The sequence below is a fragment of the Dama dama genome, chromosome 19 (genome assembly GCF_033118175.1).
Source record: "Dama dama isolate Ldn47 chromosome 19, ASM3311817v1, whole genome shotgun sequence".
Taxonomy (NCBI): Eukaryota; Metazoa; Chordata; class Mammalia; order Artiodactyla; family Cervidae; genus Dama; species Dama dama.
The window spans coordinates 78,618,212-78,690,300 of NC_083699.1; positions in this window are offsets into that span (position 1 = coordinate 78,618,212).

A 72,089-nucleotide genomic window follows, 5' to 3' on the forward strand; every position below is an offset into this window, starting at 1 on the left:
ACACTTAAACATTTACATCGTGCTCTGCAATTTAATAAGTTCATGCCCCTCGTCTCCCTGTGGAGTCAGCCTACTGACCCACAAGTTAAGGTGCTGGATGAAGCAGCTTCCCAGACTAAGCAACCCATAGAGACAAGAGACTTGGGTGCTACCTGCTCTCTCTCATGACTAGCTCTGAGATCTTAAGTCATAACTGCTTGGAACATCCTTTCAAAGTCTGTGAAGTTAAGTGAGGGGGCCAAAACTCTAAGTCTTTTTAGATCTGACATTTCATGGTGCCATTAATCTTCCATCATAAAATTATGAAGTTGCCAAACTGAAATGGCTATAGGGATCAGGCCAAATAAATGAAGTGCCGATAAAATGGTAAAGAGAAGGGTGAGTCTTGGGAAGAGAGTACTTTAATCCCAACTCCCATGATCTTCTTTACATGAACAGCTGATTTTTTTTCATCTTGTAATGTAATATAGTATAACTTGTATTGTCATGCTAAGCAAGCAGAGCCTTAAGCTGGGGGTCCTGACCCGAGCACCCCACCTCCAAACACAGTCCCATACCCAACCTCTCTTTTATAGAAACCTTGGTACCTCAGCTAGCCAAGGACAAGTATTGGACTTTGGCGAACTGGAGAGCAGGTATCCTATTTGTAATGGACTCTTGCTGATGCTGTAACAGGAACCCCCAGGTCACTTTTACCAGCTCTGTATGCCCATCTCCCAGCTCCTATGATTTGCTACTAGAGTTTCACCTCTGTGACCTTGAGAGATTTGTTCTTGGGCCTTAGGGTTAATCCCTGATAAGGATAGAAGGGCCTAGAGGTGATGGTCTCCCCTCTTTCTGGTCATCCATAGCCAATGGGGTGAGTGTATAAAAGCCCGCCTCCTTTACCTCTAGGAGGTGTAAACCCTAGATGAGAAAAACATCAGTTCTGCTCTACTGTGCCCTGTGGGGTCAGGCTGAACTTGGGGTGCCACCTGAAATCACACCTAACTTGGCTTCTTCTACTGCTTTCTTCTGCTTCCTGACCCCATTGGTTTCTGTTGGAAGCACATTCTTAATAGTTCACCTGTACCCAAACCCTTGGGACTTCCCAGGTTGCTCAGTGGTAAAGAATCTACCTGCCAATGTAGGAGACGTAGGTTGGATCCCTGGGTCAGGAAGATCCCCTGGAAAAGGAAATGGCAACCCTCTCCAGTATTCCTGCCTGGGAGATCCCATGGAAAGAGGAGCCTGGTGGGCTACATCCCATGGGGTCACAAAAGAGTCGGACATGATACCAACTAAACAATGACAACAACCCAAATCCTTGGCTAAGATACTGCTTCTGGAAAAATCCAACCTACAATATGATCTAAATGAATTCACATGCAATTTTTTAAAATGTCATTTTTCTGTCAAACAAAATATATTAGAGTACCAAAGCTAGCCAGTAAACAACCAGTTTGCAATCTACGGTTTAATCTTTTATTTCCAGTCTGGTGAAAAAAGCAGGGACTTGAAGAGAGTGCAAAAGATTTTGACAAAAATGCTGAAAAAGTGCAGAGACCTATGTGTATGATGCCTGCAGCTATTATATGCTCTGTTTTCCTAATGTACTTGCTTCTTTCTGCTCTATATATCAACACTGGCTATAAAGATTAAAGAACAGGAACAAAGTGGCTAATTCTTGGGCTGGTTTATGATGCACAGTGGAACTCACTTATTCTTTCCATATTTTAAAGACACCCTAGTGTTCTCTGTGTTAATAATGCCTAACATTTGTTTATGTCATATAGTCTTCAAAGTGCTTACCAATGCATCATCTTATATGACTCCTATTGTCCTTATTTCACAGATGAGGAAACTGAAGTTCTGAAAGTTCCAAATCAGACAAATATAACTCTAAAATGTGGATGTAGCATTTAGAATTGGTGAGAGATCTTTTATCTTAGAAAATTGGTGATTCCAAACCAGATAGTAACAGGAGAAAAGCATGTAAAAATTGAGATAAACAGAGAAACTTAGAAGAGCATATGCAAAGAGAAAATAGGATTTTTATAGGGGAAACCAAACTAGTGGAAGTCATGAAGAGTTGGGAAAATAAGCAAAATGAAGACAGAAAATTTCATGGAGAGAGATAAAGAGAGCAAGGAGAAGGGTCAGAAGTAAGGCTGGTGGGTCTTTTTTTTTTCTTTAAAATTTATTTATTTATTCATTTGGCTGTGCTAGGTCTGAGTTGCAGCACTTGGGATCTTCAATCTTCACTGTGGTGTGTGTGATCTTTAGTTGTGGCGTGCAAACTCTTAGTTGCAGCATGTGGGAATCTAGTTCCCTGACCAGGGATGGAACCTGCGCCCCCTGCATTGAGCACAGAATCTGAGCCACTGGACCACCAGGGAAGTACCTGTTGGGTCAGTTTTGAGAATGACATCTTCTTCTTCACTATCCCCAGAGTTTGCTCAAATTCATGACCACTGAGTTAGTGATGCTATCTAACCATCTCATCCTTTGTGCCCCCCCCCTTCTCTTTTTGCCTTCAATCTTTCCCAGAATCAAGGTCTTTCCCAATAATCCAGCTCTTTGCATCAGGTGGCCAAAGTATTGGAGCTTCAGCTTCAGCATCAGTCCTCCCAAAGAATATTCAGGGTTGATTTCATTTTGGATTGATTGGTTTGAAATCCTTGCAGTCTGAGGGACTCTCAGGAGTCTTCTCCAGTACCACAATTGAAAAGCATTGATTCTTCAGCACTGTTTATGGTCCAACTCTCACATCCTTATATGACTACTGGAAAAACTATAGTTTTGACTATACGGACATTTGCTGGGAAAGTGATGTCTCTGCTTTTTAATACACTGTCTAGTTTTGTCATAGCTTTCCTTCCAAGGTGCTAGCATCTTTAAATTTCATGGCTGAAGTCACCATTCATAGTGATTTTGGAGGCCAAGAAAAGAAAATCTGTCACTGCTTCTACTTTTCCCCCTTCTATTTGCCATGATGTGATGGGACTGGATGCCATGATCTTAATTTTTTGAATGTTAAGTTTTAAGCCATCTATTTTACCCTCCTCTTTCACCTTTTCAAGAAGCTCTTCAGATCCTCTTCACTTTCTGCCATTTGAGTGGTATCATCTGCATATATGAGGTTGTTGGTATTTCTCCCCACAATCTTGATTCCAGCTTATGATTCATCCAGCTGGCATTTTGCATGACATACTCTGCACAGAGTTAAATAAACAGGGGACAATACACAGGCTTGTTGTACTCCTTTCCCAATTTTGAACCAGTCCATCTTTCCATGTCTGGTTCTAACTTGTTTCTTGACCCACATACAGGTTTCTCAGGAGACAGGTAAGGTGGTCTGGTATCCCCATCTCTTAAAGAATTTTTCACAGTTTGTTGTGATCCACACAGTCAAGGCTGTAGCATAGTCAGTGAAACAGAAGTAGATGTTCCTTTGGAATTCTCTTGCTTTCTTTATTGATCCAGTGGACGTTGGCAATTTGATCTCTGGTTCCTCTGCCTTTTCTAAACTCAGCTTGCTCATCTGGAAGTTCTCAGTTCACATACTGCTGAAGTCTAGCTTGAAGAATTTTGAACATAAATTTACTAACATGTGCTCATGAAATGAGCACAATTGTACAACAGTTTGAACATTCCCTGGCATTGCCCTTCTCTGGGATTGGAATAAAAACTGACCTTTTCCAGTCTTATGACCACTGATGAGTTTTCCAAATTTGCTGACATCTTGAATTCAGCACTTTAGGAGCATCATCTTTTAGGATTTGAAATAACTCAGCTGGAATTCCAGCACCTCCACCAGTTATGTTTATAGTAATGCTCACTAAGTCCCACTTGATTTCACATTCCAGGATATCTGGTTCTAGGTGAGTAGTGACTTCATCATTGAGGTTATCTGAATCATTAAGATCTTTTTTCTTCCACTGTATAATCGTAAGGAATTTGATCTAGGTCATACCTGAATGGTCTAGTGGCTTTCCCTACTTTCTTCAATTGAAGCTTAAGGCGTTTAAGCTTAAGAGTTTAAGGCAATAAGGAGTTCAGGATTTGAGCCATAGTCGGTTCCCAGTCTTGTTTTTGCTGACTGTATAGAGCTTCTCCATCTTCAGCTGCAAAGAATATAATCAATCGGATTTTTGGTATTGACCATCTAGTAATGTCCATATGTAGAGTCATCTCTTGTGTTGCTGGAAGAGTGTGTTTGCTATGACCAGTGCATTCTCTTGGCAAAGCTCTGTTAGCCTTTGCCCTGCTTCATTTTGTACTCCAAGACCAAATTTGCCTGTTACAGGTATCTCTTGATTTCCTACTTTTGCATTGCAGTGCCGTATGATGAAATGGACATCTTTTTTGGGTGTTAGCTCTAGAAGGTCTTGTAAGTCTTCATAGAACTGTTCAACTTCAGCTTCATCAGCATTACTGGTTGGGGCATAGACTTGGATTACTGTGATATTGAATGGTTTGCCTTGGAAACGAACAGAGATAATTTTGTCATTTTTGAGATTGCATCCCAGTATTGCATTTCAGACTCTTTTATTGACTATGAGGGCTACTCCATTTCTTCTAAGGGATTCTTGCCCACAGTTGTAGATATAATGGTCATGTGAATTAAATTGGCCCATTCCAATCCATTTTAGTTCACTGATTCCTAAAATGTTGATGTTCACTCTTGCTATCTCCGGTTTGACCACTTCCAATTTACCTTGATTCATGGACCTAACTTTCCAGGTTCCTATGCAATATTATTCTTTACAGCATCGGAGTTTACTTCCATTGCCAGTCACATCCACAACTGGGTGTTGTTTTTACTTTGGCTCCATCTCTTCATTCTTTCTGGAGTTATTTCTCCACTGCTCTCCAGTAGCATATTGGGCACCTACCTACCTGGGGAGTTCATCTTTCAGTGTCCTATCTTTTTGCCTTTTCATACTGTTCATGAGGTTCTCAAGGCAAGAATACTGAAATGGTTTGCCAGTCCCTTCTCCAGTGGACCACGTTTTGTCAGAACCCATCTGTCTTGGGTGGCCCTACATGGTATGCTCATAGTTTCATTGAGTTAGACAAGGCTGTGATCCATGTGATCTTTTTGATTAGTTTTCTGTGATTGTGGTTTTCCTTCTGTCTGAGCTCTGATAGAGAAGGATCAGAGGCTTATGGAAGCTTCCTGATGGGAGAGACTGACTGAGGGGAAAACTGGGTCTTATTCTGATGGGCAGGGCCATGATCAGTAAATCTTTAATCCAATTTTTTGTTGATGGGCGGGGCTGTGTTCCCTCCCTGTTGTTTGACCTGAGACTAAACTATGGTGGTGGTAATGAAGATAATGGCGATTTCCTTCAGAATGTCTTGTGCCTGCACTGTTGTATTCAATGCCTCTGACCCTGCCACTGTCGACCCACACCTCCACCAGAGACCCCTGGACACTCACAGGCAAGTCTGAGTCAGTCCTTTGTGGGGTCACTGCTCCTTTCCCCTGGGTCCTGGTGCTCACAAGGTTTTGTTTGTTCCCCCCCAAGAGTTTCCCCCATCCCGTGTAAGTTCTGTAATTAAATCCCACTGGCCTCCAAAGTAAAATTCCCTGGAGGTTCTCAGTCCCTTTGCCAGATCCCTAGGTTGGGAAATCTGTTGTGGGTTCTAAAACTTTCTTAACAGAGAGAGAATTTAATTGGTATAATTGTTCTGCAGTTTATGGGCCGCCTGCTCAGTGGCTCTTTGGTGGGGTTAATGGCGACCTCCTCCAAGAGGACTTATGCCACAGGCTGTGTGACCCAGGTCTGCTGCATCAAGAGCCCCTGCCCCTGCAACAGGCCACTGCTGACCCATGCCTCCACAGGAGAGACTCGAACACTCAAAGGCAGGTCTGGCTCAGTCTCTGTGGGGTGTCTAGGTCCTGGTGCACACAAGGTTTTGCTTGAGCCCTCTGAGCATCTCTGGCAGTTATGGGGTTTGATTCTAAACATGATTTTCTCCTTCCTACCATCTTGCTGGGGCTTCTCCTTTGCTCTTGGATGTGGGGTATCTTTTTTTTGGTGGGATCCAACATTCTCTTGTCAATGGTTGTTCAGCAGTGAGTTGCAATTTTGGCGTTCTAACAGGAGATGAGCACATAAGATATGATAGACAGAGTGCCTGAAGAACTATGGACAGAGGTTCATGACATTGTACAGGAGGCAGTGATCAAGACCATTCCAAAGAAAAAGAAATGCAAAAAGGCAAAATGGTTGTCTGATGAGCCCTTACAGAAAGCTGAGAAAAAAGAGAAGCAAAAGGCAAAGGAGAAAAGGAAAGATACACCCATCTGAAAGCAGAGTTCCAAAGAATAGCAAGGAGACATAAGAAAGTCTTCCGAGGTGATCAGTGTAAACAAACAGAGGAAAACAATAGAATGGGAAAGACTAGAGATCTCTTCAAGAAAATTAGAGATACCAAGGGAACATTTCATGCAAAGATGGGCTCAATAAAGGACAGAAATGGTATGGACCTAACAGAAGTGGAAGATATTAAGAGGTGGCAAGAATACACAGAAGAACCATACAGAAAAGATCTTCATGATGCAGATAATCACGATGGTGTGATCACTCATCTAAAACCAGACATCCTGGAGTATGAAGTCAAGCGGGCCTTAGGAAGCATCACTACAAACAAAGCTAGTGGGGGTGAAGGAATTCCAGTTGAGCCATTTCAAATCCTAAAAGATGATGCTGTTAAAGTGCTGCACTCAATATGCCAGTAAATTTGGAAAACTCAGCAGTGGCCACAGCACTGGAAAAGGTCAGTTTTCATTCCAATCCCAAGGAAAGGCAATGCCAAAGAATGTTCAAACTACTGCACAATTGCACTCATTTCACACGCTAGCAAAGAAATCCTTAAGATTCTCCAAGTGAGGCTTCAACAGTACATGAACTGTGAACTTCCAGATGTTCAAGCTGGATTTAGGAAAGGCAGAGGAACCAGAGATCAAAATGCCAACATTTGCTGGATCATCAAAAAGCAAGAGAGTTCCAGAAAAACATCTACTTCTGCTTTATTGACTATGTCAAAGCCTTTGACTGTGTGGATCACAATAAGCTGTGAAAAATTCATAAAGAGATGGGAATACCAGATAACCTTACCTGCTTCCTGAGAAATCTGTATGCAGGTCAGGAAGCAACAGTTAAAACTAGACGTGGAACAACAGACTGGTTCCAAATTGGAAAAGGAGTATGTCAAGGCTGCATATTGTCACCGTGTTTATTTAACTTATATGCAGAGTACTTTATGTGAAATGCTGGGCTGGATGAAGCACGAGCTGGAATCATGATTGCTAGAAGAAACAAGAATAACCTCAGATACACAGATGAAACCACCCTTATGGCAGAAAGCAAAGGGGAACTAAAGAGCCTCTTGATGAACGTGAAAGAGGAGAGTGAAAAAGTTGGCTTAAAACTCATCTTTCAAAAGACGAAGATCATGGCATCTGGTCCCATCACTTCATGGCAAATAGATGGCAAAACGATGGAAACCATGACATACTTTATGTTTTGGGGCTCCAAAATAACTGCAGATGGTGACTGCAGCCATGAAATTAAAAGACGCTTCCTTTTTTGAAGAAAAGCTATGACCAACCTAGACAGCATATTAAAAAACAGAGACATTACTTTGCTGACAAAGGTCCATATAGTCAAGGCTATGGTTTTTACAGTAGTCATGTATGGTTGTGAGTGTTGGACCATAAAGAAAGCTGAGTGCTAAAGAATTGATGCTTTTGAACTGTGGTGTTGGAGAAGACTCTTGAGAGTCTCAAGGAGATCCAACCAGTTCATCCTAAAGGAAATCAGTCCTGAATATTCATTGGAAGGACTGATGCTGAAGCTGAAACTCCAATACTTTGGCCACCTGATGCAAAGAACTGACTCCTTGGAAAAGACTCTGATGCTGGGAAAGATTGAAGGCAGGAGGAGAAGGGGAGGACAGAGGATGAGATGGTTGGATGGCATCACGGATGCGATGGACATGAGTTTGAGTCAGCTCCGGGAGTTAGTGATGGTCAGGGAAACCTGGCATGCTGCAGTCCAAGGGGTCACAAAGAGTTGGACATGACTGAGAGACCGAACTGAACTGAAGACCTCTTTTGTACTGTTCTTCTGTGCATTCTTGCCACCTCTTATTAATCTCTTCTGCTTCTGTTAGGTCCTTATCATTTCTGTCCTTTATCATGTCCAATCTTGTATGCAATGTTGCCTTGATATCTCTAATTTTCTTGATAGCTCTCTATTCTCTCTCATTCTACTGTTTTCCTCTATGTCTTTGCACTGTTCGTGTAAGAAGGCCTCCTCATCTTTCCTTGCTGTTCTCTGGAAATCTGCATTCAGTTGGATATTTCTTTCCCTTCCTCCTTTACTTTTTGCTTCTCTTATTCCTCAGCTATTTGTAAACGCTGTTCAGACAACCACTTTGCTTTATTGCATTTCTTTTTCTTTGGGATGGTTTTGGTCACCACCTCCTATACAATGTTATAGACCTCCATGCATAGTTCTTCAGGTACTCTATCTACCAGACCTAATCCCTTGAATTTACTCATCACCTCCACTATATAATCACAAAGTATTTGATTTAGGTCTTGCCTGAATGGCCTAGTGGTTTTCCCTACATTTTTCAATTTAAGCCTGAATTTTGCAGTAAGAAGTTCATGATCTGAGCTACAGTCAGCTCACAATCTTGTTTTTGCTGACTTTGTAGAGTTTCTACATCTTTGGCTGCAAAGAATATAATCAATCTGATTTATGTATTGACCATCTGATGATGTCCATGTGTAGAGTCATCTCTTGTGTTACTGGGAGAGAGTGTTTGCTATGACCAGTATGATCTCTTGGCAAAACCCTGTTAGCCTTTGTCCTGCTTCATTTTGTACCCCAGGGCCAAATTTGGTGTCTCTTGACTTCCTACTTTTGTATTCCAGTACCCTACGATGAAAAGAACATCTTTTTTTTAGTGTTAGTTCTAGAAGGACTTGTAGGTCTTCACAGAACTGGTCAACTTCATCTTCTTTGGCATCAGTGGTTGGGGCATAGACTTGGATTGCTGTGATGTTGAATGGTTTGCCTTGGAAACAATCCAAGATCATTCTGACAATTTTGAGATTTACACCCAGGTACTGTGTTTCAGACTCTTTTGTTGACTGTCAGGGTTACTCCATTTCTTCTAAAAGGTTCTTGCCCACTGTAATAGACATAGTGGTCATCTGAATTAAGTTCACCTATTCCAGTCCATTATAGTTCACTGAATCCTAAGATGTCATTGTTTACTCTTGCCATCTCCTGCCTGACCACATCCAATTTACCTTAATTCATGGATTTGACTTTCCAACTTCCTATGCAATATCATTCTTTACAGCATCAGTCTTTATTTTCACCACCAGTCACATCCACAGCTGAGTGTCATTTCTGCTTTGGCCCAGTCTCTTCTTTCTTCCTGGGAGCTATTCTTATTATGCTCTTTTCTATTAGCATATTGGATACCTTCTGACCTGGGCGGTGCTCATCTTTCAGTGTCATATCTTTTAGCCTTTTCATAGTGTTCATGGGGTTCTTGTGGCAAGAATCCTGGAATGTTTTGCCATTTCCTTCTGCAGAGGACCACGTTTTGTCAGAACTCTCCACTATGACCTGTTCATCTTGGGTGTCCCCGCACAGCATGGCTCATTGCTTCTTAGAGGTATGCAAGTCCCTTCACCATGACATGGCTGTGATCCATGAAGAAGAGGGTTTGGGTGGTATATGCATATTCAGGAGGGGGCTTGAGCAGAGCAGAATTCAGTTTAGAATTAGGGCAAATATCAACAGAGTCCAAGCTGTGGTTGACCGAAGTCACAAGGCTAAGAAAATGTTATCATTACCCTCTCTTAGGTTTCAGTGGATCTGGATGGTTGAGTTCAGACAAATCTTTGCTTTTGAACCAGAACTGGAAGCCTTTATAATTGATCAGTTATCTTTGCTATTATTACTTCTCTTGCCTGATTTTGTCCTTTGTTTATACATTCCTTTGTTCCCTAAGTGCATTACTTACTGAGACCTGTTCAAGGGCAAGTACTGTGGCCAGGCTTAGATCCCAACATGGCTTAGGCCCCAACATGGCTTAGGCCAAAAATGGCTTTTCTATTGTCAAGAAAACCATTCGTGGTTCTCTTTCTCTGGAGACTCTCTACTCTTTCTGCTTACAATTAGGCAGACAGCCATCAAGAATTTCCCAGCATAAACTTGAAAGAATCCCAGAGAGCTGTCTTCCATCCCTGAGGATGATAGTTGCTAACAAATTGGGCAAATCAGGCACAGAGAGGCCTGGTGATGGGCCACAGGCAGAAGTAAGCAGCAGAGTCTGCATCTTATAAAAGGCACAACGTGAGTCACGTTGTATCTGGGGCAAAGTGAATCCTGCAACATGGGAGACAGCACCTCAGATAGCTCTGAGAAACTGCTCCCAAGAGGCAGGGAGGAAAGTCAGAATATATGTGATTTGGGGGAAGGGGGAGTACACGCAATCAAGCACATATTGTTTTGCAGAAGGTTTCTGCTAGTCACGAGGAACAGATGTCACCATGAAGGATTTTAGTGCTTTTCTAGATATGAGGAGATATAAGAATTGGGCTCATAAAATCAGCTCCTGAAAATATCTAACTAACTGAAGAGCTGTTTTGCCAGTTTTTCTTGAGCAGAGTCCCTCATATCTGCTCTTCACCCTGAACTCCTTTCTGGGGATGTTGAAGGTCAACAGCTGCAGCAGCACACGATTTCATTCTTGCAGAGGCGGACGGCAAGTGCCAATCTGTAGTTGACAGTGGTAAGGAGGTAAAAAGTGCTCAGCAGGCTAGGGTCAGGCAGCTCCCATGTCAAGTCTTCGGGATTTTATCCCAAACATTATTTCTAAAGGATTGGAAATATTGGGCAAAGATCACGGCTTGGGAAAGAAAGCAGTGATATTGAAATACAGACCTGATAATGGAAACTGAGCTCCAAGGCAAAACTGCAGCCTTGACAGATTGCTGATCTGGCCTTAGAATTGTTCCTATTTGCTGGTCAGTTTGAGTCTCAACCCTGAGGTCAGTTGTGAGACAGTGATTTAAGAACATGGTGATTTAAGTATAAACTCCTAGAGCTAGTCTTCCTGGGCTCAAACCCTGATCTTACCACTTGCTAGCTATATGATCTCAGACAAACCCAACAGTTTCCCTATCTGTGAACTGAGGCTAATAAAGTAGTATTTACTTCTCAGGGTTATTAGGAGAACTGAATTAATATATGCAAAGTATCTAGAGTGGTTCATATATAATAGAATTTGCTTAGTCCAACTGTTTACAACCCCATGGACTATAGCCAGCCAGGCTCCTCTGTCCATGGGATTTTCCAGGCAAGAATACTGGAGTGGCTTGCCATTCCCTCATCTAGGGGATCTTTCTGGCCCAGGGATCTAACCTGAGTCTTCTGCATCTCCTGCATTGCAGGCAGGGTCTTTACTACTGAGCCACTGGGGAAGCACACGGTAAGGATTATGTAAGTGTTATTTAGAGTGGAGGATGAAGCTATTGGGTTGGCCAAAAAGTTCATTCGGATTTTTCTGTAGCATCTTACGAACAAGCTTTTTGGCCAACATAATAGCATGGGAGAGGGGCAACATGGCCAGGAAATCAAGTGAGTTATTTCAAGTGAGGGGTTAGGAAAAATGCTTAAGAGCAGAATTAATATGGTATCTTACCAAAGTTTGTTAGATGGCTTCAGAAAAGTATTGTGGACACTGTGATGAAAAATCAGTCAGATTTGATAGTTTCATTTTTCTTTGTGACCTTGATTCTACTATTTGAGAACACAGTCTCATCTTTGCAAGTCTTAAAAAAATCAGAAACTTGGCCATGAGCCTGAACTCTGTCAGCCCTGGCTCTTTATTCTATGTAAACGCAAAGAACTTTAATTCTATTAATATCGTGAGTCCTGCAAACCAGGGCATTTTCTATAACCTGTCCTGAGTCCTATAATCTCCCACCTGGAACTAGAGAAGCCTCTCATTTGGGAAGGAATAGAAATGTGCTTTATGTGTCAGTGGTGTTTGTTGGTTTTGTGGGGCAATGATGGAGACAGTTTTTGTTATGTCAGGGTAACTTTAGATAAATGAAAAGAGTTAGCTAAATTATTATTACATATGTGCATAAATTAATTACAAAAGCTTTTGGTCATGAACTTTTGTGGAAGGAGAGAAAGAAAGCCTTCTACATGAATGGAACATACAGCAATAGCAGGACATTTTAGGAACCACATGGGGCTTCCCAGGTGGCACTAGAGGTAAAGAACCCGCCTTCCAATGCAGGAAACATAAGAGAAGAGGGTTTGATCCCTGGGTTGGGAAGATCCCCTGGAAGTAGGCATGGCAGTCCACTCCAGTATTCTTGCCTGGAGAATACCAAGGACAGAGGAGCCTGGAAAGCTACAGTCCATGGGTTCACAAAGAGTTGGACATGACTGAAGCATCTTAGCATGCACGCACACACATAGGAACCAGATTGGATTAGTATCTGACATTTACCCAATGCTGATTTTTGGAGCCCACGGCATGTGATAAACTATGCTAATCACACATATGCCACACATAATTTCTCCTACCATAGACATTTTAAACGCTCATGTCACAAGCCATTTGAAGGAGAATTAATGGTTCAGTTTTTCTATTTATATATAATATGGCAATGGCAAGCCATGCATAAAGTGGAATTAAAATACTAATTTTCTAAGAGTTCTGGGAATTGTAAATTTCATTTCTATAGATATTTAGCACATTCTGAAAATGAGCTGTGACTATGGTGATGGCTCTGGTAGAATTCTCCTAAAAAAATTTTGTTTTTTCCAGACAGTCCAAGTTCTGGCTAACACTGGAGGAGCAGAGAGCTCAACGAGAGGCCGAAACTCATTTGCTGAAACCATTTTCCCATCTGAAAGATAATGACAGTGAGAGCCCAAGGTGGGAAGAGGGTTTGAAGATAAGCTAAAAACTAATCTGCGCTCCTGCTGAGATTTGTAGGACACAATATGATTTGAAGATAGGCCAGTCAGCCACAATCCTCAGTAAACAAATATTTCCAGAGGGTCTACTACACAAAGGGCAGGATATTAGATGTGATAGGAAGTCCAAAATAACTCATAACTGCTACTCTGGAGGATGCCTGTAGCCCATTTGGAGGTGAAGAAACACTCTTGAGAATGAGATAAACCTTCAGAAAGGATGCCACTATGCCACTTTTAGGACATCCTCTGCTGCAGTAAGACAAAAACCACTAGAGTAGTCAAGGGAATTTGGGGTCATGTACCTGCCAAGTCTGAAGGTCATTGGGGCTACTATTGATTTGGCTGGTCAGCGCTGCAATGTCATCAGGGTCCTAATTTCTTCTGACCTCTCCCCATTCTTCCTCTCTTAGACTGTCCTCTCTCATAATCCTGAGATGGTTGCCACAGTTCTAGGCTTCCCATCTGAATGTCAAAATGACTGTTAAATTTAAAAAAATTTTTAAATATGAAAGTATAATAACACATTTACAGGAAACTTGGAAAATACAGAAAAAAGTTACATACAGTTCCACTATATATTGCAATTATTAAAAAATTTTTTATTGAAGTATTGTTGATATAAAATGCCATATTAATTTGGGGAGTACAGCATAGTGATTCAGTGATAATATAGTGATTCAGTGATAATATAGTGATTCAGTTATATATATATATATATATATATGTTTTACATATTGTATATATATCTATTATATCGTACGGTATGCAATGACTATTCTTGAAGAAGGAATTTATTTCCCAGCAGTTTAAGTAGAGTTCTAAACTTCACTTTTAGGCATCTTAACTCCCATGACTGCCTGGGTGATAGATATGTCCATTATCATAAGGCAATTGTAAATCTACCCTTAGAAATAGGGGAAGAGGGAGCTTCTCTTCCCAAAACTTTAAGGTTGCATGAAGGAGAGTTAGAAAAGCAGAAGTGAACCTGGACACTGTTAAGAAGTGGGGAGGGGAAATGGACATCATGTAAGCAACTGATTATATCCACCCAGGAAGTTCTGAAACCTCTCTTAAAACTGTTTCTAACACAAGGATCTACTGTATAGCACAGGCAACTACATTCAATATTTCACGATAACTTATAATGGAAGGACTTCCTTGGTGGCCCAGTGTGAAGAATCCGCCTGCCAATGCAGGGGAAATGGGTTCAGTCCCTGGTCCAGGAAGACCCCATTTGCTGCAGGGCACCTGGGCCCACGTTCCAGGAACAAGAGAAGTCACCACAGTGAGAAGCCTGCACAATGCAACAAAGAGTAGCCCCTGCTTGCTGCAACTAGAGAGAAACTGTGCGTAGCAAGAAAGATCCAGTGCAGCCAAAAATTAATTAATTAAAAAAAACTTATAATGGAAAAGAATTCTAAAAGTTACATATATACATATATATATGTATATATATATATGACTGAATCACTTTGCTGTATGCCTGAAACTAGCACAACATTGTAAATTAACTATACTTCTATTTTTAAAAAAATTGGTTCTAACACTTCACAGTTAAGATGGTAGTCTGACCGTTTTATTGATGCCAAATCACTTGTTGAAATTAAAACTAATTTATTTTTCTGAGAAATCTATCTGTAAAGACATGAACTTCTTTTTTGCCTTCTTTGACACCCTTCATGTATCCGAACAGGGCTATGACATAATGCATGCAATTGTCACACACCCTTTTCAAATAATTTGAGTTCCTCTTATTTCTTAAAACCTGTTTGAGAATTACCTATTTTTCTACTTCAGGATTTTTATTTCTCTTCTCTGGATGCTCTTCAGTGTTTCAGAATATCTTGTTAAAGCAGAAGAACAATCTCATTGGGCGAGTGGAGCCCAATGCTTGCTATGACTGCCATTAATCAGGAACCTATTATGTACCAGTAGGGTATATGTGTTTTCCATTCTTTAGCTAATTAGCTAATTCTTTAGCTAAGTTTTCATTCTTTTTATTCTTTAGCTAATTGGTACAACAATGCAATGAGATATGTGATGTTACTTTTATTTTAAAGTTTAGGAAACTGGAGTTCAAAGAGGTTAAGTAACTTACCATAAAGCATGGCATAGCAGGGACTGGATTAGAACCCAATATTCTATGATTGCAAGGCCTGCTTTCTTTCTGTGAAGTCAAACAGTCTCTAAAACACTGATAGTCTATCTTGAGCAATGCTGAGTATAATTGGTGAATAAAAGTTATTCTACACATTATGTAACTATAAAGTCAGTATAAATGTCAGCACCAGCACTAGTAAGTCTATCACTTGAAAATTATTCCAGAGTTAATATATTAAGACAAACAAACTATCCTTCTTCAGTATTCAGTTTTTGTTCCACCCAAATCACTTAATTTTCTTCTATAGCCAAGTTTATGAACTGACACAGGTCAAATGTATTACAATATAGAAATTGTTAATGATTTGCATATACTAATAGCATGTTTATAACTCCACTTCAAACCTTGCTTATTAACTAAGTTTAGATAAGGTTGTGTAGATTTCAAAATATAGAAAAATGAATACCTTTTGCTTTCAAAATGAGTAGAAATTCACTAACTAAAGCAATCTTGGAAGGAGTTAAAAGGGAAAAAATGCAAGCAATTATGTAAGGTTGAGTTTAAGGGACAAAGGGCTTCAAATTAAAGCCATGCTCAAAAAAGTAATTAGGCTGCACATCATTATCAGAATGAACTGTAACAAGGAAAATGAAAAATCTAGTTGGGGAAAAAAGAGGTAAGTGCCACGGTGCTGTCACCTGACATTAGCACAAAATTATTCTCTTGGTGACACTTTTTTCTTTTCTCTTTGGGTGCAAAGCATTCACACATTTGCAAATGTTTCTGACAGTCTTAACCCGGTCTTTTTTCCAACAGCCAGAGCACTCATTTCATTTCCGAATGCCCTTCTGATCTCTTTTTTCCTAAAAACACCAGCAGAATGTAGAGTAAGTGGGATATGGACCCTAAGAAAAACACTTGGCCTTGGTACAATTTTAGAAGGAAAAGAAGTTTTATCCTATATTACATGGATACCCAGTTAATTCAATCCAAGTATTGTAATTTACTGAAATCATTTTCATTCACTAAAAGAAAGTTTAACATGTTTCGACTCGCCCTAACATGCTTTTCCAGTTCACTGTATATTTATTTATCATACAAACATAATAAATCATAATACTCATAATATAATAACTGTTCATTATAGAATAATTATACAAAATAATGTCCCCCTTTTGTTAAGTAAACACACTTAAAAATAAACACACTAACAAATAAATTATTTTTCTTTTTTTATGTTTATTCCCAGTTCATGTCTATATGTATATATAATTTAAAATTTATTCTAATTGTATATGAACATCATTTTGTATACTGCTTTATTCATTTAATATTGGGTGGCAAACAGTTTACATATTGTTATGTGAGCATTATTAGTATTTTTAATAATATTAAATTAATATTAAATTAAGACTATCCTTTGACTTTTTCAAGCATTTTCTGCTATTCTATATACAAATTATTTTAAATGTTTTCCTAATTATAAATTAAATTGCCATGAGTTTCATCTAGCATAAAACTTTCTCTGTATTTTGAGATTTTCTTATAACAAATTCCCAAATATTCCACTATAATTTATTTTAAATGTGCCTGATTTAGTTAGTCACTACCAAAATGTCTTCAAAATTAGCACAATGACTTTAAATTTCACTATCTTGACATAAAATAATAGCTGCCTTCCTTTTTTATCTCTTTACATAGCAGTTTTGATAGATTTCAATGAATCTTGGAATGTAAATATAAAAACGTAATGCAAACTACAAGTGTAATTAAAATATTTCCAGTAGCCACCTTAAAAAAGCCAAAAAGAAATAGGCAAAATTAATTTTAATAATATATATTACTTAACCCCATATATTCAAATGATTATCATTTTGACATGTAATAAGTATGAAATACTATTAATGAGATATTATACATTCTTTTTTTCATAACAAGTATTCAAAATCCATTGTTTATCTTATACTTACAGCACCTCTAATTCAGATGCTAATTTTCATAAAAAATTCTTGATCTGTATTTATATTACATAAAACTTACAGTTAAAAAAAGTAAATTTACCTACTTTAGTTGTTCAAAACTTACTTGAGTTTTCCAATAACATAATTGAGTATTAGTCTTTAAATTTAAATTAATGAATATTAAATACAATTAAAAATTCAGTTCTTTTGTTGCACTAGCCATATTTCATTGTGACTAAAGTATTGGACAGCACAGTGTAGGTAGAGGTCTTATAACTCATGGTTTTCTGAATAAGGTGTATAGTATACTGAGCCGGTAATATTTATTTCTTCTTAGAAAAAAAAATTTGTATTGACTTTCTCAAAAGCATTTCCCCTCTCTCTCAACAAGAAAAATCACTCAATCATTTGCATTCATTCCAGTCAAAATGGCTCCCATAAGTGGAATACCAAACTCTGCTTAACAAATTGACTGCATGGATAGTCACTAAAATAAGATTTTTGTGAATAAAATGTTCCCATTTGAGAAGAAAATGGGCTCTTTTAGAAGCTTTTTCTGAGGGAGGTAGAAAAATTCAATTAACTGTTTTCGTAGCACCAGCTGGCTTTTTGGAGCAGAAAGAAATAACACCTCCCAGGAGTGAACATTTATTTCACTTTTAGTCAGAAACTCAGTCACCCTGATTCCCTAGGAAATCAGACTACCTGTTAGACAATATTGATGGTAATTAGGATGACAAATAACAACACTTAATAGACATGAATTCTCACCCCTGTTACTCTCCTCTAATCTTTGTCTATGTCTTTGTTGTTGTTGTTGTTGTTGTTGTTGTTGTTACCTAATGAGATTTTTTAAAAAATCTATTTCAAGTCCAGGGTCACTTCCTGTCTTGTAAGAGTGCGGCATTTGAGATAGTTGCATAATGCTGAGAGTAATAATGAAAGCTTCTATTTAATTTCAACAACTTTCACTTTTAAATGCTTACTATGCCCTAGATACTGTTACAAGTATTTCATACTATATTAGAGTATTGATATTCACATCTACTAGATGAAGTAGAGGTTAGGTGACTGTTATGCTCTTAATTGACATTTTAGATGGGAAAGTTGTCATTGAACACTCTATATTTCTTTATTATTTATTTGGCTGCACCAGGTCTTAGTAGCAGCTTGCAAATCTTTAGTTGTGGCACGCGAACTCTTAGTTGCAGTACGTAGAATCTATTTCCCTGACCAGGGCTCACACCCAGGCCACCTGCATTGGGAGTGTGGAGTCTTAGCCGCTGGACTACCAGGGACACGCATGCTCAGTCACTGAGTCATGTTCGACCCTTTGTAACCGCATGGACTATAGCCTGCCAGGCTCCTCTGTCCATGGGACTTCCAAGGCAAGAATGCTGGAGTGGGTTGCCATTCCCTCTTTCAGGGGACCTTCCCGATCCAGAGATCGAACCCACATCTCCTACATCGGCAGGCAGATTCTCTACCACTGAGCCGCCTGAGAATCCCAGACCACCAGGGAAGTCCCTATGTATTTCTTTCTAAATGACTTCTTTCCACACACACCATACCATCTTCCCTTCCTCCCTCACTAACTTTCATCTCCCCTCCTTCCCTCCCTTCCTTCCTCCCTCTCTCTTCTTTTCTTCTCTCTCCACTTTCACTTTTCAGGCCACCACAGTCTGGTCTCTACTACCCTTTGCTGCTCTTGTTAAGGTCAGGAATGACCCAGGGCCCAGCTTCTAGTTCTCTGAAGCAGTTGGTCTGGATTTCTAGAGCACTCTTTTTCCCTCATTGTCTCCACACTCCTATTCAATCACTTTTCCTGTGCTCTTCTCCATCTTCCCATTAAAGGTAAATGTCTCACTTTTACCTTAAAAGTTCAAGTTTCATTTATTCATAGATATTTATTAATACATATATAAATAAATGCTAAAGAATGCTCAAACTACCACACAATTGCACTCATCTCACACGATAGCAAAGTAACGCTCAAAATTCTCCAAGCTAGGCTTCAACAGTACATGAACCATGAACTTCCAGATGTTCAAGCTAGATTTAGAAAAGGCAGAGGAACCAGAGATCAAATTGCCAACATCCTGCCTCCTGAGAAAACTGTATGCAAGTCAGGAAGCTTAGAACTGGACATGGAAAAACAGACTGGTTCCAAATTGGGAAAGGAGTACGTCAAGGCCGTATATTGTCACCCTGCTTATTTAACTTAAATGCAGAGTACATCATGGAAATGCTGGACTGCATGAAGCACAAGCTGGAATCAAGATTGCTGGGAGAAATATCAATAACCTCAGATATGCAGATGACACCACCCTTATGGCAGAAAGCGAAGAAGAACTAAAGAGCCTCTTGATGAAAGTGGAGAAAGAGGAGAGTGAAAAAGTTGGCTTAAAACTCAACATTCAGAAAACTAAGATCATGGCATCTGGTCTCATCACTTCATGGCGAGTTGATGGGGAAACAGTGCAAACAGTGTCAGACTATTTTTTTAAGCTCCAAAATCACTGCAGATGGTGACTGCAGCCATGAAATTAAAAGACACTTGCTCCTTGGAAGAAAAGTTATGACCAACCTAGACAGCATATTAAAAAGCAGAGACATTACTTTGCCAACAAAGGTCTGTTTAGTCAAAGCTATGGTTTTTCCAGTAGTCATGTATGGATGTGAGAGTTGGACCATAAAGAAAGCTGAGCACCGAAGAACTGATGCTTTTGAACTGAGGTGTTAGACAAAACTCTTGAGAGTCCCTTGGATAGCAAGGAGATCCAACCAGTCCATCCTAAAGGAAACCAGTGCTGAATATTCATTGGAAGGACTGATGCTAAAGCTGAACCTCCAATACTTTGGCCACCTGATTTGAAGAACTGACTTGATGGAAAAGACCCCGATGCTGGGAAAAATTGAAGGCGGAAACAGAAGGGGATGACAGAGGATGAGATGGTTGGATGGCATCACTGACACAATGGACATGAGTTTGAGTAAACTCTGGGAGTTGGTGATGGACAGGGAGGCCTGGAGTGCTGCAGTCCATGGGGTCGCAAAGAGTCGGACACGACTGAGCGACTGAACTCAACTCAACTCATATAAATAAAATGACTGGTCTGTCAGTCCTCAGGGTAATCATAAGGGAAAACTTCACCATCAACATTAATTTCCTAAAATCATCTAATCTCTGTCTTTAAATAACACAGACACAATGTCAACTCAATGCTCAGTTCAGACTGAATCCAAAACTTACATATCCAACTGCTTATTTGACAGCTTCACTTGGATTTTGACTAGGAATTTCCCCAACTTAATATATTCAAACCCAATTCTTGAAAGCGTGCCCACTACTTACATACAAACAAACCCAAATCTGCTTCTCCTCCCACGTCTGATTCAAATTACTTCATTGAGTTGACTTCATCTCATAAATCTGTTCCCCATGTCTGTTATAACTGTCTTACCCCAAGACACTGTTGCCTCTTGCTGGGACCAGAATAACTGCCTCCTGTAACAGCCATGGTCCCAGGGTTCAGTCATGCTACATCCTCCTCCCAGTTCCACCTTAATTGTCTTGCCTCATCTCTGTTTTTTTTCCCACTCACACGATGCACTTCTATTATCCTGTATATTGTGTGTGTAATGTGAATTTTAAAAATACTCCAAATCCTCTCTTGCCCCTGGAACTTCAAATGCAGTTTTCTTTACCTGGGAGATTCTTTCTTGAGTTTCCTTTCTACTCTTCTTGGGCTGGGCATTGGAAAAGCACCTACACATAAAGACCTTAGAACAATGCTTCGTACATAGTAAATGCTATATACTTATAACCTTTTATCACTACTGTTATTATTTTCAGAGCTCTTTCCATGTCAGGTGTAATTCTCTTCAGAAGCCTCATGGTTTATTTCACCAGTCCTCTACTGTGGGCATTTAAGTTCTTAATCTTCTGCTATTATAAATCTTTGTGTGTGTTATTTCAAACATGCCTTAGATTCATTCCCAGGAAACTAACTGTCAGATGGAGAGTTGTGTGTGAAAGGCACGTTAAGGTAATCTCAAGAGCTACACCTATAAGGGGATAAGGAAAGTACAGGCAGAACTCATTTTATTGTATTTTGCAGATATTGTGCTTTTCACAAATTGAAGGTCTATAATAACCTTGCATCAAGCAAGTCTATGAGTACCATTTTTCCATCAGCATTTACTCACTTCATGTCTCTGTGTCACATTTTGATTATTCTCATGATATTTCAAGCTTTTTCATTATTATTATATTTGCTATGATGCTCTGTGATCAGTGATCTTTGATGTTACTACTATGACTTGTGAAAGGCTCAGAAAATGGTTGGCATTTTTTAGCAATAAAGTATTTTTAGTTAATGTATGTATGTTTTTAAAGACATAACTCTATTTCACATTTAATAGGCTACATATAGGGACTTCCCTAGTGGTTCAGTGGTTAAGAATCCACCTTCCAACGCAGGGGACGCTGGTTTGATACCTGGTTGGGGAACTAAGAACCCACATGCCTCAGGGCAATTAAGCCCTCACACCGCAAGAAAGACTCAGCACAGCCAAATAAAATGATGAAAAATTACTTTAAGAAATAGACCACAGTATAATATAAACATAATTTTTATATGCACTGGGAAACCAAAAAAATTCATGTGACTGATTTATTGCAATGCATACTTTATTGCAAGTGGTCTGGAACCACACCTGCAATATCTCCATGGTACACCTATAAAATTGGGCAGACAAAGAAGCTAACTTGCAATGTGGTGACCACTGAGGCTTTAGCTGATCCATGGAGAACCCTGGAGTTGAGAAAGCTCTTTGGAGTTGTCCCAATTTGAGACAAGGGTTTGGATATTTGTATCCCTATGTCAGCCAGTTATTGGTCATGGACCGCATGCTGATAGGGAGTCTAACCTTGGGCAAGGTGGGTCCCTGATGTTGAGGGAATTCCCAGTGAGGAACATAGCTATGTCAGCAGCCAAGATTCCCTGCAGCTTGAGGATGGGTGCCTTGGCCCTTAAGATTTGTGCCCAGTAGTGCCATATTTAACAGAGCATGGTTCTCAAACTCTGGGTTGAATCAGAATCACCAGTGCAGCTTGTTAAAATACACATTGCAGGGCCCCACTCCAGGGCCCTGATCCATTAGATCTGGAGTGAACTGAAATGCAAATATAATACTCACGAGATGGCTTCAGCTGTACAGAGGAGGAAGATTGCAATAGCCACAAATGTATCCCATCTGTATATGGATGCCCTTTTGTAACATGATTTTGCTGCTGCTCCTGTCAAAAGGTGAAGTCTCTTTCTCCTTTTTAATCTTCTTTGGAAAATACAACGGTGTGCAAGTGACAATATCAGCTTCCTAAGCCTAGGTCTTAAGGTGCTATTTAATTTTTAGTTTTTTTTTTCTTTTCTTAGAATGCTGTGACCACTGTTTAAACATACTGGGTTGGCCTTCTTGACAATAAAGAGACCATGTGGACAGAGATGCCCAGTTGACAAGTGAGTTGGCAATCTTGGACTACATAGTCCCAGTCAGGCCACCAGGTGACTATTTCTGCATGTGTGATCCCAGCTGTGACCAGTAGAAGAACCATCCATCTGAGCAGAAACCAATTTGCCAATTCTAAGAACCATAAAAAAAAATTAATTATTTTAAGCCATAAAGTTCTGGGGTAGTTTTTTATGCATCAGTAGTTAACTGATATAAGGAACAATACTCTAAGAGGTGGAAGAATAACAAGATGAAAGAAATGTAATGCCTAGTTCTCATGGAGCAGAAAGACCTGAATGTCGAAACTATTATGTGAGAAATAAACTTCTATCTAGTTTGAATCACATGTTACATACATTATTTCATTGCATGTTCATATCATCTATGGAGAAAATATTAAGATATTATTTTCTTTACTTTATAAATGATGAAAAAAATAACTCCTAAAGATGAAGGGTAAAACACTTAGGCAGCTCAGAAGCCTGTTTCGCAACTGTCTTTGGATTGGACTGATAGGACGATTTTAGCACCATATTTTGAATTGCATCTTCCATGCAGGAAAAACAACAAAAACAACTTATTTAGCAGTTACTATTTAAGAAAGAGATTAACATATTCATCCAACAAATATTTATTGAACAGTGGCTATCTGTGCCTAGGCACTTGGGATACATCATCAGACAAGATAGAAAAAGATGTCTGGTCTTGTAGAGTTCATATTTTAGCAAAGGGACACTATAAACAATAAATTTAATGTATGGATAAGAATAAAATATTTGCAAATTGTATATACCTGAAAAGAGACTTGTATCCAGGATATGTAAAGAATTTTACAATTCAATAACAAAAAGACAAACCACACAATTAAAAATGGGTGAACAATTTGAATAGACATTTCTCCCTAGAAGGAACACAAATGGCCAACAAGCACGTAGGTGTAAAAGATGTCCAACATCATGGGTCATTATAGACAGCCTATTCAAAACCACAATAAGAGACTACTTCACACTCACTAGTATGACTAGAATCAAAAAGTCAGACAATAATAAACGTTGGAGATGATGTAGAGAAATTGGAACCATCATACTTAATTGCTGGGAATGTAAAATGGTGCCTCCAGTCTGGGTAATATTAGGTTGGTGCAAAATTAATCACAGTTTTGCACTGTTGAATTTCGTTGTTTGATATTGGAAATGGCAACGTACTCCAGTATCCTTGCCTGGAAAATCTCATGGACAGAGGAGCCCGGTGGGCTGCAGTCCATGGGGTTGCAAAGAGTCGGCACAACTGAGCGACTAACACAACATATTGGAACATATTCTTAAATAAATGTGGTAATGTGATGCATCATTTTAATGTGCACTTCTTGCTTTATTTTTTACTAATGACTCATTACTTCCTGTGTATTTTATATTTATTTTAGACTAGGGAAATGATGTTAGACAAAAGCAAATTTGAGCAGTTTTCTTGAGTTCAAAATGGGACGTAGAGCAGCAGAGACAACTTGCAACATCAACAATGCATTTGGCCCAGGAACTGCTAATGAATGTACAGTGCAGCGGTGGTTTAAGAAGTTTTGCAAAGGAGACAAGAACCTTGAAGATGAGGAGTGGAGTGGCCAGCCATCGGAAGTTGACAATGACAAATTGAGAGGATCATCGGAGCTGATCCTCTTACAACTACACGAGAAGTTGGTGAAGGACTCAACATCGACCATCCTATGGCTGTTTGGTATTTGAAGCAAATTGGAAATGTGAAAAATCTCTATAAGTGGGTGCCTCATAAGCCGAACAAACCATTTTTTGATTGGATTGTGACATGCAATGAAAAGTGGATTTTATATGATAACTAGTGATGACCAGCTCAGTAGGTGGACCGAGGAGAAACTCCAAAGCACTTCCCAAAGCCAAACTTGCACCAAGAAAAGGTCATGGTCACTGTTTGGTGGTCTGCTGCCCCGATCCACTACAACTTTCTGAATCCCAGATAAACCATTACATCTGAGAAGTATGCTCAGCAAATCTATGAGATGCACTGAAAATTGCAATACCTACAGCTGGAATTAGTCAATAGAGAGTGTCCAGTTCTTCTGCATGACAATACCTGGCTCAAAGTGGCACAACCAATGCTTCAAAAGCTGAAGGAATTGGGCTACAAAGTTTTGCCTCATCTGCCATATTCACCTGACCTCTCACCAACTGACTACCACTTCTTCAGGCATCTCAACAACTTTTTGCAGGGAAAATGCTTCCATAACCAGCCGGAGACAGATAATTCTTTCCAAGAGTTCATCGAATCCTGAAGCATGGATTTTTATGCTACAGAATTGAACAAACATTATTTCTCATTGGCAAAATTTGTTGATTATAATGGTTCTTATTTTGTCTAATAAAGATGTATTTGAGTGTAGCTATAATGAGTTAAAATTCACAATCTGAAACTGCAAATACTTTTTCACCAACCTAATAATGGGGCAATTCCTCAAAAGTTTAAATATAGAACTACCATGTGACCCAACAGTTCCTTCCCTAGTTATAGTCCCTCAGACAACTGAAAACATCTGTGCATACATAAACCTATACACAAAGTTGATAATAGCATTAGCCATAACAGTCAAATGAACTGATTAATGAATAAATTGTGGTATATCCATATAATGAAATATTGTTTAGCAATGGAAAGGAATGAAGTACTGATACATACTACAACATAAATGAACCTTGAAAACATGCTAAGTCATATTTTTGTATGACTCTATTTACATAAAATGTCCAGAATAGGCATATATATCTATATATACAAAAACACAGACACACACACATATTATATACATGTATATATATATATATGCAGAAAGTGGATTAAACATTGTATGGGGCTGGGATGGATGAGGAAATGGAAGAATGATATCTAAAGTATACAGTGTTCCTTTTGAGTTGATGAATATATTTTAAAATGGATCAAAGTTGATCAAAGGGAATGGATCAAAGGGAAGGGAAATCACCCCTCTCCTCGTGAGTTCTAACAATAAAATTTATACAAGACAGACTAATAGGAGAAAAAGAAACAAATTTTACTCCGTGCATGGAGGTCTCATAGAAAAGGGAGCTCAGAAGTGGCCAAAGAATGCAGCTTTTATACTTTTTAGATGAAGAAACAATACATTTGTGAAGAATTGACTGGACAATGGCACAGATTTTGGACGTGCATCCAGTGATTCAGAATCTGCCCTGAAATGCAGGGGACACTGGTTCAATCCCTGGTCAATCCCTACTCAGGGAACTAAGATTCCACATGCTGTGGAGCAAGCCCAAGGGCCACGATTACAGAATCTATTTGCTGGGCCACAGCAAAGGATTCCACATGATGCAATGGCGCTCTCGAGTGCTGCAACTAAGACCCGAAGCAGTCAAATAAATACTTTTTTTTTTTTTTTAAAAAAACCCTCTGCTTGTAAACTGCCTTATTGATGAAAACTTGCTGTAGTTATTTTTCCTTTCTTCCCTTTTCCCCTCTCTTTAATTGGGTATCTTCCCAGCTTCACCTTGCCCAGGTGTTTTATAGGAACTTGGATTCAGCTCTTGTCCAGTGCAAGCCAGGTAAGACTGGCTGGGACTACCAACCCCAAAACTGGACCTGCATAGATGTCTGATCAATAGCCTTTTGAAGTCAGAGGGCCAGGAAACTTCCCCCTCAGGTCATGCTAAGTGCCTTCACATTGGAATGTGCAGAAGCATGTAATGCAGCTGTAGCAACACAAAACACTGATTACCTCACCCTTCCCCCATGTTTGTACTTTAACGATCCCAGCCCCCTTGTCTTCAGGGAGGCAGGCTTGTTCTCCTGTCTCATCTCTCGCCTGCCTCAGGAACAAACACTTTGTCGACTGCAGCCTCGGTGTCTCAGTGTTTGGCTTGTGGTGCATTGGGTAAATGGACCTGGTTCAATAACAGGAGGGCACTTTTCACATGAGAGATTTATTTCCTGCTTTCACAGAGACAGAAAGAAGGGTTAGAGTGTCCCTCTTGGCCATTTCTTAAGTACTTTACTTAAAATAATCTACATGCCATTAAGGCACATTTTGGGGCCCTGGGTCCCAACAGAGTGATGGCTGCACAACTCTGTAAATAAAGGGGTCCCCCAGCCTCCAGGATCTAATGTCTGATGATCTGAAGTGGAGTTGATAAAATAATAATAGAAATAAAGTGCTGAATAAATGTAATGGATTTGAATCATCCTGAAAACACTTCCCCCTTACCCCTGCTCATGGAAAAATTGTCATTCATGAAGCCAGTCCCTGGTGCCTAAAAGGTTGGGGACCACTGCTATAAGCCACTGAAGTGTGTAAAACAGGTAAATTTTATGGCAGGTGTCAACTGAAAAAGTGCACACGTTAAAGCTGAGAATTCTGTTTTATTTGGCAGACACTGAGGATTTAGGTCCAGAACACAACCTCTCAGATAGCTCTCAAGGATTGTTGTGAAGAGATAAGGGAGGATCCAGGATATATAGGAGTTTTTGCAAAAGAAAACAAACAAATAGAAAAAAGTTAGTTGGAACATTTGAAGGTTACTGTTAATTTAAAAAAAAAAAAATCAGCTATCTCAAGTTAATGAATTTAGCACTTTCCAGGGCCAGTAACCCACTTTTCCAAATCCTGAATTCCTTCAAAGTAGATCACGAGATACAGTTATGGTGGCTGATAACTTGAAGGCCACAACACCTATTGTTACTGATATGGCAGGTGACACTCATAGTTCACAGTGCCTCCTCTTGGTCATACATTTGACCAACATTTGGGAGGCAATTTATGGGCATTTGGGCATTTTGTCCCATTCTGCTAGGAAGGTTCATTCCTAGATCAGGTGAAGATTCTGTTAATAGGCTGCTCAAAGTGCTAATTCTTCAAATCAGGCCTTTTTGAAATCTAAAGTTCTCTGGGTCACCTGTCTTACTATTTTATTATGATCTAGGAAATGTTCTCTCTTGTTGCTTTTTCCCATTTTTAGGGTTGCACTATTACAATTAGGGGGCTTCCCAGGTGGCACTAGTAGTAAAGAACCCACCTGCCAATGCAGAAGATGTTAAGAATTACATGTTAAGAGTTATATGATCAACTGCCTCAAGACTTTCAGCCATCATTAATTTTGCTAAAGACCTGGCCCCAGTGGGTAATGAAAGAGATAGCCTTGTTTGGGTGAGGGAGCCCTTCCAGTGGTTTGAGTTAAAAAAACATCTGCCCTCCCCTCCCTCTTCTACCCTCCCCCACTTTTTTCTCCCTGAATTTCAGGTTTTATTTGATCCACCTAATTAGGCTCTGACAGATTAAAGTGGACTATATTTGCATTTCTAATTTGTTGAGATTTGCAAGACAAAGATAGTTGCCTTTAATTCCCCAAAGGATTGGTCTGCTACCTAACTGATATTAAAAGATTGATTGGCCCAATTCTACTTTCTTTAATTTGTTTTTTATATTGGTGAGAATATTTCCAACCAAATAGAAAATTAAAAGTTCCATGTTCTAGAATTTTAGGGTTTAATTTATCATGCCTTCAAAGGCTTGTATAAGACATTCAACAAAGGCCCTCTTTCTGAGTGCACAGGTTAGACACGGAGTAAAATCTCTATTAATTTTTGTATTAGCCTTTGAACGTTAGCTCTCAGTTTTACTTCCCAGGTTCGGGTAACTCTACTGGCTTTCTTTAGCATGTTTAGTTAATATTCTGTAAGGGGTAGATTCAAATGATCTGTTTTATAACATCAAGCAAATGAAGCATTCCCCAGTGAAATGTGTCTATCCTATAATATAACTAAGCAAAAGAGTTGCAACCATCTTGTATAAAGCTTGTTTAAATAAACCAATTTTTATAAACTCTCATCTCAATCCCATCAACATTTTTAACTTTACCTCTAGTTTCCCTTAAGAACCAGTCAACAAGTCTTGGTCTTATAAGGAGTCCTGGAAGCTTTCCTTACTTTTTATCACCCAATCACTGAATCTATGTTGTATCAAAGGCTCTTGGGGCCCCATTGAGGGGCCCTTTTGTCAATCTTTTAACTTGAATAATTGGCCTGTTGCTTCAGATAATTGTTGTTCAGGTATTTCTTTCAGCCTTTCAAATATAATTTGATTGCTTCATTTTTTAACTCTTTATTTTGTATTGGGGTATAGCTGACTAACGAACAATGTTGTGACAGTTTCAAGTGATCAGCGAAGGGACGCAGCCATACATAGACATGTAACTTTTCCCCCCAAACTCCTCTCTCATGCAGGCTGCCACGTAACATTGAGGAGAGTTCCACGAGCTATACAGTAGGTCCTTGCTGGTTATCCATTTTAAATATAGCTGTGTGTATATGTCCATCCCAAACTCCCTAACTACCCCTTCCCCCAGCAACCATAAGTTCGTTCTCTAAGTCTGTGCTTCTCTTCCTGCTTTGTAAGTTCATTTGTATCACTTCTTTTTAGATTCCACGTATAAGGAATGTCGTATGATATTTCTCTTTTTCTGTGTGACTTAACTTCATTCAGTAGACAATCTCTAGGTCCATCCACTTTACTGCAAATAGTATTATTTCATTTCTTTTTTCATGGCTGAGGAGTATTCCACTGTGTCTACGTACTACATCTTTATCCATTCCTCTGTCAACGGATATGTAGGTTGTTTCCATGTCTTGGCTATTGTAAACAATGCTGCAGTGAACACTGGGGTACATTCATCATGTTTTTCTTAAGATATATGTGCAGGAGTGGGATTGCTGGATCATATGGTATCTCTAATTTTAGTTTTTTAAGTAACCTCCATACTGTTCTCTATAGTAGCTGGTGTTAAACTAAAGGAGTTCTTAGGTTAACAATTATATACATATAATGGTTCTCCAATTTAAAGGATCCATCATCTATCCTTGAGAGTTGGCAAGTAAGACAAAAGCCTGCTCAGAATCAATTGACTGCCAAATGTACACTATATATGCATCTTCCAGATGGCAGAGATCAAGTTGTCAACACACACACACACACACACACACACACACACACACACAACACCTATGAAAATCAGGTAGAACATTTATATCTCAAAGGCACAGGGAGAGAAATGAGAATTCCCACCTAGAAGGGCTTTTGTTTCTTTAAGGTCAGTATTTTGAAAAGATCTTTTAATCAAGCTAGGTTTCTCTAACTTTACTGCATATGTGATAAAAGAACTTCATCTTAGTCATTTTCAGGGCAAGATTTCCTTTAATTCCCAGTTAACTGAGGATAACCTACTCAGTGTCAAAAGAGAGCAAAATCTCCCTAGTGCCTTTCAACTGAGGCTCAGGTACCTCTTCTTGAAACTAAATTTCAGTGATAACCTATTCCTCCAGAAAGAAGTTAAACATCACCATATAAAACTCTGGATCAGCAGCCAGTAATGGGAGATCCAAGAACCAGGAAAGACTCACTGAAATTTGTCTGGACTCTCAGAAGAGACAGAAGGACACAAGAGGTCTCTTTTGGTACCACACTCTGGATCCTCATATGCAAAGGAGAGAAGACTGCTCTACGTCCCTTCACAGTCTCCAAAACTGTCAACTGAAGAAAATAATGCACAACCTAAAGGTTGAGAATTATGTTTTGTTTGGCAGACATACTGAGGACTTAAGCCCAAAAGACAGATTCTCAGAGAGCTCTGAGGGACTGCTCTGCAGAGGTAAAGGGGGAGCCAGGATATATAGGAGTTATTACAAATAAATAAATAAAACATCAACAGCAGAGATAAGAGATTATTGTTATTAAAGAAAACCAGACAGCTCAAGTTAATTGATTTAGCATTTTTCTATGTGTGGGAAGATGCAAGAGTCTGGGTCCATTGAAATCATTCCTTTGATATGCACCTGAACAGTATCCTATTCTTTGACATCCTGAATCTCCTTAGGGTGCACAATCGGGTTTGGGTGCAGTGGATGATGGCATGATAGCTGTAACATCCTTTGTTTACTGACATGGCAGGTGACATTTTCCAAATATGTATGTAAATTGTATCTCAATAAAGCTGTTTTTAAAATAGAGAAGGGGTGATGAGTTGAGCAGTGCAGGTATCTGAAGGAAGAACATTTGTTACTCTCAAACTGAGTTTGCCTGCGTGTGTGACAAGTCAAAAGACACAACCAAGCCAAAGAGCAGGAAGAGGAAGGATTTATTGTTTGCAGCAAGTTAGGAGAACACCAGGGATCTTTCTTGAAGCAGCAAAATTGGGGAAGTTTTAAGCTAAAGTATATGCATATTCATGAAAAGGCTTGGGTGGTATATACATATTCATGAAGGGGCTTGAGCTGAAGAGAATTCGGCATAGAATTAGGACAAAAGTCAAAAGAGTCCAAACTTTAGTTGATTGAAGTCACAAGGCTCAGAAAATGTCAGCATCATCATCCCTTAGGTTCTAGTATATCTGGTGGTGGAGCTGCTGGAGGAGGGTTTAAATTCTGCAAAATGGCTCAGGAAAGTGCTTCGGACTAGTCTTTACCATTTAAACAGAACTGAGAGTCTTTACAGCTGATTCGTATCTTTGCTATTGTTACTTGTCTTTCCTGATAACAGTCGTTTCTTTGTTCTTTTGTTCCCTTAGGACGGTTAGTTACTGAGACTTGTTCAAGGGCTAGCACTGTGGCCAGGCTTAGATTCCAAAATGGTTTAGGCCAAAAATGGCTTCTCTTATGTCAAGAAAGCTGTGCCTGATTCCCTTTCTCTTTTTTCTGACCCTGACTTCAGTGAACTAACACTTGGTTTCTGTCCACCTTTGTCCAAATTCTATGCTGAATTCTTCTCTGCTCAGGCCCCTTCATGAATATGCATATAGTCCTAACCTAAAACTTCCCCAAGTTTGCTGTTCAGGGAGATACTGCTTTGGGAAAAATCCCAGGTGTTCTCCTTACTTGCTGCAAGAAATAAACCATTTCTTCTCCCCCTCTTTGGCTTGGGTATTTCTTTTGACTCAACACCCATCAGGAGGGAAACCCAGTTTCAGGACACATGCTGTACTGGGAAATAAACCATGGCCTGGCAGGGCAAAAGCTGAGAGAGAGAGTCTGATTGGGAGACTGTAATCCATAAACAGATTGTAGGGGAGCAGAATTTGCCAACCCCAAAATATGTCTGTTTGGAATGACATATTTTAAGCTGGTTATCATTATTATTTTAAGCTGGTTATTGTCTAAGAAGAAACAGACATGGGGGAAACTCTGGAAACCAAACAGGAGTTACTCTTTTGTGAGCAACATTCACATTTGTAAGGGAAACCTCCATTTGTAAGAATCTCTCTTGCTGTGTATCAGGAAGAGGAGGATGATCAAATCTCTAGAAACTCTTAATAGAGAAGGCATTGACTTAAATCTGAATAACAATTTTACTCTTGTTTACTGTGCTTTTCCTCGTCACCTCTCCTAAATGACTATGCCCACTCTCAACATCCTCTTCTGTCTTTAGCTGAGGATGGTATTTAAGGTGAGGGCTTTGGCCGTTTTGGCAAACTACAAAGGTTTTCTGGGTCTCTCCCTTGTATACATATTATTCAACTTTTATTTAATTTTTTCCTGTTAATATGAACATGTATTATAATATATGTACCAGTTTAATCCATAGAGCAGCGAGAAGAACCTAGAAAGGTAAAGGAAAATTTCTTCTTCCCTGATAAGATGATGGTGAACTCAGGCATTATTGATAGACAGTAATGGAGATGGTAATTAGCTGGATTCTGGAAACATTAATTCATTTAATCCTCACAATAACCCTAGGAGATAGCTAATAACATCATGCCTACTTTTCTGATGAGGAAACTGAGGTACTGTAATTTCATAGCTTCCAATGGCAAGTAAGGAATAATTAGTAAAACTGGGAGCTAAACCCAGGCAGTCTGGGTCTGAAGTCTGTGCTTTTTCATCACCCTGGTCTTTCCCTCTGAAAGTTCATCCATTGTCACCTGTGCTTCTCAGTTCCTGTATGTGAAAATATGGAAAATTTTAAAGGCATGAAGGCCACAGCTGCATGCTAGACTTCTCTTTCCTATAATGATCAATGTTCCTGGGGCTTGGTCTAACAACTTAGGGCCTGTATGCTAAATCAAGTCACTCTAGTTGTGTCCAACTCTGTGTGACCGTATGGACTGTAGCCTGCCAGGCTTCTTTGTCCATGGGATTCTCCAGACAAGAATTTGTTCAGTTGCTCAGTTGTGTCTGACTCTTTGTGATTCCATGGACTGCAGCATGCAAGGCTTCCCTGGCCTTCACCATCTCCCAGAGTTTGCTCAAACTCATGTCCATTGAGTAAGTGATACCATCCAACCATCTCATCCTCTGCTGCCCCCTTCTCCTCCTTCCTTCCATCTTTCCCAGAATCAGGGTCTTTTCCAATGAGTTGGCTCTTCATATCAGGTGGCCAAAGTACTGGAGCTTCAGCTTCAGCATCAGTCCTTTCAATGAATATTCAGGGTTGATTTCTTCATGATTGACTCGTTTGATCTCCTTGCAGTCTAAGGGACTCTCAAGAGTCTTCTCCAACACCACAGTTTGAAAGCAACAATTCTTCAGGGCTAGAATACTGGAGTGGATTGGCATGCCCTCCTCCAGGGGATCTACGCAACCCAGGGATAGAACTGGCATCTCTTATGTCTCCTGCACTGGCAGGGAGGTTCTTTACCACTAGCACCACCTATATGGAAACAATTTTTTTCCATGAAAAATGAGCCAGCATCATTACTAAACTAGATAGGAAAAAAGCTGTGGTCTAAAATTAGAATTTAAAAAAATGTTGAAAAATAGGCAGTACTCTAACAAGGAATAAGAAAATAAATGTCATGGAAAGAGAAACTAACAAGTAACACAATTTAGAATTAAACTGTAAGCCTTTGTGTATCAGAAGTTTTGTTTCTACTAAAAGCCTAGATAATGGGAGTGAAATCCTTTTCACTTTTTTTTTTTTTTTGTAGTATTTATTTATTTGGCTGCCCTGGGTCTTAGTTTTGACATTCGAACTCTTAGTTGCGGCATGTGGGATCTAGTTCCTTGACCAGGGATTGAACCCAGGCCCCCTGTGTTGGGAGCATGGAGTCTTTAGCCACTGGACTACCAGGAAAGTCCCTCCTTTTCACTTTTTAAAGCTGTTTGAGTTGAACCATTGTGTAGCTCTTACTACTTGCTCTGATGATGTACCTTAACTGCAATCCTGTCAGCTCATTCTGGCTCCAGGCTGGCCCATGTCCAAGTTTTCTATAAGTCCAAATTTTTGAATTGGAAGAAAATTGCATGTGATTGTTTTCTCTTTTGCTTCCTATAAACAATGGTCTACCAAAGAGAAATCAGAGCATTTCACCAGAATCTGTACATTGCACCCCCTTCCTCTCCTCCTTTTTCCCTCATCCTCTTTGAATCTCATCCATACTCCCTCCATTTGAAAAAGAATACTCCATTTCCAATTCTACTTTGTGTTTCAGCTCCTTTTGGTCACGTGAGACTCATCTCCGTTACCATTTCTGTGAATCCCTTCCCCCATGCCCAGGGTAGCAGGTGCCATCTTGCAGCTGGAGGGGAAAGACAAGAAGAAACCTGACCTCCTTTCTCTACTCTTATATGAGATGTTTATCATTTATTATTATTTTTAAATATTTAAAAAATATGTATTTGTATTTATTTACTTTGCTGTGCCAGCTCTTAGTTGCGGCATGTGGAATCTTCTAACTGCAGTATGTGAACTCTTAGTTGCATGCAGGATCTAGTTTCCTGATGAGGGATTGAACCTGGACCCCCTGCGTTGGAAGTGCAGAGTCTTAGCCACTGAACCACCAGGAAAGTTCCCAGATGTTTCAATTATTTCACAGCTTCAATTTAGCTTTCTACTAGATAAGAAGGTATCCTCAGGGATTAAGTAATTAGCAACTTCACCTCCTTTCTTTCTTTTCCCTGGTGTTGGGCTAGGGAAGGGGTGGGGTGAGAATAGATGATGGTTTTACCTCCAGTTGACCTGGTACCTAGCTGCAGTGGGCCTGAAACCAAGTTCCCATATTGAGTTTATGATTAATCTCTCTATCCAAAACTTTATTCCTTTTCTTGACCTCTCTAATCTCAATCCTGTGCTGACTGAACACTAATTAGAGTCAGATGAGTGAAAGTGCTGTTGTAATTATCATCATTTAATTCAAACTCAAAGCTTGTTCCTCCAAGGCAAGACAAGCTAACAGACCGTAGAGCCATGGACCACCTGGCCAGAGAATCCTGAACCGAGACATCCTCATTATCAAAACCAAGACTAAGAAATGTCACAAGATGATGGTCAACCTCAGGTACTTTGTTCTTCCCCTTTAAAAACCTGCAAACTCAAAGACTAAGTCTGAGTGGATCTGGGGCTTGTCTCCATTCTCTCGCTTAACCTCCTGCAGCAAAACCTCACTTTGCTGCAAACACCTGCTATCAAGAATTGGACTTTCTATGCTGTGGACATGAAACTGCACACATCAGATTGAGACTCAAACCCAGTTACACTTTAGATGGAACTTGAACCCCAATCTCTAGCTTAGAAGGGGACTCAAACCCACAATCTCCCAGCTGAAATTGCATGGACACCTGGTCTCAGGACTTAATGAAACTCAGTTCCCATATGTCTCAGTACGGAAGGAATTCAGCAAGAGGCAAAGTGATAAGCAAGAAGTAAATTTATTAATATAGGACACCTGTGAGGGATACAAGCAGGCGGGCAAGGGAGTTCTGTCCCAAGAACTAAGTGGGAAAGCAAGTTTACTGAAAAAGATACACACACCATAGACAGAATGCAGTCTGTCTCAGTGGGTGAGAGGGCTTGGGAGAAACACACTGTACAGAATGTGGGCCATCTCAAAATATGAGGTGATTGGTTTTTATGGTCAAGGTTATCTTACAGGCTAATGTGTTTGGGAGGATAATTCCAACTATTTTGGAGAGGGGAGGTGATTTCCAGGAATTGGGCCATAGCCCAACTAACTGCTCTTTTATGATCAGCCTTGGAACTATCATGGTGCCTATGGACATGTCATTTAGCAAATGTATAACAGAGAATGTATAATGAGGCTCAAGTTCTCCTGGAAGTTGATTCTTCTGCCATCTTGGACCTAATCAGTTCTAACCAGTTTATGTCATATCCTCAATGGCTATGTCATTCTTTTAAAGGTTGCGTCCTGCCTCTTTCCTTCTTGTCTCAGGCACAAGAGCCTATTGCTCAATTGCAAGGTTCTCTACATCTGAATTCCCTTGATCTCACTGTCCTCAAGCAATCAAGCCCTGCCCTCCAGAGCTCAGAAAACAAAGAACCCTGTAGGAATCAGGAACCACTTTCCAAAATAACAGTTACATTTTCCCATTGCGACCTGAGGTCATGGTAATGGTAACCACCACCACCATCAGTCACTAATCTTTCTTCTTTATGGAATTGAAACCAGTTTCTAGTTTTATAAAATACTGTAGATACTTTTGTCATTTATTTCCTTAGTTTAACCTGTTTAAGTATTTTCCCTGTTCAAAATATAAAAAATAAAAAGCAATACATTTTTGTCAATGGAATATATATATTTTTAGTTGGGTGGCAAAATATAAATATCTTGTCTTCTCTTGCATGCATGTGTTTTTGAGGCTAGAGTTTTGCATGCACAGCTGATATCTGCTTCTACAGCTTTTGTTAAATTCAGTTCAGCTGAAGTCCTTGCTTTCTCCAAGCTGTTTCTTTATGGTGACATTATTCTGCTGTAATTGATGGAAGCACCCAACAATGTGCTGGTATATTAAACGAAAATTGTATTTGGGAAGCCTAAGTTACTCTGATTTAAAAAAAAAAACACAGTATGTCTACTAAAGCAATTCAATTCTCTGACACATCTGGCTTATGTTGCTATTGCTTTCTTGAGTTTTTTAAAAATGCATTTGCCTGCATTTAGAATCTATCTCAGACTCAGGAGGAGAACATACTTTATGTTTCTGCAGAGTTGTGTTTCATCACAAAACTAAAAAACAGTAGACAAAACTCTGTGGTATCTGCTCACCATATCAAATCTCTACTGTATTGTTAATTGGAATTAAAGGAGGGCCAAGAAATCAGGCGCAGCCATGGACACATGGCTGCCACTGTGATAAAGCTGTTTTACGAGATTGATAACAGGGCCTGTTTCCTCAGAAATATGTGACACTGTGACAGAAAAGGATGACGTGACACTGTGACAGAAAAGTGTCTGATGTATTGACAATTCTCTTCATGAATCCTGAAGATCTGATCTATCTCCTTTGCATTTCACTGAGAAAGGAATTTAAGTTCTATCCAGATTTAGTATTTCTGAGTTGATTAAAATTGAAAAACAGCATTACATCTTTTTCTTCTCCTTAGGATATTTGTTAAATCTTTGTTTGCATGGAGAGAAGCTGTCCTTAGGAGAAGCAGAATTCAGTACCATGTACTTCGGTACTGAGTTAATACAAGGTCTGCTCCACCAGCTCCGCTGGGTTTTTTTTTTTTTTTTTTTTTTTTTACTGTCATAAACCATCTGGAATCTCCCAACAAGACTGAATATTGTGTAAATGGCATTTCAAAACAAGCAGGTCTGCTTTAAATCTGCTTCAAGATGGTTTGTACTGGAAAACTGAAAGATTGCTGCTGTCATCTTTGTTCAGTTGCTAAGTCGTGTCTGGCTCTTTGCCACCCCATGGACTGCAGCACGCCAGACTCCTCTGTCCTTCACTATCTCCCAGAGTTTGCTCAAATACATGTCCATTGAGTCATTGATGTTATATAACCATCTCATCCTCTGCCACCCTATTATACTTTTGCCTTCAATCTTTCAGGTGGACAAAGTATTGGAGCTTCAGCATCAGCATCAGTTCTTCCAATGAATATTCAGGATTGATTTACTTTAGATTGACTGGTTTGATCTCCTTGTAGTCCAGGGACTCTCAAGAGTCTTCTCCAGGACCATAGTTGGAAAGCATCAGTTCTTCAGTGCTCAGCTGTCCTTATAGTCCAACTCTCACATCTGTACATGACTACTGGAAAAACCACAGCTTTGACTATACGGACCTTTGTAGGCAAAATGATGTTTCTGTCTTTTAATATGTTGTCTAGGTTTGTCATAGCTTTCCTTCCAAGGAGCAAGGGTCTTTTAATTTCATGGCTGTAGTCACCATCTGCAGTGATTTTGGAGCCCAAGAAAATAAAATCTGTCACTGCTTCCACTTTTTCCCCATCTATTTGCCATGAAGTGATGGAACCAGATGCCATGATCTTTTTGAATTTTAAGTCAGCTTTTTCACTCTCCTCTTTCACCATCATCAAGAGGCTCTTTAGTTCCTCTTCATTTTCTGCCATTACATTGGTATCATCTGCCTATCTGAGGTTGTTGATATTTCTCCTGGCAATCTTGATTGCAGTTTGTGATTCATCCAGCCTGGAATTGGTCATAGCAAACACCCTCTTCCAACAACACAAGAGACCAATCTACACATGGACATCACCAAAGTGTCTTTACTGAAATCAGATTGATTATATTCTTTGCAGTTGAAGATGGAGAAGCTCTTTACAATCAGAAAAAACAAGACCTGGAGCTGACTGTGGCTCAAATCATGAGCTCCTTATTGAAAATTCAGGCTTACATTGAAGAAAGTAGAGAAAACTGAAAGGACTTGATCATAAAAAACTGTGAGCCGGACCCTGAGGGTAAGGTCAAAAGTATTTCCAATCTTCATAACTTGAGACTCATGAGACAGAACAATTCCATGTGGCAACAATGGCAGCTGGAAAAGGAAGGTGCCTGGTCTGCAGGGAGGCAGTGGGGAAGGACTCTAGCCCCCACTTGCCACTTAGCAGCTCTGTGGCTCATCCTCCAGTAATACCTGTATGATCCTCTCCCCTGGAGGGTAGGGATGATCTATGACTTACTTCTAATCCATTAAACATGGCAAACATGATGAGATGTCAATTATGGCACATTATGTGGCAAAGGTGTTATGATGTCGCCTTAAGACTATCCAAGTAGACTGGAGTTTTAGAGTGTTAGGTTCTCTTTCAGGCCTTGAAAAAACAGTCATATGAGCTGCCTATGTGGTGGCCTTGAGTGAAGCCTTGAGTGAGGGTGGCCTTCAGCTAATGTCCAGGAAGAAGCTGAGGCCCTGTCTCATGTTTGAAAGGAAATGAATTTTGTCAACAAAGAGACTGAGCTTGGAGGTGGAGTCTTCCGCAGGCAAGAATCCAGACAAGAATGGCGCCCATCTGACACTGTGACACAGCTTTGTGAGACCCTGAGTAGTAGACCCTGGGCACAGCCTCTAACCCAGCTGTGCCAAGATCCCTCCCATGGGAACTTTAAGGTAATTAGTGTGTTGTTGAAGGGCACTGTTTGTGGTCATTCTTTAAGTAGCAACAGAAAGTTAATTGTCCAGAGCAAGTACTTTCCCCTGAGTCTCAGTTTCCTCATTTATGTAGTAGAGATGACAGTACCTACTTATACATAGGTTTAATCAGCAAGTGAAATAATGGCTCTTGATAACATGTCCCTATTTTGTGATATTATTAGTAATCTCATTGTTTTTCTGGGTCAGTCAATTCAGCTCAGTCACTCAGTCGTGTCCGACTCTTTGCGACCCCATATACTGCAGCACGCCAGGCCTCCCTGTCCATCACCAATTCTTGGAGCTTACTCAAACTCATGTCCATTGAGTCAGTGATACCATCCAACCATCTCATCCTCTGTCTTCCCCTTCTCCTCCCTCCTTCAATCTTTCCCAGCATCAGGGTCTTTTCAAATGAGTCAGTTCTTCCTATCAGGTGGCCAAAGATTGGAGTTTTAGCTTCAGCATCAGTCCTTCCAATGAATATTTAGGACTGATTTCCTTTAGGATGGACTGGTTGGATCTCCTTGCAGTCCAAAGGACTCTCAAGAGTCTTCTCCAACACCACAGTTCAAAAGCATTAATTCTTCAGTGCTCAGCTTTCTTTATAATTCAACTCACATATCCATACATGACCACTGGAAAAACAATAGCTTTGACTAGATGGAGCTTTGTTGGCAAAGTAACGTCTCTGCTTTTTAACATTCTGTCTAGGTTGGTCATAGCTTTTCTCCCAAGGAGCAAGCATCTTTTAATTTCATGGCTTCAGTCACCATCTACAGTGATTTTGGAGTCCCCCCCCCAAAAAAGTCTGTCACTGTTTCCATTGTTTCCCCATCTATTTGACATGAAGTGAAGGGACTGGATGCCATGATCTTAGTTTTCTCAATGTTGAGTTTTAAGTCAACTTTTTTACTCTCCTCTTTCACTTTCATCAAGAGGCTCTTTAGTTTTTCTTTGCTTTCTTCTATAAGGGTAATGTCACCTGCATATCTGAGGTTATTAATATTTCTCCTGAAAATCTTGATTCCAGCTTGTGCTTCATCCAGCCCAGTGTTTCTCATGACGTACTGTGTATATAAGTTAAACAAGCAGGGTGACAATATGCAGCCTTGAGATATTCCTTTGTTGTTCCATGTCCAGTTCCAACTGTCACTTCCTGACCTGCATACAGATTTCTCAGGAGGCAGGTCAGGTGGTTTAGTATTCCCATCTCTTGAAGAATTTTCCACAGTTTTTGGGATCCACACAGTCAAAGGCTTTGGCATAGTCAATAAAGCAGAAGTAGATGTTTCTCTGGAACTCCTTTGCTTTTTTGATGATCCAACGGATGTTGGCAACTTGACCTCTGGTTCCTCTGCCTTTTCTAAATCCAGTTTGAACATCTGGAAGTTCACGGTTCACACACTGTTGAAGCCTGGCTTGGAGAATTTTGAGCCTTACTTTACTAACGTGAGATGAGTGCAATTGTGCAGTAATTTGCACATTCTTTGGCATTACCTTTCTATGGGATTGGAATGAAAACTGACTTTTTCCAGTCCTGTGGCCACAGCTGAGTTTTATAAATTTGCTGGCATATTGAGTGCAGCACTTTCACAGAGTCATCTTTTAGGATTTGAACTAGCTCAACTGGAATTTCATCACCTCCACTAGCTTTGTTCATAGTGATGGTTCCTAAGGCCCACTTGACTTCACACTCCAGGATGTCTGGCTCTAGGTGAGTGATCATACCACTGTGATTATCTGAGTCATGAAGATCTTTCCTTTATAGTTCTTCTGTGTATTCTTGCCACCTCTTCTTATATCTTCTGCTTCTGTTAGGTCCATACTATTTCTGTCCTTTATTGAGCCCATCTTTGCATGAAATATTCCCTTGGTATCTCTGATTTTCTTGAAGAGATCTCTAGTCTTTCCCATTCTATTGTTTTCCTCTATTTCTTTGCACTGATCACTGAGGAAGGCTTTCTTATATCTCCTATTGCTATTGCTATTCTTTGGAACTCTGCATTCAAATGGGTATATCTTTCCTTTTCTCCTTGGCCTTTTGCTTCTCTTCTCTTCACAGCTATTTGTAAGTCCTCCTCAGACAGCCATTTTGCTTTTTTGCAATTTTTTTCCATGGGTATGGTCTTGCTCCCTGTCTCCTGTACAATGTCATGAACCTCCATCCATAGTTCTTCAGGCACTCTGTCTATCAGATCTAATCCCTTGAATCTGTTTCTCACTTCCACTGTATAATCACAAGGGATTTGATTTTGTTCATACCTGAATGGTCTAGTGGTTTTCCCTACTTTCTTCAATTTAAGCCTGAATTTGGCAATAAGGAGTTCATGATCTGAGCCACAGTCAACTCCTGGTCTTGTTTTTGCTGACTGTATAGAGCTTCTCCATCTTTGGCTGCAAGGAATACAATCAATCTGATTTCAGTATTGACCATCTGATAATGTCCATGTGTAGAGTCTTTGCTTATGTTGTTAGAAGAGGGTGTTTGCTATGACCAGTGCATTCTCTTGGCAAAACTCTGTTAGCCTTTGCCCTGCTTCATTCTGTACTCCAAGGTCAAATTTGCCTGTTATTCCAGGTATTTCTTGACTTCTTACTTTTGCATTCTAGTCCCCTATAATGAAAAGGACGTCTCTTTTGGGTGTTAGTTCTAGAAGGTCTTGTCCATCCTCATAGAACCACTCAACTTCAGCTTCTTCGGCATTACTGGTTGGGGCACAGACTTGGATTACTCTGATATTGAATGGTTTGCCTCAAAAATGAACAGAGATCATTCTGTAATTTTTGAGATTGCATCCAAGTACTGCATTTCAGACTCTTTTGTTGACTATAAGGGCAACTCCATTTCTTCTAAGGGATTCTTTCCCACAGTAGTAGATATAATGTTCATCTGAATTAAATTCACCCATTCCAGTCCATTTTAGTTTGCTGATTCCTAAAATATCAATGTTCACTCTTGTCATCTCATCTTTGACCACTTCCAGTTTGCCCTGTCATGGACCTAACATTCCAGGTTCCTATGCAATATTGCTCTTTACAGCATCAGACCTTGTTTCTATCACCAGTCACATCCACAACTGGGTGTTGTTTTTGCTTTGGCTCTGTCTTGTCATTCTTTCTGGAATTATTTCTCTACTGATCTCCTGTAGCATATTGGGCACCTACTGAGGGGGGAGTTCATCTTTCAGTGTCTATCTTTTTGCCTTTTCATACTGTTCACGGGGTTCTCAAGGCAAGAAGATTGAAGTGGTTTTCCATTCCCTTCTCCAGTGGACCATGTTTTGTCAGAACTCTCCACCATGACCTGTCTGTCTTGGGTGGCCCTACACGGCATGGCTCATAATTTCATTGAGTTAGACAAGGATGTAGTCCATGTGACCAGATTGGTTAGTTTTCTGTGATTGTGGTTTTCAGTCTGTCTGCCCTCTGATGGAGAAGGATAAGAGGTTTATGGAATCTTCCTGATGGGAGAGACTGACTGTGGGGAAACCAGGTCTTGTTCTGATGGGCGGGGCCATGCTCAGTAAATCTTTAATCCAATTTTCTGTTTTCTGGGTACATGATCCTATTAGACATACCATACAGCTGGACAGACATTAGAGGAAGTGACCCAACTCCTGGGCCAATCGGAGAAGTTGGGCAAGAGGCAAACCATGTGGCCAACACACCCAACGGGCAATGCTGAAGATTGGAAAGGCAAGGGTTGAGGCCTGACAGGTGGATGAAACACTGAGTCAGAGCAGAATTCCAAATGGGTGATGCTGAAAAATCTGATAGCAGGCAATTAGGTGAGCTGTGGCCAGACCAGGGCAGAGTAATGAAGCCCAGAGCACCAGGCTGGGTGTCAGGAACTGAAGACTGCCCTGGGCCCTAGTCCTCAGGCGCCCAGGGAAAACCATGATGAGTTAAGGGAGTTACGGCCAGCTGTCCTTCACATTCAACTCCCTCTAAAGCTGATGAGGCAGTCTCCAAAATCTTTTTCTGACCACCTATTTTATGCCCAGCAGTGTGCTAAGCACAGACCACACAGAAAGGAGGCGGAGGGTCTCCCCCACTGGAGAGGGCCCAGGCTGGTGGACACAAGTTAGATTCCAAGACTAACATTGCAGTTCTGTGTTCAGGGCTGGGAGGCCAAAATCTGAAAACAATGAACGCTCCAGCATATTTGGGTTGCAGCAGAGGTTTTCAGGTTGCTTGCATCCTTGGCTGTCTGACACCTGGAATAGGTAAGGCTGAGCTTCCTGGTAGAACATGAGTGACCTTCCTGGAAGGAGCAGGTCAGGGATAAAGCCAAGGGGATCAGGTGGTACCATGGTAGAACTTCTTATCAGCTGGAATCTCCCAACGAAGGTGGGAACTGTGTAAATGACATTCCAAGACAAGGCAGGTGTGTTTTAAACCCTCTTTAAGAGGACTCACCACCTAATTCTTTGTTGTGCTCTGGAGCAAAGAGCAGGTGTCCTCTTCATCTTGAAAGTGAAAGTGTTATTTACTCAGTCGTGTCTGACTCTTTGTGATCCATCGACTGTAGTCTGTCAGGCTCCTCTCCATGGAATTCTCTAGGCAAGAATATTGGAGCGGGTTGCCATTTATTTCTCCAGGTGATCCTCCTGACCCAGGGATCGAACCCAGGTCTCCCACATAGCAGGCAGATTCTTTACCATCTGAACCCCTACTGGAGTTGTAAGGGCTTGAGAGGTTTGTCATTCAAAATACCACAAAATAGAAAAATTCAGAAACTCTTGAAAATCAAATGTTAGTGGGTATGGAACTAGCAAACTTGTGAGGTGTCTACAATAAATCTTGAGAGTTGTCAACATATTTCATGGAAAAAATAGAAAGCAGCATGTAATTACAAGTGGAATCTTGACAACGTGAGAGACAGAAGTGCCCATCACAACCAGACCCTCCTGCTCTGGGTAACCCAACATCTCCTGTCTCATTAACACCAATTTCTTGAGATGTTCTTGGTTATCTGTCTGTCTCCACAGAGCCGTAGAAAATTTATCATGACTTCCTCTTCATGATAGATGTGAAGGCTGCGACATGTGGGGGTTAAGAGCCCAACCTCTAGAGACTGCATGCAGGATAAATCTAGCTTTGCCATGACCAGTCCTCTGAGCCTACACAAGTTGACTTAACCTCTCTGAATTTGGCATCAGGCTAGTAGAAGTAAAGCATTCATCACATGAATATAGAGACAATGACAGTTGCTGTTATAATTATCATTAAAATGACTATTGCTTTGAACTTAGATTTCCATTTACTGTGTAATCATTAATGTCTCTAAGACAGTGCAGACCAGGTGACACCTGAGAGAGGATTCTCAGAAGCTTGATTCCATGAAGTGAAATTGTTTATAACTACGCCCTAGCCCAGGGGCTTGCAAACTTTCTCTATAAAAGCCAAGTAGTAAATATTTTTGGCTTGGAGACCATATGGTCTGTGTTACAACTACTCAACTCTATGGTCACAGCTCAAAAACAACCATAGGCAATACATATGCAAATGGGTGTGGCTGTGATCCAATTAAATGGTATCTACGAAAAGAATTGGCTGACTGGACTTGAGCCATAATTTGTCAACCCCTGCTGCAGCCCTTGCCCATGTGCAGCGAGGTATTCCTAAACAGAACTCTGAAGGCAAGGGCGCATGACAGAGTTGGACACAATGACACTTGAGTCTCCATTTTGTCATTCTGGAAATATGATTTACTTTCTCCATGCCTCAGCTTCTTCTTCTGCAAAACCTACAGAATAGTACCTCCCATACAGGGTTATTGAGGATTAAAGATCTCAAGTATATAAGAGATAAGCGGGTAAAAGATATAATGTATATAAACAAGGTGAAGTAAGTGGGTTTATTTCAGGTATTTTCACATGAGTTTACTTCTTCTCTGTCCAACTGGATTGTGAGTTTGTTGAAGGCCGAACGCTTGTCATCTGCTTCCTTTGTTTTTCTCAGCCTCCTCTCTAGATCCTAGAAAAGTCCTCTGCACAAAGCAGGGCATTGTCTGCATTCAAACTCTGGTAATTCTGTGAAGATCAGTTGTTCTTAGTTGCAGACAATAGGAACCAGCACTTGCTAAGTGAAAGAAAATGCATTTGTTGGAGGAACATGTACAAACCAGGGGAGTTAGGCTGGAGCAAGGCAGGGATCCAGGCTACATCTGAACATGGACTCCTCTGCTCCTGAACTGCACCATCAAGAACAATTCCCCACAGTTCCTGCATCTCCAGAAGATTAGCAGTCTGTCATGAACTGAATGTTTACATCCTCCCAAATTCATATGTTGAAATTCTAACCCCCAAATGTGATGGGATTAGGAATTGAGGTCTTTAGGTTATTAGACCATGAGAGAAGAGCCTCAATGAACAGGATTATTGCCCTTATGAAAGGGACCCTGAGAGCTTCCCCCACTTTTCCCACCATGTGAAGATATAAGAGGAAGACCACATTCTGACATTCAGAAGAGGATTCTAACCAGAACCCAGCCATCTGGCACCCTGATCTTGGAGTTTCAGTGTCCAGAATTATGAGAAATAAAAATCTATTATTGATAAGCCACCCAGGCTATGGTTCTTCATTATGGCAACCCCAAACTGACTAGGAAGAAATCCCAGGCAGGAATCTCTGCATGACTAATCTCTGCTAATACCCTGGCTAGAAGGAGACAAGGAAAAAAAACTTTATTCAGACATTTTGACCTCTGAAATGAAAGCACTTTACCAAGTCCCTGAATGACAGAGTCCTCCAAATAAGAAAGATTTGGGGGGAATGGACAACCAAAAGAATGGCAAATATCTACTATACTGATCATCCACTAACCTCAGCCACTAGTTTGTGGGGACTGTTTGGATCGCAACATGTGTTACTACCACTGTGAATTTCAAAGTGGTTGCTCATCACATAGTCGACGGGGTGAACTAAGCCCTCTGAGCTCTCGCCTTTGGTCCCTTATGGTGGTTTTCACAATGCCCTCACTCCTGTGCATGTCAGACTGATTTCTAACAGCCAGAACCTACAACTTTGTCAGAGGCTTGTCCTTGGGACAGCCTGGAACTCATCCTGCCTGCGTGTAAGGTCAACTCAAGGTGCATGGGTAATTCTAACCCACAGGGCCATCCCTTAACCAATAATTTATAGGGTTTGAATGTAAAAATACTTCAGCTCCCTTGCCCCTTGAATAGGATCATAATGGAGGATGCATTTTACATCATTTCCCAAAACTTCTTCAAAGGATTTCACTTTAGTTGCACACTATGGTAGCTGCCTTATTAGTGTACCCCTTACAGACTGCATTCCCTTTCTTATATTACTATTAATACACACATTCTTCTGCCCACATCTCCCAAGATTGCAAATAAACTGTGTGCAATCTGTGTCTCTATATATGAATGCTGGCACACTATTTTATAGACATACCAGGAATATTGAAGTGACTCACCACAAAGCCCTGTAGTCTGCAAGAACAATTGCAGATGCCTAACTAGACAAATCAGAGAATGCTGTTTCCTTTCCCTATTAAAGAATTAGAATTAGAGTGTCTGTGTTCATTAAAAAAAAATGACCCTATGGTGAAAACACTGATGCTGGGAAGAAAGGAAAAGAAAGAGGAAGGCTATTCAGGAGAATCAGAAGGACAAAAGAGCATGGGTCTTGGACTTCTGGAAGATGATAAGGCAAGTTGCTTTGAGGCAACAGGGTAAGAGGGAACTCCCTAAACCCCAGAAAAACAAGATATGAGAAGCAAATGAGAAGGGCTGAAAACCACTGGGTAATCAAAACCAAAGATATTCTTCAAGGCCCTTCAGAAGAAGCCGTCAGGTCAACTCTCTGTGACTGAAAAAGCACAAAGCCATCAAGTCCCCAAACTGAAGGGATTCATCTCCATGTTTCTGATGGCATGCGGCAGCTTTCAGGGCTGCTTTTTTCTTCTGGGAATTAGGAAGAATAAGAGGCTCTTGTTAGATGTTCTTGTACAAGAAGGCTGATAACATGAACATATTTTCTCTCTCCACTGCATCCTGAAAATTGAATTGTAACAATAAAGATCAGATGATTGTGCTGAAGCACTGAACTCTTTAGGAAATAATAGCCTGAGTGTTGAACTCTAATCTCATTCCCCACTTTGTTGCAAAAGGCAAGGATTTGGCTGTCACCTGACTCTGAACAGGTAGGAGGATGGAGCATTAGCCACTAGGTGCTCTGAGGTCAAATTTCCCTCTGGTGAAGGAAGTCATTATGGAAGGGCAAAGGTGACCATTTCTCAGAGGAGAGAAAGGTGCTTGGAATTGAAGGAGGGCTAAGAATAGAGGTGGAGAAGGAATAATGAACTGGTTGGTTGTGGAGATGAAAGGCACCAAAAGAGTAGCTGGATTCTAGCTTTCACCCAAAAAGCATTTAGGAGGGAAAAACTTGGGATCAATTTGGGTGAGCAATCCTTAGAGTTGTTGGTGTCCCATCCTCCTGCAGAAGTAAAGTACACAAATTTGGGCAGCAGAGACAATCTGGTTAATACAGAAAAATTTGACTAGTTGTTATTGTTCAGTCACTAAGTTGTGTTCGACTTTTTGCGACCCCATGGACTGCAGCAGCCAGGCTTCCCTGTCCTTCACTATCTCCTAGAGTTTGCTCAGACTCTCCATTGAATTGGTGTGGGTGATGCCACCTAACCGTCTCATCCTCAGTCATCCCCTTTCCTGCCTTCAATCTTTTCTAGCATCAGGGTCTTTTCCAATGAGTAGGGTCTTCACATCAGGTGGCTAAAATATTGGAGCTTTAGCATCAGTCCTTCCAATGAATATTCAGGGCTGATTTCCTTTAGGATTGACTGGTTTGATCTCCTTGCTGTCCAAAGGATTCTCAAGAGTGTTCTCCAGCACCACAATTTGAAAGCATCAATTCTTCAGTGCTCAGCACTCTCTATGGTCCAACTCTCACATCCATACATGACTACTGGACAAATTGTTGCTAAAACATATTTATTTGTAGACTTAGCACTGAACAATGTCATTGTCATGATATACAAAAAAGATTCTGGACTAGATGCAAGGGCTGCAGGGAGTTGTCACAGTGGTCCCAGTAGCTGAAATATGCAGGGCTGATTACAGATAGATTTTTCCACTGATGATGAAGACCATGATTCCCTTTCCTGAGTCATAGCTGAGGCCTCTTTAGCGCTTCTAATGGAGAGGAGAGCAGATATCCATTTTGAGTCTTCTTGAATGCCAAGAAGTTCTTATGGTAAGAGTTGTGGTCCAGGCGCCCTAGGTCATATCACTTCACCTATGGTTGCAGGTAGTAACTTTTTATTTTTTGGCATCGCTGTGTGGCTTGCAAGATTTCAGTTTTCAAAATAGGGATTAAAACCAGGTCACTGCTGTGAAAGCACCAAATTCCAGCCACTTGAACACTAGGGAACTCCCCTAGTAAATATGTTTCATAAAGATTCAAAAACATGGTTGACTCTCTCCCTAGGCTGGTCACTTCTCTTTCTGAAATCCAGGCATGATTTCTCCAAAAGTTTAGGTGGAGTGGTTTTATATTCTGGTCAATACATGCACAGGCATGCAAATGCAATGCAAATCATACTAGGTCATTAATAACTGCAGGCACTGGTGAGTGACAGACGTGAAATAAATGAGTACCTGCACATTTCTTTACTTAATCTTTTAAAAATGAGTTCTGAGCTTTCTGTGAGCTACACTTCAAAATGTGTCTTCTCTTCTGAACTTAAGGTAGTGTTTATAAGAATATTTCACTAATATGAATGTGCAGTTACTCAATAATTACTCAAAGAATTTTATATGCTTATATAATTCTAGAGAATTATTTACCTAATCAAATATGTAAAAGTTGAAGAGATATAAAAATGTTTAAAATATCAAATGTCAAGGTCTAAACTCTAATGAAACTTTAGTTAGTTAGTTCAGTTGCTCAGTTGTGTCCGACTCTTTGCATCAATTCTCAAACCTCAAGGGTTGCAGGATGCCAGGCTTCCCTGTCCATCACCAAACCTCAGAGCCTACTCAACCTTATGTCCATCACGTCGGTGATGCCATCTGACCATCTCATCCTCTGTCGTCCCCTTGTCCTCCCACCTTCAATCTTTCCCAGCATCAGGATCTTTTCCAGTGAGTCAGTTCTTCACATCAGGTGGCCAAAGTATTGGAGTTTCAGCTTCAGCATCAGTTCTTCCAATGAATATTCAGGACTGATTTCCTTAAGGATTGACTGAAACCTTAGAGAAGAGATTAAATAGATCACAGACCAAAAAGCACCAGTGACAAGGAAGACAAACATCATCTTTGAAGAAAAAGATGACTGCAGAAGAAATGAAGAGTGAATACAGTTTTCTTTGAGAATTCCTGTATTAACCAGGCTGTCTTTGCCGCCCAATTTCATTTTGACTGGGGCATGAAGAGCTTTTACTGTTGTTCACCTAAATTTGGTTCTAGACCTTTTTTCTTCCCTAAATCCCCTTTGGGTAAGAGCTGGAATCCATCTATAGATAACCAAATAGAAAGAATGAATTTGAATAACCAACAAACAGTAATCAACAGAGGTGCCATTAACATTAGGAAGTGGCAACAAATGGGAAGGCTTCAATGAACTTGTTCTCTTTCCTACAGCATCCCCTTTAGTTCAATTTGATTTAAAAAAATCTCTTTTCTATATAGAATAGAGCACTGCCCTGGTGGCTCAGACAGTAAAGAATCCATCTGCAATGCAGGAGACCAGGGTTCAATCTCTGGGTTGGGAAGATTCCCTGGAGAAGGGAACAGCTACCCACTCCAGTATTCTTGCCTGGAGAATTCCATGGACAGAGGAGCCTGGCAGGCTACAGTCCATGGGGTTGTGAAGAGTCAAACACGACTGAGCAACTTTCACATCACTTCAATGTCCTATTACCTTAGCCTTTTCACGGTCATGAACAAATTACAGGAAGAAGAAACCCACTTTGACAGGATCTGCTCATTCTGGAATGCTATGGTGCTTACTCAAAGCAGTCAACTTAAGTGCTGTTATTTAAGAATGAAATTATCTGTTGAACTTACAACTAAGCTTACAGATCAGTAAGTAGAATATGTGAATGCATTAGTTTTCTGTTGTTGCATGACAAACTGCCATAAGCTCTGTGACTTGTGGCACACATTTCTTATAGTTTCTGTGGGTCAGGATTCCTGGCATAGCTTAACGAGGTCCTCTGTTCAGGATGTTACAAAGCTTCACTCAAGGTGTTGGATAAGGCTGTGATCTCATCTGGAGGTTCAACTGGGGAGGAATCCATTTCCAATCAGATATTGACAGAATTCATCTACTTGTGATTGTTAGGAAAGATGATCCTGGTTTCTTGCTGGTTATTGACTGGAGGACATTCTCAATCCTAGAGGCTGTTACCCGCAGATCTTTATCATGTGGGTTTTCCAATATGGCCATTTACTTCATCAAGCCAGCAAGGAGCCTCTCTAGAGCAAATCTGCTTGCAAGACAGAGGCTTATCCAACATAACATAATCATGAGAGTGACATCTCATTACTTTTACCGTATTGATTAGAAGCATATCCCAGGTCTCGTTTTCACTCAAGGGGAGAGGATTACACAAGGTTGTGAACATCAGAAGATCTAAATCATGGAGAGCCATCTTAGACTCTGTCTGCACAGTAAATACTCAACTACTAAGTATTGAGATCTTCTGAAAGGATGTATATTCTTCTCAGGAGTTAAGTAGGGTCATCTGATGGCATGAACCCCAAGCAACAATGACTGCTCTCCTCCAATGCTCTCTCATACCTCTGTGATCTGTATTTCCATAGTTCAACTTGGAAAGGATTCACTTTCTTAGACATCAGTACCTGCAACTACAGTAGCTGTAGCAAACAATCAGCCTCTGGATGACATCTTAGCAGATACTAGGTCACCACAGAGAAGGACCAAAGAGGCCTCCTTTGTCCCCATATTTGAAAGTGTATGAGTAGCAGAATCCATAAAAACTAACCTGTTTTAGACCCACAGACATAGAGAATAGACTCATGGTTGGCAAGGGAGAGAGTGGGTGGAGGAGGGAAGGATTGGGAATTTAGGGTTAGCAAATGTAAACTATTATACATAGTATGGATAAACAACAAGATCCAACTGTATAGTACAGGGAACGATATTCAATATGCTGTGATAAACCATAATGGAAAAGAATATTTTAAAAATGAATGAATGTACATGTATAACTGAATCACTCTGCTGCGCAGCAGAAATTAACATTATAAGTCAACATACTTCAAAAGAAAAAACCATACTTTAAAAAAAGAAGCTGTTTTTACCTGAGAAGAAAGCTAAACAACTACTGGAATCAATTCATCCATTGATTTGTGAGTAATATAGACTTACTATGGCATCAACTTCACCTTATTTTTACCTTTTCTTCAAAGAAACACTTGTTTCTTTGATTTTTTTCCATGGAAATTTTTCATAGAGTGCTTCATGACTGGCTTTGCATGGATCTGGTTCCAAACTTGTTTTATCCTTGAAAACATTCTCAAGTGTCAAGTAAATCAACAATCTAAAGTCGGGAAAGATTCTAGCCCCAACAATGTCGAGATTGTTAATGAAAAAGAGATTGCTGACTGAACCTGCCATAGATTTCTGGAGTCATCATTATGTGGTTGTGCTTCAGTGCTCTAAAATAATGGTACTTTAATCTCAGGTTCACTCATCACCATCTGAAAAAGAAAAAAAATGCTAAAGATATAAAATCCTCAGGAAAGTTTAAGGTGCTGCCTCTTTGCAATAAAATATGGTCTTATTTCAACACTGCAGTGTAATTTTTTTCCCCTTCTAGTACTGAGTTACTTAGTCTTGTGCATTTAAACTTTGATTCATGGCTTAATGTGAGAAAGTCTCACTTTGCTTTGAAATTCCAGCTTTTGTGAAACTGTTTTCTCTATAAATAATGGGTTTTCTTACTCCTTCCGAAATGCACTTATTGTCTATAATGGAGATTCAGCTGTGTCCTTGGTGCTCTGCAGAGGGAAATGCATGTAGGCCAGCGGCATGGAGCCCAGGCCGCATTAAAGTCTGAATAGGAAACATCCCGAGGAATGTAATGGATCAAAAATGATATAATTGGATATTCTTATGCACATATGTTTTGCGTTTAATTGACCCCTTTGTGACAGTTGGCATATTTGACAACCTCCTAAAACAAAGAACAAACAAAAAACTCTCTCTTATTCTGGAATACCATGTGTTATCTATCCCATCCTGATACACTTAATAGTATTCTCTTTTTAAAAATCTACCTCTAATCCCTTACATTTTTCTCAGTTTGAATTAAGGTTGCATTAAGGTGGTCTTAAGCCAGCATTAAGTCCTGGCCCTGTTAGACACAAACTATGCAAACCAGTTCACATGCTTAACCTCGGTGGGCCTCAGTAGCCCCATCTACAAAATGGGGCTAATAGCAACCACTCAACTGTGTGGTGGTGATTAAATTGGCAGCACAGCTAATGCACAGTCCTAGACAGTGTTCGGCCTATGATATGCCTCTGATATACCCTTCTTTCCATCTGTTATCACCCTCAGAAACTCATCTCCCAGCAGCGTTAACAGTCCCTGCACTTAGATGATGGCCAAGTGGAAATATCTAACTTTGGGATCTCATCTCGGCACTACTCCTGCACCTTCAGCTTTATGGTGGGCATTTCTCTCTGATGATTCAGCTGCCCCTCAACAACAGTATGTCTGAGAGCAATCTTACCATCCTACTGTTGGAAAAAACTCTGGGAAACATTTGGCAGTTCCTTAAAAAGTTAAACATAGAGATACCATATGATCCTGCAATTCTACTCTTGGGTATATAGCCAAGAGAACTGAAAACATATCCAAACAAAAACTTGTACATGAATATTCATAGCAGTATTATTCATAAAAGTAAAAAATGGAAATAATCCAAATGTCCATTAACTGATGAATGGATAAATAAAATGTGATGCATATGATGCAGTAATATTCAGTTAGATAAAGGAATGGAATCCCGATACGTGCTACAACATGAATGAACTTTGAAAACATACTAAGAAGCCAGTCACATTGTTTGTTTATTATATGATTCCATTTACACGAATAGGCAAATCCAAAGTAGGCAAATGCACACAGACAAAAAGCACACTAGTGGCCTGGAGAAGATGGAGGAGTTGGGAGGTGACAGATGATGGTTACAAGTTTTCATTCACAGTGATGGAATGTTCAGGAATTAGTTCTAATAGCTGTACAACATTGTGGACATGTTAAAACCCACTGAAGTGTATGCTGTAAAAACATTAAAATGGTGAATTTTCAGTTATGTGAATTTCATCTCAATTTTAAAAGAGCAACCTCTTTTAAAGGTGGTCAGAGCTTCCAGTCTCACTAATCCCTGGAAGCAAAAGGAAGTGAACCAAAGAGGCAAAAGGGTCTCTCGACCACCAGCAAACCAAAATGTCCTTTAATGTCACCAGAGCAAGTCCCTGAGGGAGTGTCAATATGTTCACCTCCAGGCAGAATCTGACCCCTGAGGCTCAGCCAAGTGGGTTGAGCACTTCATCATTAATGCAGATTTGTTGAAATATATTCAAATCCAGACTTAAAAGTCCAAAAAATTGGGGGGAAGAATTGAAGCATGAAAATAGCCAAAGGAGGGACTTGAAATAGAAAAGAAGTTCCTCCTGGGACACATTTACTATATTCTTTATTGCCAGGTTCAGCTAGAAGAGCAATAAATCATGGGCTCTGAATCCATTTAAGATTCCCAATGTACTTTCTGTTTATGTCATTCTCTTCCTTCCTGTTTTTCCCTCTTTAATCAAAAGTTTGACCATCAAGACAAATAGGAGTTCTGAAACTTCACAGCATTTTGCAAGTAAAGCAAAATGCAGTCCTCACAAGGACTTAGCTTGAAGTTGGTTCTTTGAAGGTTACCTGCCCGGTTATCCGATTAATGGTGATGAGTATACTTCAGGGAGGTTTCAAGACATGCTGTATCGCCTCTATCAAAATTGTATTAATCTTCTGGTTTTGGAAAAGTTCCCAAGAAAAGGGCCTGAGAGAAAAACATTCCCATAAGCCACCCCCCGCCCCCTCCAAGACTGTGGAAGAGACCTTAAGTGAAGCAGTTAGTGTTCCCACAGATGGCTGTTAAGAAGTCAATCAGGCTTATCCATTTGTGAAAACAGAAAGAACAAGGAGTGTAGAACTCCACTATGTAGCCAGGTCTTGTTCAAGGTCTCATGAATGGCCAGATAATCTGGAGTTAGTTTGTTGTTCTCTAATTCTTCTCTCCCCAACCTCGGTTTTTGCAGCAGTGTTTCCAAAAGGGCAGCCACTATGCTCTGATCTGCTGTTATCCTCCATGTGATCTGAAAACCATTAGGAAAAGCTGAGGTACCCCACCTGGTTGTTAGTTTTCGAGGGCTGCTCTAACAAAGTAGAACAACCTGAGTGGCTTCAGCAGAAATTGATCGTCTCAGAGTTCTGGAGACTGGAAGTTCAAAGTCAAGGTGTCGGCAGAGTTGATTCCTCCAGAGGGCTGTAAGAGGAGGGTCTGTCTCAGGCCTCTCTCCCTGACTTATGTGTAGCCATCTTCTTCCCATGTCTCTGTTCTCCTCTCTGCATTAGTGTCCTTATGTCCAAATTTCCCCCGCCTCTTTTTAAAAGTATCTGCTCTTTTATTTTTCACTTTATGATTGCACTGTGCAGCATATGGGATCCTAGTTCCCCAACCAGGGATCGTACCTGGTCCCTCTGCATTAAGAGCCCAGAGTCCCAACCACTGGACCACCAAGGAAGTCCTCCCCTTTTATAAGACCATAATTTTATTGGATTAGGGCCAGCTCTTAATGATGACATTTTAACTTGATTACCTCCATAACGGCCCTATTTCCAAATATATTCACATTCTAAGGAACTAGAGGTTAGGACTCCAACATATCTTTTTTTGGGAGAGGACACAATTCAACCCATAATAGTGGTCTATGCAACTTACGATCTAAGGGAGAGGCCCTTTCTCTTAACACTAGGAAACCCTCTGTTGGAATTGGGCCTCGGGGAGTTTGGTTCCATGGCAATCAGGATGGACTAGGACCAGAACTATAGGAGTTCAAGAAAAAGAGTGTTCAGAGAATAGGGGATAAAAGGAAGTGTGGAATTACCAGGAGTTCTGAGGACAAAGCTGCAATCAGAGGACCTGGAGTTGAGCTGAAGTGACTCACGCAGGCAAAGGTCAGGATCTACGTTCCTAGCACACATTGTAGATACCTAGCAAGCATCTATCAAAATAAAAGGAAATGCAGAAGACCAAGCTGGACACAAAGACAAAAAATGTAACATGGGATTATATCAACTAGGAAGTCTCATTCGTAAACAATAGAAACTAACTGGCTAATTTGAATAGAAAACAGATTCATTAAGAGAATTTGGGACCTAGAGATTATCATTCTAAGTGAAGTAAGTCAGACAGAGAAAGACAAATATCATATGATACCACTTATATGAGGAAACTAAAAAAACTGATATAAATGAACTTGTTTACAAAATAGAAATAGACTCACAGACAGAAAACAAATTTGTTACCAGAGGGGAAAGGATGAGGGAGGGATAAACTAGAAGTTTGAGATTAAAGTATACATATTACTGTACATAAAATCAATAACCAACAAAGATCTACTGTATAACACAAGGAACTATACTCAATATCTTGTAATAACCCACAATGGGAAAGAATCTTAAAAAAGAATATGTATTTAACTGGGGCTTCCCGAGTGGCTCAGTGAGTAAAGAATCTGCCTGCAATGCAGGAGACAAAGATTCAATCCGTGGGTCGGGAAGATCCCCTGAGAAGGAAATTTCTACCCACTCCTGTATTCTTGCCTCAGAAATACCATGGACAGAGGGCCTGGAGGGCTGCCGTCCATGGGGTCACAAGAGTCAGATACAACTTAGCAACTAGACCGCTAACCACCACCATATATATAATGGTGGTGAGTCACTTTGCTGTATACCTGAATCTATTAACAACAGAACATTGTAAATCAACTGTATTTCAATAAAAAAAATTTTAAGTGATTTCTAAAAAAGAGAAAATTAGAATTGCAAGGAAGCATTTGAGGGTGAATAATAGGTTCACTATCTTGTTTTTGGTGATGGTTTTACAGATGTATACATATGTCAAAAGTTATCAAATTGTTCACTTTAGTATTCATTTTCTTGTATGTCAGTTGAACCTCAATAAAACTGTTTCTTAAAAAAGGATATTGTGGAAGTGCCCTGATGGTCCAGTGGTTATGACTCTGGTTTCACTGTCATGGCCCAGGTTCAATCCCTGGTCGGGAAATTAACATCCCACAAGCCATGCAACAGCACCACCCCACCCCCAGAAAAAAGGATGTTGAAAACTTTCATACACTTATGGTGGGAGTTTAAATTGACATAATCACTTTGGAAAATGATTTGGCAGTGTCTATGAAAACTAACCCTTGTGGCTCAGCTGGTAAAGAATCTTCCTGCAATGTAGGAGACCTGGGTTCGATCCCTGGGTTGGGTATATCCCCTGGATAAGGGAAAGGCTATCCACTCCAGTATTCTGCCCTGGAGAATTCCATGGTGTCACAAAGAGTGGGACATGACTGAGTGACTTTCACTTCACACTTCACATGAAAACTGAAAATGTATTCTAGGACCTTTATTTTCACTACTGAGGAACCATCCAATATAAATGCACCCAAATCTTCACCAAAAATGTGTACAAGAATGTTCATAGCAGCAGTATTCATGTTTAAAAAAAAAGTAAACTGCCTAAATGCCCATCAACAGTATAATAGTATGCAGAAAAGACTAATTCTATAAACCTAGACTACTCAAGCCCTGTACAGTCCCAAAGTCCTCAGAACTAGCCTTTGGCTTGTATTCTAAGAGACGATCTCTGAGTCTACGGAATATTCTGCCGGAAAAGAGTATCTTTGTATGCCTAAAGCCATGGATTATGCCACTTAGCTTAAGTCAATAATGTGACTCACGTGAATGCCTGCTTCTGTATGCCTGTCTTTAGACCATGAGATATCAGTTTGACCCATGAGTGAGAGTGAGACTGAGGAGCTGAAGTCCGTCATGTGGGCATCTCATGCCTACAGTTATGATCTCCAAAAAACCCCCAAACCTGGACATCGAGGCTCAAAGGAGCTTCCCTACTGGACACCTTGTACCTGTTGTCACCCATACTTGCTGGAGAAATGAAGTACTATCCATGCAAATCAACAGGAAGAGGACCGCTAGAAACTTGTGCCTTTTTTTTCAGACTCAGCTCTATGTGCCTTTTCCCTTTGCTGATTTCAAATCAGCAAACTGTAATAAACCTTAACTGCAATATAACAGTTACTTTTATGAGTTCTGTGAGTCTTGCCAGCAAATTGTTGAGCCTGAGTATGGTCTTGGAGACTGAAAAAAAAAATGCACAAACTAAAAGTTGTGAGTTATGTTTTATTTGGTGGGCAAAACTGAGGACCTAAGCCCAAGACACAGCATCTCAGATACCTCTGAGGGACTGCTCAGAAGAGGCAAGGGGGAGCCAGGATATACAGGAGTTTTTACAACAAACACCAGGTAGTCAAAATATGGAATTTGGCACTTTTCTATGCATGAGAAAATTCAAGAGTCTCAGCTCACTGAAATCATTCCTTTGATATTCATCTCAGCTATCCCTTCAGAGCTCACCGTTGTCAAGGGTGGCTATGGTGGTTGATGGCTATAACATCCTTTGTTTACTGATCTGGCAGGCAGCATTTTTAGTTCACAGGTCCCTCAACACAAATAGATAAATGTATTATAGAATACTTACAAAATGGAAAGCTTTACAATTCCAATAAGAATAAACAAGCTACAACTGCACAAAACAGTAAGAATTAACTTCATAAGTATAATGATGGATGTGAAAAGGAAAGATATACCCATTTGAATGCAGAGTTCCAAAGAATAGCAAGGAGACATAAGAAAGCCTTCCTCAGTGATCAGTGCAAAGAAATAGAGGAAAACAATAGAATGGGAAAGACTAGAGACCTCTTCAAGAAAACTAGAGATATCAAGGGAACACTTCATGCAAACATGGGCTCAATAAAGCACAGAAATGGTATGGACCTAACAGAAGGAGAAGATATTAAGAACAGGTGGCAAGAATACACAGAAGAGCAATGAAGAAAAGATCTTCATGACTCAGATAATCACAAGATCACTCACCTAGGGCCAGACATCCTGGAATGCGAAGTCGAGTGGGCCTTAGGAACCATCACTATGGACAAAGCTAGTGGAAGTGATGGAATTCCAGTTGAGCTATTTCAAATCCTAAATGAAGACGCTGTGAAAGTGCTGCATTCAATATGCCAGAAAATTTGAAAAACTCAGCAGTGGACACAGGACTGGAAAAGGTCAATTTTCATTCCAATCCCAAAGAAAGGCAATGCCAAAGACATTCAAACTACTGCACAATTGAACTCATCTCACATGCTAGTAAAGTAATGCTCAAAATTCTCCAAGCCAAGCTTCAACAGTGTGTGAACCGTGAACTTCCAGATATTCAAGCTGAATTTAGAAAATGCAGAGGAACCAGAGATCAGATTGCCAACATCTGTTGGATCATCGAAAAAGCAAGAGAACTCCAGAAAAGCATCTACTTCTGCTTCACTGACTATGCCAAAGCCTTTGACCTTGTGGATCACAATAAACTGGAAAATTCTTGAAGAGATGAGAATACCAGACCACCTGACCTGCCTCTTGATAAACCTGTATGCAGGTCAGGAAGCAACAGTTAGAACTAGACATGGAACAGCAGACTGGTTTGCCGGGAGCCAACACACGAGACCCTACCCGTGACAAGGCCATAAGGGAGAAAACCTGATGGGCAAGGAGGATCAGCTTTTCAGGGGTTTCGAAAAGGCCAGCTCACGGGATATCACCCATGACAAGGTCACGAGGAGAAAGCCTGACAGGAAAGGCAGATCAGGTTTTCAGGGATTTCGAAAAGCTGCCCCTGGCGCTCACCTTAAAGATGATATCTGTCTTTCTGATGCCTGCCTCAATGGACTACTCCCTGATTTTTGTGACACAGGCAGAAGGCCTTCCCTGATCTCTTCCCAAATAAGAATCAATTTAGAACTTTAATCAATAAGTTTCCCAGGTGGTGGTATTTTTTGAGATTATCCAGGGTGAAAGGAGTGTTTTTTTTTTTGAAAGGAGTGTTTTAATTTAAACTCCTTTGCTGGTAGTTTGTTAGCCAAATGCATTTATGCCCTTGGTACTAATATGCATGATTGCTTATAATATCCTAATCATAAAATAGCATAAACAGCCTGATTATATAAAAGCCCTAATAGACATAGAGACTTTTTAAGGGGTAAAGGAGTCCTATTAGAAAACAAGAAAAATTATTCTATAGGTGGTTATTGGGTTGAGATTTGCTTGCTGTGTTTTGCTTTTAATGTGCTAAGGTTGTGTTATAGAAACCATTGTTAATATAGTTAAAGATCTAGAGAAACAAGGACTTAGCCCTAGTGTGGTAACAATGAGATGGTTGTTAATTGTCAGCCAGGAGTGCTAGGCAGAAGCTGCCTCACCAAAGTCGCAGAGTCAGTATGGGGTAAACTTCTTAGATAAATGCAACTGACAACTTTTGCAGAAGGATTAATTTTTGTATTAACAAGGATATAATTCTACTCTGTACTATTTCCCTATGAGACTGCTACCTTTCAGTTAAGGTCACCATAGAAACAGAAAATGGGTTTACATTCACCTGACCTGCATAAAATGTTAATAGGCCCCAAGGCCAGAAGATAATGTACAAGACCCTCATAAACAAAGAAGTATGCAGAAAACACCCTGGTTTTGTGAAGGACAAGCTGACATAATGTTAAACTATCTTCCCCTTAGAAATGTACTAACTTAGGGTATAAAAGCTATGGTAAAAAATAAAGCATTGCCAGACTCTGCTAGACCCTGCAAACGCCCCCGTCTGGTTATTCACACACACTCTCTCTCTCTCTCTCTCTTTCTCTCTCTCTCCCTCGCAGACTTGGCCCTATCAAGGCTAGTCTCACGTGTCTTCTCTCTCTCTCTCGCCGACGCCGTTCATCCTGAGGGTACCCCGTGGATCCTGCCGAGGCTGGACCCCAGCACTGGTTCCAAATAGGGAAAGGAGTACATCAAGGCTGTATATTGTCACCCTGCTTATTTAACTTACATGCAGAGTACATCATGAGAAACACTGGGCTGGATGAAGCACAAGCTGGAATCAAGATTGCCAGGAGAAATAGCAATAACCTCAGATATACAGATGACACCAACCTTATGGCAGAAAGTGAAGAGGAGCTAAAGAGCCTCTTGATGAAAGTGAAAAAGGAGAGTGAAAAAGTTGGCTTAAAGCTCAACATTCAGAAAACTAAGATCATGACATCTGGTCCCATCACTTCATGGCAAATAGATGGGGAAATAGTGGAAACAGTAACTGACTTTATTTTGTTGGGCTCCAAAATCACTGTAGATGGTGACTGCAACCATGAAATTAAAAGACACTTACTCCTTGGAAGAAAAGTTCTGACCAACCTAGACAGCATATGAAAAAGCAGAGACATTTCTTTGCCAACACAGGTCTGTCTAGTCAAGGCTATGTTTTTTTCCAGTAGTCATATATGGATGTGAGAGTTGGACTATAAAGAAAGCTGAGCACTGAAAAATTGATGCTTTTGAAACGTGGTGTTGGGGAAGACTCTTGAGAGTCCTTTGGACTGCAAGGAGATCCAACCAGTCCATCCTAAAGGAGATCAGTCCTGAGTGTTCATTGGAAGGACTGATGCTGAAGCTGAAACTCCAATCCTTTGGCCACCTGATGGGAAGAACTGACTCACTTGAAAAGACCCTGATGTTGGGAAAGATTGAAGGTGGGAGGAGAAGGGGAAGACAGAGGATGAGATGACTGGATGGCATCAATGACTCAATGGACATGAGTTTGAGTAAACTCGGAGTTGGTGATGGACAGGGAGGCCTGGTGTGCTGCAGTCCATGGGGTCTCAAAGAGTTGGATACGACTGAGTGACTGAACTGAACTGACACAAAAGAATATGTGGTATGATTCAATTTTTACAAAGTTAAAAAAACTGGTACAGCTAGTCTTTGATGTTAGGAGTCATGATTATAGTTATCCTTGGATGGCAGAGAATAATGACTGGGAGGGAAATAAGGAAGTTTGTAGGATGTTGCTAATATTCTGTTTCTTGACTTGGGCACATGTATTCGGCTGATGAAAATTCAGTTTGTGAAAAGTCATCACTTATGTGAGATATATATATACACACATATATATTTACAAACACAAATATGTAACATGCACACCACACACACACACATACTTCAGTTGTCAACCAAATAAAATGCATAACCTAAAAGTTGAGAATTATGTTTTATTTGGCAGACTTGCAAAGGACTTAATACCAGGAGGCAATCTCTCAGATTGCTCTGAGGGACTGCTCTGAAGAGGTATTGAGGAGACAGGCTACATCCGAGTTTTTACAAAACAAAACAAGCAAACAAAAAACAAGTAGTCAGAACCTCAAAAAGTTATTGTTAGTGAGAGAAAATCAAACATGTTGCACAAAAGACATTCTTTGTCCACATGATCCCTGGGTTGGGAAGATCCCCTGGAGAAGGAGATGGCAACCTCCTCCCGTATTCTGCCCTGAAGGATTCCATGGACAGAGAAACCTGGTAGGCCACAGTTCATGGGGTCACAAAGAGTTGGATATGACTAAGCAACTTTTGCTCACTCCTTGCCCACGAACAATTTAAAATATTAAAGAATATTGGATGGCATGTAGCATCTTTAGAAAAACTGGACAACCAGGCTGGCAGAATACACAGTTGGAAAAGAGCCCAAAAATCTCACCACAGAGCGGGTTTAGTGAAAACCCCACTGCTATGCGGCTGGGTCCCAGATGGCCAACTGCACTGTTACTATGACCACTAGGAATGCTGCCTCTAAAGACTGCCTGTAGCTGCTCCCACTGCTGCAGCTGCTTCCTGTCCTTAGAATGTATGAGAAGTGTGTTTCTTCACTGTACCTGCTTCTTCTTTAAAGTATAGAACAGGTATGGGTATGGGTCATCCTCACAGCTAGGTCATGGCCTTTCCTCCACACTGAAAGAATGCTAGAAAAAATGAGTCTGGCATTTTCAGTTTCTATGATGGGATACAAACTCTGCCTCATTAGAAGGCAAATGCTGGGTAGTCAAAAGAATAATTGTGAATACAAAAATATTCAGTGTCCAACAAGGTAAACTTTACAGTGTCTGGCATCCAAATAAAGATTACCAGGCAAAGAAGTAGGAAAGCATGATCCATAATAAGGAAAATAATCAATTGAGTGAAACTGACTCAGAACTGACATAGACCCAAGAATTACTAGATGAGGACATTTAAACCATTGTTTTAACTATATTCCACATGCTTAAAATCTAAAAGACATAGAAAATCTAAAAATATAATAAAAGTAGAACTTCTATAGAGGAAAACTATAATGACTGAGATGAAAAATACATTTTAGTATTAGTGAATGATTAAATATGATAAAAGGAAAGACTACTGAATTTAAAACATGGCTCTTGGGACTCAGACTCTGCTCCCAATGCAGGAGGCCCACTTTGATCCCTGGTTAGGGATCCCTGGTTTGATCCCACATGCTGCAACTAAAGACCCCACAGAGCCAAATAAATAAATAAATATTTAAAAATAGCATTAGAAGGTATACAAAGTGAAACTCTAGGAGAAAGAGAATGTAAAATGGTGAATCAGTGTGCTGTGAGACAACAAGTGGCCCAATATATCTTGGAGTCCCTGAAAGTAGATGCAGAAGAAATATTAGAAGAAATGATGGCCCCCAAATTTCCAAACTAAGAAAACTGTAAATCCATAGACGCAAACTCAGTGAACAATAGGCATAAGAAACATGAGATAAACAGCACGAAACACACCATCAAGTTGCTCATCAGTTCATTTCAGTTCAGTCGCTCAGTCATGTCTGACTGGTTGCAACCCCATGAACTGCAGCACACCAGGCCCCCCTATCCATTACTAACTCCCGGAGCTTACTCAAACTCATGTCCATTGAGTCAGTGATGCCATCCAGCCATCTCATCCTCTGTTCTCCCCTTTTCCTCCCACCTTCAATCTTTCCCAACATCAGGGTCTTTTCAAATGAGTCAGTTCTTCCCATCAGGTGGCCAAAGGATTGGAGTTTCACCTTCAGCATCTGTCCTTCCAATGAGCATGCAGGACTGATTTCCTTTAGGATGGGCTGGTTGGATCTCCTTGCAGTCCAAAGGACTCTCAAGAGTCTTCTCCAACACCACGTTTCAAAAGCATCAATTGTTTGGTGCTCAGCTTTCTTTGTAGTTCAAATCTCACATCCATACATGACTACTGGAAAAACCATAGCCTTGACTGGGTGGACCTTTGTTGGCAAAGTAATGTTTCTACTTTTTAATATGCTGTTTAGCTTGGTCAGAACCTGCCTTCCAAGGAGTAAGTGTCTTTTAATTTCATGGTTGCAGTCACCATCTGCAGTGATTTTGGAGCCCCCCAAAATAAAGTCAGCCACTGTTTCCACTGTTTCCCCATCTATTTGCCATGAAGTGATGGGACCAGATGCCATGATCTTAGTTTTCTGAATGTTGACCTTTAAGCCAACTTTTTCACTCTCCTCTTTCACTTTCATCAATAGGCTCTTTAGTTCTTCTTCACTTTCTGCCATAAGGGTGGTGTCATCTGCATATCAGAGGTTATTGATATTTCTCCCAGCAATCTTGATTCCAGCCTGTGCTTCATCCAGCCCAGCGTTTCTCATGATGTACTCTGCATGTAAGTTAAATAAGCAGGGTGAGAATATACAGCCTGGACGTACTCCTTTCCCTATTTGGAACCAGTCTGTTGTTCCATGTCCAGTTCCAACTGTTGCTTCCTGACCTGCATACAGGTTTCTCAAGAGGCAGGTCAGGTGGTCTGGTATTCTCATCTCTTTCAGAATTTTCCACAGTTTATTGTGATCCACATGGTCAAAGGTTTTGGCATAGTCAGTGAAGCAGAAGTAGATGCTTTTCTGGAATGCTCTTGCTTTTTCAATGATCCAGCAGATGTTGGTAATTTGATCTGGTTCTTTTGCCTTTTCTAAAACCAGATTGAACATCTGGAAGTTCATGGTTCACGTACTGTTGAAGCCTGGCTTGGAGAATTCTGAGCATTATTTTACTAGCGTGTAAGATGAGTGCAGTTGTGCAGTAGTTTGAGCATTCTTTGGCATTGCCTTTCTTTCGGATTGGAATGAAAACTGACCCTTTCCAGTCTTGTGTCCACTGCCGAGTTTTCCAAATTTACTACGTGTTGAGTGCAGCATTTTCACAGCATCATCTTTTAGGATTTGAAATAGCTTAACTGTAATTCTATCACCTCCACTAGCTTTGTCCATAGTGATGGTTCCTAAGGCCCACTTGACTTCACATTCTAGGATGTCTGGCCCTAGGTGAGAGATCACACCATTGTGATTATCTGAGTCGTGAAGATCTTTTCTTCATTGCTCTTCTGTATATTCTTGCCACCTCTTCTCAATATCTTCTGCTCTGTTAGGTCCCTACCATTTTTGTCCTTTATTGAGCCCATCTTTGCATGAAATGTTCCCTTTGTATCTCTGATTTTCTTGAAGAGGTCTCTAGTCTTTCCTAGTCTATTGTTTTCCTCTATTTCTTTGCACTGAAAAAGGCTTTCTTATCTCTCCTTGCTATTCTTTGGAACTCTGTATTCAAATGGGTATATCTTTCCTTTTCTCCTTTGCTTTTTGCTTCTCTTCTTCTCACAACTATTTGTAAGGTCTTCTCAGACAGCCATTTTGCTTTTTTTGCATTTCTTTTTCTTGGGGATGGTTTTGATCCCTGTCTCCTGTACAGTGTCATGAACCTCCATCCATAGTTCATTAGGCACTCTATCAGATCTAGTCCCTTGAATCTATTTCTCACTTCCACTGGATAATCGTTAGGGATTTGATTTTGTTCATACCTGACTGGTCTGGTGGTTTCCCCTACTTTCTTCAATTTAAGTCTGAATTTGGCAATAAGGAGTTCATGATCTGAGCCACAGTCAGCTCCCAATCTTGTTTTTGCTGACTGTATAGAGCTTCTCCATCTTTGGTTGCAAAGTATATAATCAATCTGATTTCAGTGTTGACCATCTGGTGATGTCCACGTGTAGTCTTCTCTTGTGTTGTTCGAAGAGGGTGTTTGCTATGACCAGTGCATTCCCTTGGCAGAACTCTATTAGCCTTTGCCCTGCTTCATTTTGTACTCCAATGCCAAAGTTGCCTGTTACTCCAGGTATTTCTTGACTTCCTACTTTTGCATTCCAGTCCCCTATAATGAAAAGGACATCCTTTTTGAGTTTTAGTTCTGAAAGGTCTAGTAGGTCTTCATAGAACTGTTCAATTTCAGCTTCTTCAGCATTACTCTTTGGGGCATACACTTGGATTATGGTGATATTGAATGGTTTACCTTGGAAACGAACAGAGATCATTCTGTCATTTTTGAGATTGCTTCCAAGTACTGCATTTCAGAATCTTTTGTTGACTATGATGGCTACTCCATTTCTTCTAAGGGATTCTTGCCCACAATAGTAGATATAATGGTCATCTGAGTTAAATTCACTCATTCCAGTCCATTTTAGTTTGCTGATTCCTGAAATGTCGACATTAACTCTTGCTACCTCCTGTTTGACTACTTCCAATTTGCCTTGATTACAGCCAGGGATAAAAAGAGAAATCTTATCTGATTCAGAGTTGTAGGAAAGACTTCCAGAGTTGCTGGATAGATCTGGGATTGTGTCCTGAAAATGACATGTTTTAATTATCCTTTTAGTTTTTTTAAGAGCCAAATACACTCAAGAAAGATTATATTGAGAGGGAAAGACTTGGAAGCAAAGAGACAGTAGGCAATTTTACAGTAACTCAATGAGATCAGTGAACCTGAAACAGGTCATGAAGTACGTATGGAGAGTGGGAAACATTTTGGGAAATAAAATGCTAAGTCGCTTCAGTCATGTCTGACTCTTTGCAATGCTGTGGACCTTAGCCCGCCAGGTTCCTCTGTCCGTGGGATTCTCCAGGCAAGAATACTGTAGAGGGTTGCCATGTCCTCTTCCAAGGGATCTTCCCAACCCAGGGATCAAATTTGCATCCCTTAAATCTCCTGCATTGACAGGTGGGTTCTTTACCACTAGTATCACCTGGGAAGCCCACAATTGACAGTATTTGGAGACTGAGAAAGTAAAAAGTAGTTCTTGCTGGAAAATGGTAGATGGTGTCAACATTCACCAAGTTAAGGGAGACAACAGTAATTTAACTCTAGACATTCTGAGTTTGAGGCACATACAGGCTCTCCGCTTAAACCTGAGGAAAATGTCTGGCCTACAGATGCAGTTTTGTGAGGTATTAATAAGTAATCTGTATGTTCCCAAATCCTCCAGTCTTCTTGTGATGACTTTACCCTTAACATTCAAATAAAATGACCTGAATTTCAATTCCATGCATGCAAATGCAAGGAGTCTGGGCCCACTAAACATTCTTAGTACCAAGTGAGGAAGGAGGCTGGAACCCAGCCAGCTGGTTCTCTTGTCTTTGGGCTCCGAGGAATGTTCTGGGGGCTGGGATTCCGACCTCGTTGGACAGGGCACTGACTGGATGTGCTGGTACCACTGAGAGGGAAAATAATGCTGGCCCTGAGAGTGATGGAAATCTGCAAGCTGGATTCAAACCTCCACTGTAGAAATAATAGAAATAAATGCTGCTGCCAGGATGAAGGAGCATCCCTGGTGTGATTCTCAAGAACAGGAAGCAAAACTGAAACAGAAAGGAGCAAGTCCCTTTTCCTTCCTTCAACCTTGCAGTCATCCTCTACTTGAAGAGCCTGAAGAAGGAGTAGCTGGCAAAGCGGTAAACGGTTTGTAGAAACCAAACATCACTGAGGAGAGTGTAGAATGATGTGTTTGGAGTTGAGAGACAGTTACATAAAAACTAGCACACTCTACCTGGGCAGAAAGGGGAGCCTTTTTGCTCTTTTCCTGTGACTCTGTTAGAAACTGTGGTCCCAAGGAATGGCTGTGTTTAATTCTTGCCTAGTGATATTATGGAGCTGGTTGTGCTTTTGCGACTGAGCAGGACCCTATGGGACCTTCCTGGAATAGACCCCCACCCCCATGTCCTCTGCCTATCTCTTGCCTGTAGAAAAACTTTAGCCTCCTAGGCTTTTCCTGAGCTCCAAACATTACATTTAATCATAGAAGTGAGAAAATGCAGAAAGATGGGAAAACAGGCAAGATAAAATAATAACAGTTTAGCCATTAGACAAAGTCAAGGACCCTAGTTCCTCCTAAATAATATTCTGAGCCATGTCCTTTGAACTGTTTTGCAGATACTGAAACCCCCACCAAGTAGAAAAAGTTAAGTGTCTGCTGCCCACAAGCACATAGACCCCAGACAGATTGGAACCAGAAGGTTGATGATGTTGACTACTGATTATCTCACCATCGAACAACCAGAAAAATGTCCAAGAGCTGACCACATGTCCCACAACACCCCTCTTTCTCACTCTGTCTTTAAAAGCCTTTCCTTGAAAGTCTTTGGGGAGTTCGGGCCTTTTAAGCACTAGCTACCTGGACTCCTGCTTGGCACCTGTGATAAACACTCCACTTTCCTGCATCACAACCTGGTGTCAGTAGATTGACTTTACTGAGCAAAAGCAAGTGGACTCAGGTTTGGTTTGGTAAAACTTGCACAAAAATAGGCAGAATGGGAACTCTGTTATAATGACTCCTCCTCTTCTAGGGACAAGCTGAACTCTATATTTCGGGAGATAGAGGGAGAGAAGAGGGAGAGAAGACCTCAGCTATCCTGAAAGGATGTTGTCCATTCTTTAATTTAATTGTGTTATTGAACTCTTAAATGTTTAAAATCAGCAAAAAATTTAATTGTGTTATTGAACTCTTAAATGTTTAAAATCAGCAAAATGAAATTCTTCTTTCATACATTATATCCAGTCCAGTGCATATTGAATTTAAAATGGTAGTCTCAGCACTGCATCTGCTTCCACCATAGAAGAAATTCAGCCACAAGCTTCTGGGGACTCAGTAGCTCTGGCAATCTAAAGCTGCAGAGTGAGGGCACCTGCTACAAGTTTGGCTCTTTGGAAAACAGAAAAGACTCTCCTAACAAGGACAGAAGTGTACGAAACTGTGTAGACGGAGGTGGAGAGTTGAGCACCTGCTGTGAAGGGGCTGGAGAGCCACTTTCTACAGATAAGATATGCATGGGAGAAAGCCATCCAAAACACTTGGGGGAAAATTCTTGGGTAGGAGAAAACCTTAGCACGCTCTTGGGAAACAACTTGTTTATGAATTTACAGCTACGTGAAGGAAGGTGACTCAACTGTGCTGTCATTTTGAGCTACTTTTGCAATTTTACAGAGCAGTAACAATAACAACACTTCTGTTGCTCCCTTCATTGCTTCATTCTTATATTCTTCTTGCACTCGACAAGTCTAGAGTTTAAAACATCGCTTTCATCATGGAGCATCTCAGAATTGTAGGATGTCAGATCCAGATAGGACCTCGGCAAGAGAAATCATGAAGAGCCAAAAGGAATTCTGTAGCAATAAAGATTCTATAACTGTAAATAAAGGCTTCTGGGGAGATAGAGTTATATGTAAGTGTCTGAAAACTGATATTAAGGAAGGAATGAAATTGTGTTACCAACCAGGGTTCTTGGCCTCTTTAATCAATAGAAATTGATAAGAAGCCAGACAAGAAATGTAGGCAAGGCTTTACTGGGGCTGCTGCTGCAGCAGGGAGTATGAAAACAAATAACAGCTTCCCTTGCTTGCCCCTGAGGGGATGTGAGCTGGTTCCTTATACAGAGTGAGAGTAGGGATGTGTCTAGGGGTCAGGCTGGAAGGGTGGCTTAAGTGGTCTGCCCACCCCCTTGGTGGTGCTGTTTGCAGGGGACATGTGCAGTACTCTGCTTTTGCTGCTGGAACCCTGTTTTTGTTGGTTTTTTTGTATCTTGATGTTCATAATTTGCCCCAGTTATGCATGCACATGACTATTTTTAATCCCTTATAGTTTTTTGTATTCTGTTGCTTGAGGAGACATTTATCCAGGTGCAAGAACTTCAACAAAGGGTTCCAGGTCCCAGTCAGTCTCAATTGTTTGGGATAGTTCAAGGAAATAAGTCAAAATAACAATTTTAAATAAAGCATCTGTGAATAAGGTTGAGAATTTTGTTTTAATGCTGATGATAGTAATGGAGACTTTATTCATTTTGATTAAATTTTTACAACATTAAATAATACAGAGAGCTTTCATCCAGATAACTCAAGCATTGCAAATAAACTGAGTAGGCAATATTGTTCCAAACTTTGTAGAGATGTAGGTCCTCACATATAGGAAAGAGGAAACAGTTTAGGTAGAAACAGACATTGTTCTGATCATACTTCCTGCGCCCAACAACGTGCTGAGATCCTCAATGCCCTGTTTCTATCCTGAGGCAACTTGACTCATCGTTATAGGCTGAATATTTCTTCTGTCCCCCATAAATTAAAATTTTGGAAGCCTAACCTTAAGATGGGGTCTTAAAGTTTTGATGAGGTCAAAAGTGTGGGGCCCAAATCCAATAGGATTAGTGTCCTTCTAAGAAGAGACCTGAGTGTTCTCAATGTCTTTCTGTCTCTGTGTGCACCAACCAAGGAAAGACCATGTGAGGACATAGTGAGAAGGTGGCTGTCTGCAAGCCAGGAAGAGAGCTTTGACCAGAAACCAGATTCGCTATCCCTTTGATCTTGGATTTCCCAGCCTGCAGATCTGTAAGAATACAAAGATCTGTTGTTTAAACTACCCAATCTGTGGTTATTTTGTTACAGCAGCCCAAGCTGACCAAGATAGCCGCCAAATCATACACATCAGTATGCAGTACACTGCTCATAGGTAAAGTGAAAGTGTTAGTCGCTCAGTCGTGTCTGACTCTTTGTGACCCCATGGACTGTAGCCTGCCAGGCTCCTCTGCCCATGGAATTCTCTAAGGAAGAATACTGGAGTGGGTTGCCGTGCTCTCCTCTAGGGGATCTTCCCAATCCAGAGATTGAACCCAAACTGGGTCTCCTGCATTGCAGGTGGATTCTTTATCACCACAGCCTCCAGGGAAGCTCATAGGTAAACCAGTGTATAAATTCTCTAGTCATAATGGAGAATTATCATTTGTTGACTGCCTGTGTGATAATCTTCACAACAGTTGTTTTATTTTTGATCTTTCAGTGAGAACGTTTTATGGCATTAGTTGATGTTCTAAGAAATGGTAGCATTAAGTGAACAGCTATAATGGAGCTTGGTTTCAGCCAAGAGTTATGTTAAAGACCGGGAATACACAGGCTAGAAAAGGTGACTGTCCTTATTTAGAAGTACAGGCTCCATGTGTAATGGGAATGGAGAGATCTCTGACCACATATCTGTTACTTCAACCACCATAATCCAGACCTAAAACAGCTCACTAGTCACAGGGCTTTACATGGAATGTATGACACCATAAATATTGATTGGTGTGCTCTTCAGCTTAGTTCATTCTATAAGCACATTCTGTGCACCAGGCATTCTGCTTGGAGATGGAAGAGGATACTAAATAGCTATGAAGGCAATACTGTGTAATAGCTAAGAGTTTGGGATTTGGAGTTAAATAGAACTGGGTTGGAATTGTCAACTGGTCACTTAAATGCTATATTCCCTCAGGCAATAACTTTACCTCTTTGAGCCTTATTCCTACTCTCAGTTCAGTTCAGTTCAGTCACTCAGTTGTGTCTGACTCTTTGCGACCCCATAGACTGCAGCATGTTACACTTCCCTGTCTATTACCAACTTCCGGAGCTTGCTCAAACCCATGTCGATCGAGTTGGTGATATCATCCAACCATCTCATCCTGTGTCCTCCCCTTCTCCTCCCGCCTTCAGTCTTTCCCAACATCAGGGTTTTTTCAAATGAGTCAGTTCTTTGCATCAGGTAGCCAAAGTACTGGAGTTTCAGCTTCAGCACCAGTCCTTCCAAAGAATATTCAGGACTGATTTCCTTTAGGATGGACTGGTTGGATCTCCTTGCAGTCCAGGGACTCTCAAGAGTCTTCTCCAACACCAAAGTTCAAAAGCATCAATTCTTCAGCACTCAGCTTTCTTATAATTCAACGCTCACATCCATACATGACTACTGTAAAAAACATAGCTTTGATTAGGTGGACCTTTGTGAGCAAAGTAATGTCTCTGCTTTTCAATATGCTGTCTAGGTTGGTCATAACTTTTCTTCCAAAGAGCAAGTGTCTTTTAATTTCATGGCTGCAGTTACCATCTGCAGGGAGTTTGGAGCCCAAGAAAATAAAGTCTGTCACTGTTTCCAATGTTTCCCCATCTAATGGCCATGAAGTGATGGGACTGGATGCCATGATTTTAGTTTTCTAAATGCTGAGTTTTAAGCCAGGTTTTTCATTCTCCTCTTTCACTTTCATCAAGAGGCTCTTCAGTTTCTCTTTGCTTTCTGCCATGAGGGTGGTGTCATCTGCATATTTGAGGTTATTGATATTTCTCCCAGCAATCTTGATTCCAGCTCGTGCTTCATCCAGCTGGGCATTTAACATGATGTACTCTGCATATAAGTTAAATAAGCAGGGTGACAATATACAGCCTGAACTTACTCCTTTCTCAATTTGCAACCAGTCTGTTGTCCCATGTTCAGTTCTAACTGTTGCTTCTTGACCTGCATACAGATTTCTCAGGAGAGAGGTCAGGTGGTCTGGTATTCCCATCTCTTGAAGAATTTTCCACAGTTTGTTGTGATACACACAGTCTAAGGCTTTGGCATAGTCAACAAAGCAGAAGTAGGTGCTTTTCAGGAACCCTCTTGCTTTTCCTATGATCCAGAGATGTTGGTCATTTGAGCTCTGGTTCCTCTACCTTTTCTAAATCCAGCTTGAACATCTGGAAATTC